This window comes from Eschscholzia californica, unplaced genomic scaffold, assembly GCF_041429995.1.
Source record: "Eschscholzia californica isolate CP2 unplaced genomic scaffold, dmEscCali1.0.p SCAF_2, whole genome shotgun sequence".
NCBI classification, from domain to species: domain Eukaryota; kingdom Viridiplantae; phylum Streptophyta; class Magnoliopsida; order Ranunculales; family Papaveraceae; genus Eschscholzia; species Eschscholzia californica.
In genome coordinates this window covers 19,417,182-19,489,270 of record NW_028238309.1, presented here as the reverse complement: position 1 = coordinate 19,489,270, position 72,089 = coordinate 19,417,182, and the positions used below count along the sequence as shown (strand labels likewise).

General features: G+C 36.9%; 5 protein-coding genes across 10 annotated transcripts in view; 1 reads left to right on the top strand and 4 right to left on the bottom strand.

The window, feature by feature from the left end:
- The window catches only part of LOC147556730 (Amino acid dehydrogenase family protein), an 8,644-nt gene extending 5,899 nt beyond the window's left edge, over positions 1 to 2,745 (bottom strand). The window contains exons 1-5 of one of the 6 annotated variants that reach the window (XM_086657653.1): positions 2,152 to 2,745; positions 1,733 to 1,834; positions 992 to 1,610; positions 181 to 310; positions 1 to 9 (exon numbers count right to left, since the gene is read on the bottom strand). The exon at positions 1 to 9 is cut by the window's left edge and continues 193 nt beyond it. In XM_086657653.1, the coding sequence (XP_086513779.1) occupies positions 1 to 9; positions 181 to 310; positions 992 to 1,526 (674 nt within the window). In that variant the 5' untranslated portion in view covers positions 1,527 to 1,610; positions 1,733 to 1,834; positions 2,152 to 2,745. The remainder of the gene's footprint in view (positions 10 to 180; positions 311 to 991; positions 1,611 to 1,732; positions 1,835 to 2,151) is intronic. The other 5 variants (XM_086657652.1, XM_086657655.1, XM_086657656.1 and 2 more) reach the window with 5 other exon arrangements.
- Positions 2,746 to 7,770: 5,025 nt separating this feature from the next.
- EMB2768 (Tyrosyl-tRNA synthetase, class Ib, bacterial/mitochondrial) lies at positions 7,771 to 9,661 on the bottom strand. The gene has a single exon (XM_086657651.1). The coding sequence runs from the start codon at positions 9,424 to 9,426 to the stop codon at positions 7,870 to 7,872; it is 1,557 nt and encodes a 518-aa protein (XP_086513777.1). The 5' UTR covers positions 9,427 to 9,661; the 3' UTR covers positions 7,771 to 7,869.
- A 10,657-nt stretch (positions 9,662 to 20,318) lies between these two features.
- On the bottom strand, positions 20,319 to 23,934 carry LOC147556728 (histone-lysine N-methyltransferase). The gene is made up of 7 exons (XM_086657650.1): positions 23,581 to 23,934; positions 23,286 to 23,347; positions 23,090 to 23,173; positions 22,379 to 22,433; positions 21,238 to 21,373; positions 20,877 to 20,927; positions 20,319 to 20,790 (listed from the first exon to the last, which is right to left on the bottom strand). Exons 1-7 carry the CDS (start codon positions 23,690 to 23,692, stop codon positions 20,691 to 20,693), a joined length of 600 nt encoding a protein of 199 aa, XP_086513776.1. The 5' UTR covers positions 23,693 to 23,934; the 3' UTR covers positions 20,319 to 20,690.
- Positions 23,935 to 30,655: 6,721 nt separating this feature from the next.
- On the top strand, positions 30,656 to 35,837 carry LOC147556727 (uncharacterized). Its single transcript, XM_086657648.1, has 6 exons — positions 30,656 to 31,339; positions 31,999 to 32,059; positions 32,756 to 33,135; positions 34,560 to 34,959; positions 35,386 to 35,463; positions 35,575 to 35,837. Exons 3-6 carry the CDS (start codon positions 32,789 to 32,791, stop codon positions 35,623 to 35,625), a joined length of 876 nt encoding a protein of 291 aa, XP_086513774.1. The 5' UTR covers positions 30,656 to 31,339; positions 31,999 to 32,059; positions 32,756 to 32,788; the 3' UTR covers positions 35,626 to 35,837.
- A 1,116-nt stretch (positions 35,838 to 36,953) lies between these two features.
- Positions 36,954 to 38,542, bottom strand: LOC147556726 (small ribosomal subunit protein eS30z/eS30y/eS30x). Its single transcript, XM_086657649.1, has 3 exons — positions 38,417 to 38,542; positions 38,195 to 38,332; positions 36,954 to 37,163 (listed from the first exon to the last, which is right to left on the bottom strand). Exons 1-3 carry the CDS (start codon positions 38,418 to 38,420, stop codon positions 37,117 to 37,119), a joined length of 189 nt encoding a protein of 62 aa, XP_086513775.1. The 5' UTR covers positions 38,421 to 38,542; the 3' UTR covers positions 36,954 to 37,116.
- Between the last annotated feature and the right edge of the window lie 33,547 nt (positions 38,543 to 72,089).

Here is a 72,089-nt window from a genome sequence, read left to right as displayed (position 1 = left end):
CGGACATAACTGGATGAAAATAAAGTACGAGTGAATGATCATAAGATAACTTTGTTGTTGCCATTGCAAGAAAGTTCCTTTCAAGATAGTGAATTTATTGAAAGGAAAAAAAGTATGAACTTATGATCATAAGATAACTTTGTTTGTACAAGATAGTTCTTTTTAAGAGAGTAAACTCACTGAGAATTCTTTGCTATCACTCGTTCTAAAGAATGAACAACTTCTTGCACGGACTGTATGAATTCAGCTTCATGAGGATCCCTTCTTAGCACAGCTTCAATAATTGATCCAGCTGTTTTTGACGTTAGAGCTTCAATATCATATAATTCTCTTTATGTTAGTCAGTCATAATTTAAGGCGCAAGATTCTTAATTTAACCGTACAGTTAACAAAAAAAAACTTTTCTACCAAGTTTGTACCCAATTTACAGAGAGGTTAACAAAACCATAAATTAAGTCAACCTTTTAACAGAGATTACATATTCTTCGAATACCCTCCTGTTATTTGATTTTAATATCTGTACTGTTCGAAAAGGATCCCTGTTTGCTTCAAATCTTACACATGACTGGTTTATTCACACTTCAGTGAATCTAAAGAAACAAGGTTCAAACCAGGGACAGCAGTTTAGCCACTAAATCCAGTCATCCAGTGGGTATTTATCTCTCTCTCTCTCTGGCAGCATAGAGGCACACACAATACCATTTTAAGAGTCATAGTAAACATGTCAAAATTTTCTGTAACGTATAATTTGACGAAGATAAACGATCAAGGTTATTGTGTCAAGTTGTTACTACTTCTTCAGTCCTGCTAAATTAAAATGAAAAACGAAAGTAGCTTCGGATGTTTCTAGTGTTCCTATAACAGTAGTAGATATGCATCGTAGGATAAGACAAATATAATAGCGACCAAATGCTACATAAAAATCACATGAGCACTTCATGAACTGAGTTATGCGAATTGAGAAACTAGGGATACGAAGTAAGTAACTAACCTTTGACATATATGGATTTGTCCACTACAGTTAATATTTTATCTTTAGAAGCCAACTGGAGCCGAAGAGCCTCCTTGTGAAGTAAACTATTATTGTGTTCTTCCAAAGCACTCATCTGCATATTTCTACTTCCTTCGTTACCATAAGGATTTCTTCTATGCTTCCTCCCATATTCTCTGCATACGGAGCAGAAAATCCGAGCAGTTTCCTCTTTGACGTCAACATAAGCCCATTTATACGTATCTGCCCACTCCTCCCTCCATCTCTTCACTACTTTCTTTTTTCTTTTCTTCTGTAGTAGCTTCCCATCAAGATCCCCACTATGGTGATGGGATGCCATCAACATTTGTTTATGCTCATCCTGGTCCTCACTAGTGGCTTCTTGTGGAACCCCCATAAGAGGTGTATTAGCAAACGAAGGATCATCATCTCCAGGCCCAATCTCCAAATCAATTTCTTCCCCAATTTCCCTCACAACCAAGTGATGCCTCTGTGCGTGTTGAATCAAGCTGACCTCATCCATTGCAGAATTCATCCTCAAAACCCTCGCGAATATCAATCTTACGCATAACAAACTCAGCCACCCACTTGGCCACCAAAGTCCCGGATCAGCGAAATTCTATCAATTTGATTGTTTAAACAACATTAGTGTAGTAAACATGAATTCAAATAAAACTATTAGAAAACCTAGAACTTTTTCGTTTATCAGTACAGAGTAGCTAAAGTTAAAGCCCCACATACCTCTAAAAACTGCAGGAACCAGTAAATAACCTATCTGGATACCCTAATGCCAATATTTAGTTTCTGAAGCTAACCTCTATCACAAAATTAACCAAGTCATCCCTGTTTTCCATTAATAGGAAGGAAAAAATAACATGTTAGAACTCACAAATTCTAATTGGAACAAAAAAAAAGGAAGAAAACCCCAAATAAGCTTAATTGAAAAAAAATCCCAATTTTGTTCAATTCACAAATATACTAGCTACAAATCGAGAAACCCAAAACTCCAATTTAATGGAAGGGCAAAATCTCATCTAATTGTGAAGGAACAGACGTAAAAAAAGGGCACTTTTCGACACCAAAATCGTTGAAAAAAATGATAGATGAAAGCAACAGTGTGTATGGAAAAGTACTTTGTGAAATCAAAAATAGAAGGATACCCAAAAGAAACCTACCTGATAAGACTGAACTAAACTATAAGGATAGCACCAGAAGAAAACCCATGTTGATTGTTGAAGTGACGATATCCAAGTTGAAGTTTCAGAGTTTTTAGCCTACTTTCTCTCTCTAACTTTTCCTCTCCTTTATTGGATTTTTTTTTAAATTCTGAGACACGAAAGACAGTGGTTGTTTCGGCTCCCCACCGCACTCTCTCATGTCTCAAGACTCTCAACTAGAGAAGAAATGACCAAAGTCTCTTTGTGTGTTTGAGTCGACCCAAAGTCTCTTGCTCTCAAACTAAAATGACCAAAATAAATTGAAAGGGAAGATTAGGACGAGTCAAATTCTAACGTCTTGGATTCTCACTACAAAACTCATCTTCGATACAAGTATGGTGAGAGAAGTAACGTTGTGTTTTCTTTTCTTTGTCAGAATCCAACTCCAAAATAGACACAAATCAGTTAAACTCAATAATTCAGACAAGTCACGTATCATAAGTCAAACAGTACAGTACGAATATTTAAAATTGTTATTCGAAGTAATCAGACTTCGAGTGGTATTTCAAATCTGACTTCAGACAAAAAAAAACTCGTTGTTAAGTTTGTGGTCATCCAACTCAAAACCAATTGGCAATGAGTGGAGAGGACCTATACTTTATATTCTTGATTGCTAGTTACCCATTCTCTCATGTGGGACTATTCTCACACTCGTACTTCCTTAACAGGTGTTTGTGTTTCATGACTTATAAGTGATAACACTTACTTTGTACCATAATTTTTTGTTGTTTTTTGTATTTTTTTTCTGTAAGTGTTATAGAACAGATAAGTATCCATTTATCCTTTTTTTTATGAACAATACATATCATTAAGTAATTAGAATACTATTACAATACAAAGAAGCAAGAAAGTGAGGTACATTATGCCAAATTTTCATTTGATTTTTCCTGCGCGCCCACTTTGCTATTTGTCTGCTTTTGTGTTGAAATTCCTTTTCGTGGAGCTAAATATGACACTGTCAAGTTCCTTCTTTAGGTCTATGATTCTGCTTATGTGAATTTTCGATCGCCACTGGATCTGATGACGATTGTTTTTCAGATGTTTGATGATGTTGATGTTTTCACTTTCTATAATAATCGACATGTGGTTGTTTTCATGTGCCCAAGTGAGTCCATTTAGGATTGCTATCGCTTCACTTTCCTCACTATTTCGAGCTCTCGAATAAGAAATTGTTGCTGTAATAAATTTATATTCTGCATTGTGGACAGTTAAACTCGTAACAATGTTCGAAGTAATGTTAGTAAACGATGCATCTACATTAATTTTCAAGTAAGGGTGTGTAGGTGGTTTCCATCTTTTCAGAGTAATTGTGTCCGTTTTCTCCATAGGTATTATGTTCTTTTTATCATATTAATCACAGTACTAGTAGAGGTAATCACATGTTCAAAACAATTGTCACTTCTGGTTTTCCATATGTGTCATAGGATTGTTACAAAGAGTATATTGTTTGCCGTAAAACATGTTTGTTTCTTGTCTTACCAAGAAAAGATCCATTCTGATAACAAAGTAGTATTAGTAAAGATAATGTTAAAGTGAAACCATAAATTTCTCGCTAACAGACAGTGTAAAAGTACATGCTCAATAGATTCAATTTCAGTGCAATTCGGGCAAACCAGAATATTACCAATAAACTTACCTATTCACTCCCTAACCGGGAAGGCTTTCGTACATATTTTCCAGATAAATAATTTAATACGAGGGACCGTAGGGAGGGACCAAATAAAATTCCAGTTGGTCAAGGAAGGAGGCTCCGAGTGGTGCTGAGATGCTGATACATAGATTTAACAGTCAATTGACCCGAATCAGTAAGAGCCCATTTCATTTGATCGTCCCCTTCATTGCTAAGGGGAATGGATTTGATGAGATTTGTGGTAGGAGCATCAAAATTAGCATTAAGAATATCGTCATTCCATTGTTGGTTGGTGATGAGCTCGGAAACTTTGTCCAGATTAGAGTTCTTGCTGTTTGACGGGGGACCATTCTGTCCCGGGATCCAGTTGTCAAGCCAAATATTAATTTGATCCCCTATATGGACTTCCCAGATGATCTTATCATTAATTTGATCAAAATGCTTCCTAAGGACTTTCCAATTCCAAAAGTTATGAGCTTTGGTTGGACCTGGAATCTTTGAGTGAAGAAAGTATTTGACTTTTAGAAATTGAACCCACAAAGTCTGAGGTTCCGATTTAAGTCTCCAGGCCAGTTTATTCAGAAGAACAGTATTATCAAGATGAGGTAGATGGATGCCCAAACCTCCTAACTTTTTTGGGAGGCAGATAGATGACCATGCTTTGGTGCATATACCTTTAGACTTTCCCCGCCAGAACGACTTTTGAAGAGTCGCTATGCGTTTGCTCACACCTTTTGGTATGGCAAAGCATTGCATCTGGTATCGGGGAACGGCCGCAGCGATTGCCGAAACGACCACCGTGCGGCCAGCTTGAGAGAGGAAGGAGTTGTTTCACTTGGATAAGTTAGAATTGATTTGCTCGAGAACATCATTGAAAACCCTGATCTTGTGTGCCCCTATAAAGAGTTGAGCACCAAGGTATTTCTCCGAGGTGGATGCATATTTTACTTTGAGAGTGCACATGATCAGACGCTCGAGTTTAGGGTGAGAATTCTTAGAGTAAAATATATTAGATTTGGTGTAGTTGATCATCTGTTCGGATGCGGTACAAAAAGTTTTAAGCAACTGCTTAAGGGTATGAACATTATCAATCGAGTTCCTGCCAAAGATGATACAGTCATCAACAAACAGAAGATGAGAGATGGTTAGATTGGGATTATTGGTGGGGAAGCCCTAGAAGGAGCTCTGGTTATTGTTTGAGATGAGGAGACGACTGAGACTTTCCATTGCTAGCGTAAAAAGGAAGGGAGAAAGAGGGTCTCCTTGTCTGATACCTCGCGAAGGATGAAAGATAGGACCCGACCTGCCATTCACTAGAACTGACATGGAAGAGGTGGAAATGCAGGAGTAAATCATCTTAAGCCAGTGTTCAGAGAAACCCAACGCTCTCATAGTATCAATCAAGAAGTATCATTTGATTCTATCAAAAGCCTTCGACATATCTAATTTAAGCTCGAAGTAGTCGGTAGCTCCTTTCATCTTTTTGTAGGAGTGAATAATCTCCTGGCCCATGATAATGCTATCTGAGATCTGTCTCCTTGGGACATAGGCTACTTGGAAGGGGAAATTATAAGATTCAGTATGCTTTATATGATCAGCGAGAATTTAGTTATAATTTTATAAGTAGTGTTGAGCAAGCTGATGGGACGATAATCAGCTGGAGTATGGGGGATGGAGTTTTGGGGATAAGACAAATGCGGGTATGATTTGTGTTAGTAGGAAGGGTGGCTGTGTGAAAAAAATTATGGATTAAATTATAGATGTCTTTGCTAATCGTGTCCTAGTTGGATTGAAAGAAGAAAGGAGGGTAACCATCTGGTCCAGGAGCTGCCTCTTTATTGAGCCATTAGATGGCTTGATCAACCTTAGTTTTATCAAGAATGGCCGTAAGACCCTCATTCTGAGAGCTAGTAATGGAAGGATGAAAAAGATCAAGAATCTTCGGGTCCGGGTTAGGATTGGATATGGTGTTAATCTGAAGGAGGTGGGCGGTGAAGATGCCTTGAATATCTTTGAGTTCGTCTTTCCAGCCCCCATTGTTATCTTTGATTGCCAGGATTTGGTTCGTACGTTGTCTTTGGATAGTTTGGGCATGAAAGAATTTAGTGTTCTTGTCTCTTAAAAAGATGAAGCTATTACTAGATTTTTCTTTCCAGAGACTTTCCTGGTGGCGATACAGCTCTTCAAGTCTAGCATTGAGGTGGAGGATATCATTGACATTTTTGTTGTTCTGAAGAAAAGAGGTAGTGGTGTTCATTTGATTTTCAATATTGCCATAGACATCTTTATTCCATTTAGTGAGATGTTTACTTAAAGTCGAAAGATTTTGCTGGATAAGATTAGCATTAGAGTGGTAGAAATTGAGGGCCCATTTCTCTGCAATGAAGTCATGGCAATCAGGATCAGACATGCATCCATGTTGCCACGGATGAGAGATGATCAAGATAGTTTAACATAATCGACAAATGATCAGATCCCACAGAGTTCAGATGAGAGATGCAGGATCTAGGAAAAGACTGTAGCCACGGATGATTTGCCAGAGCTCTATCCAGCCTCTCCTGTATGAGATTGCCTGCAAATTGACGATTATTCCAAGTGAATGGGTTACCCTGGTATCCCAGATCAGTTAGCTCCATCGAATGAATATAGCTGAGAATATTGGGAAGATGAGAGCTAGAGATGTCTGTACCCTCATTTTTCTCCTTAGAGTGAAGGATGCTATTAAGATCTCCAATAACGATCCAAGGAAGGTTGGTGGTAGGATTAATATGATTAAGGGTCTTCCAAGGATGAAGTTTATTCTTGTGGTAGGGACTACCATAGAAGCCAGTGATAAGGGTGTTTTGATGATGATTAGGAGTACTCACTTCCGTATGGATAATATTAGAGTTTGAGAACAGATTGTAAAGATTAAGGTGATGCTTCCAATACATGCCGTATGTGCAGTGTGTTTGTCCTACTAGAGACACCTAATGTTTGAGATTCGACCTATTCTCTTCATTTCCTTAAACAACCAAACCTCTGTTTCTGCTTTACAATTCAGTAGCCACTTGATGTTCTTCCATCCGAGACAAAATAGGCGTAAGGAATTTGAGAAGAAAGTAAGCCTCCTTTTTTTTTTTTGTTATTATAACATTTCCATAAGAAGAGAAACAAAGTGGGTTTCAATAACAGGTTTCATTTTAGCACAAGCAAAGAGTTGCCTTCAAAGCAACAAATCCTTCTTAGTGTCGCCGAGTTCTCCAATTTCACGGAAGATCAATAGTTTGATTGAACAACCAGCAAAACTTGTTTACTGAATCATGCTTTTTATCTACATATTGAAGATTCTACCTTCAGCTAAAATGCAAAAAAAAATGAAGAGGGAAAAAGAAAAAGCAGACTCCATCTACCGCTTCTTATTAACCACCATGTCACCTGTGATTACTCCTAACCTGTGGCAGTGATACCTTCCTGAAGATACTGAATAGCAGAGTGATACCTCTGACAGCAAACTTATAAAACAGAAGAATAAAACAATAACAAGCTTCGTTTAGTACAAGTGAAAAGTTGTCTTCTATGTAACGGATCGTTGTTAGTGTCACCAAGTTCTCCCATTCCAGGGAAAAATAGTTTGATTCAACAACCAACAAAACTTTGTATGTTGGATCATACTTTTTCTCTACAAGGTGAAGATTCTATCATCAATTGAAATTCAAAAAGAAATACGAAGAGGAGAAAAGAAAAAGCAGACTTCACCTGCCGATTCTTATTAACCATTGTATCTGATTACTTCTAACCTGTTCCACAACAGTGATACCTTCCAGAAGATACTGAAAAGCGGAATAATACTTCAAACAACAAACTTATAGAACCTTTTCTTAGTTTTCCCAACAACCAAGACACTAAGAAAAGTTTAAACGACTCACATCATTCAATAACAGCATATATTCTACACAAATAGAATACTCATTAACTCCATTACAAGTATTTCCAAACAATGAATGAATTATTAGTGTGATAGATAACAATTGTTACAAAAATTGAGATAATTAAGAGATCCTCACAACCATTTTGTTCTTCTTCCCAGCTGATAGCAAAAGCACTTTTCCGTCGACAATGTCACCAGCATTGATTAACTTACCCTCGCCATCAACTCTGTTGTTGTTCAAGTACAGACCCCCTTGTTTCAACAAACGACGGGCAGAAGACTTACTCTCAAGCAAACCAGTAGAAACCGAAAGGTCGATAAGAGAAGCATTTAAAACCTGATCATAACTCAATGAACAAGACGGTACATCCTCAGCAATTCCCTCTATAGTCTTCCAATCTAACATAGTTTCAGCTCCTGGTTTTAGAGCTTCAGTTGCCTTCAGAGCTTCCACAAGACCCTCTTCACCATGAACAAAACGAGTAACTTCTTCAGCGAGCCTCCTCTGAGCAGCATTTGGAACATACCCGGGCTTCTTCATCTTCTCTTCCAACTCTTCGATCTCTTTCAAACTCATAAACGTCAGAATCTTAAGAAATCTAACCACGTCCACGTCCGGTACGGAGAAGAAATACTGATAAAACTTGTACGGAGACAAAACCGATGGAGATAACCATATTGCGCCATCTTCTGATTTTCCAAACTTGGTTCCATCACTCTTCAATAAAAGTGGGAATGTCAAGCCATAAGCTCCTTCCACCTGAAGAATTTTTCGAATCAAATCCGTCCCAGCCGTTATATTTCCCCATTGATCACTTCCTCCTATTTGAACATTAACACCCTCATTCTCAAACAAATATAAAAAATCATAAGCTTGTAAAAGCTGGTACGTGAACTCGGTATAGCTCATTCCTTGTTCAGATTCCAACCTCTTCTTAACACTTTCCTTCGCCATCATCGTACCAACCCTAGCATATCGACCAACCTTCTTCAAAAAGTCTAAAAATCTTATCTCCTTCCACCAATCAAAGTTATTCAAAATTATGTATGAATCGCCATTACCAACACTCTTAAACGATTTATCATCACAACCCACATTGAGAAAACTCTTTTGATCATCCCATCTACCCAAAATCGTACTAATTGTTTTAGAAATTCCTTTGGTATTCTTCTCTAATGTTTCAAGATCTAATTCAGGTCTTTCTATATTTTTCCCAGAAGGGTCTCCAACTCTACCAGTTGCACCCCCAATCACAGCCACAACTTTATGACCACATCTCTGAAACCAAGATAATACAATAATCCCAAGCAAATTACCCAAGTGCAAGCTTTCAGCAGTTGGATCAAAACCACAATAAACCTTCAATGAATTCAACTTAGGGTCTATACATGATAACCTAAGATTCTCACTAGTAACTGAATCAAGAAGACCCCTTTCTTGAAGTATTTCAACAACATTAGGTCTTTGAACTAAACCCATATCTTGGTTTTGGGATTCAAAGGATTCTGGAATTGAATTAAGGCATCTAATAGAAGAGAACAAAGTCAAATATCTAGGGTTTTTGTGAGACAAAGGGTGGTTAAAGATGGGTTTTTTGTGGGTTATGATTGGGAAGAAATGTTTGTTATTTTTGTAAAGCAAGTTCCTTGATGCAGAAATCATGGCCATAGTTGACATGGGTAAGCTTAGAAGATCAATTAGATTTGAATGAAGGGAAAAGTGAAGAAGGGCTTACCTTGAAGTTGAAGAGGAAGAGGAGGTGAAGGAAGTTCAGTGAAGAACCCTGGTATTCTCCTTCACTCTGACTTTCTTCTTTAATTCTATCTTTGGGTTTAGTCCTACTACTGGTTCTAACTTGGCAGGTGACATACGAAAGGAGTAATGCTATTGCTAGAGAAGGGTGCGTGCGTCTACAGGCGACTCCCAAATTTGCTATTGGGGCCTCGGATAATGGGCTGGAAAAGGCGCCCCTTCCCTCTTTGACCATATATGTCTAGTTGATTAACCAAAAAGAAAGATAAACCTAGAAGAATTCAAGTTCAACAAAAAAAAAATAGAAGAATTCAAAAGATGGAAGAAAGAACTGAAGAGGGATCAAATCTCTTATTTGATTAACCAAGGAGACACATTAAAAATCTAAATACAAATGGAGGAAAGAAAGGATCAAAACTCTTACTAGCAAGAAGAAAATCGATCGAATCTCTTCCCCCTATCTCTCACTAGGACTCTCTTTAACTCAGTGGTGACATTATCATAGTTGATGGGTTATATGAAGAAAAATCAAATGAAATAGAAGGGAGAAGGAACGAGAACTTAAAAAAGAATGAGCTTGCAGTGGTCTCAGATTGACCGGTCTGTAGGTCAAAGCATTACAGTCTGGGCCTTTGCTTTGGCACTCAGACTGGGTCATCTAGGAAGGGCGTAGGGAGTCAGTGGAGAGTGATCATAGTCAACCTATCAACGGTGGCACTAAGAGAAATTTTAGTGTACGTTTATAAATACGAAACCCCAAAAAAAAGGTAACAAGTCAAAACCTACTTAAGATCTTAAAGAAATCAATTGTCTCCATTTTTAGTCAACTCTCTTTATAGGTTTTGGAAGTCATAAAGTTGTCATCTCTCTGGATGAATTTTATCATTCTCGATGGACAGTTGATTCATATTTAGGAACACAAGATTTAAAATGACATCCTCGTTTGAAACCTCGTTCTTCCTTGTTTTTTCAGTTATAAATTTAGCACACTATTCATCTTTATAATCTCCACTACTTTGGCCACAAACACCACCACCGCCTAAACTACCTACCTTGATTTTAAAGCACAATTGTTTGTTAAAAAAATGTCGATGTTTCCATTGATAGAATTAGAGAGAGGAGATAATTCTTAATCCCTTACAATTGTTGATTACAACCGAAATATATATAGAGTCTCACAGTCACTCTATTAGGTAAGAAGACTAATTAAGATATCCTCTCAATATTATTATATATCTTTTATAAATACAATAGAAAACAATATATTTGAAAGATATATAAATAATATCATGCTAAGTCTTCATCATCTAACGGTAGATGTGGTTGATGTCTTCAAGATCCAATGGTATATATTAATCTCATTTACATCCCTCCTCAAGCTAAGCTGGTCGTTAGACTTGTTTAGCTTGCCATGTAAATTATACTTCTTGCAATTTGTCAAGTCTTCTTCAAAATTTGCTTCTTGTCTTTAAACCTTTTTTTTTTAAATAGTGGATGTGGATTTCTTTATATACCATGGCAAAAGAAGTGGAAAACCAGAGCCAGATCAACTTCTATTTTTTTTAGCACAATTTTTTCCTTCATTGTTAGAAAGAAAATCGAATTAGAAGAAAAGAAATAGAAAATATGAGCTTGGTCTTGAGTTCAGAAAATCTTAGTCAAACACTTTTTTTTTTGAGAAAATGAGAAAGAGAGGGGATTCCAGCGAGAAAGCAATGAGGTCGTTAGAACCCAACGAGAGAGATAGGGTTATATGGATTAGTCAAACTCTATTTATTTATTTTTTTGAGAAAATGAGAGAGAAAGAGGAATTAAGCGAGAAAGAAGTGAGGTCGTTGAAAACCCCACGAAAGAGATAGAGTTATATGGATCAATAAAAGAGAGAATATAAAGATCCAAGAAAATTGTAACTGTAGAAAAGAAGCCAGTTACTGTAATGAGATTGAAGAGAAAGAAATATTTGGAAGAATTTGATTCAATTTACCTTGATTAAGATCAACCATTGAAAATTGAATTCACGCGTCTTCTAAAGAGCAGGAAGGTAAAGTAAAAAGTGGGAGATTTCAGAAAGGAAGATTAAGGTAGTTAGGAGTAATCAAAGTTTGATGTTCATAAATCTTGGTGAATTTAGTTGACAGACGAGATCAAATTGTTGACACTTGCAAGGAAGGAGTAACTTTGCAATGTAAGACATCCAAAACTCGTTCTCTCTTTATCTCCTTTAGATCTTATTATATGGAAAAGTAGGAACAATTCTTCTATGGAAAAGTAGGAACAATTCTAGATCAAGAAATTTATTATATTTTTTCTAAACCAAATGATTGAAAGGAAACACAAATTTAGAAATCAGTAAAAAAGAAAAGAAAATTAATAGACAATACTCCGACGGACGGTAGTCATTGATATTGTCTACCGCCGCTGGTTTTGCAGAAGCTCACTAGGATCTAATTCAATACTCGTTAGAGTTTTTAGGCTCTAGATACCATGATAGAATTAGAGAGAAGAGATAATTCTTATTCCATTATAATTGTTGATTACAACCGAATATATATAGAGTCTCACAGTCACTCTATTAGGTAAGAAGACTAATTAAGATATCCTCTCAATATTACTATATATCTTTTATAAATACAATAGAAAACAATATATTTGAAAGATATATAAATAATATCATGCTAAGTCTTCATCATCTAACGGTAGATGTGGTTGATGTCTTCAAGATCCAATGGTATATATTAATCTCATTTACATCCATGTCGGTAGTATAACTATGGCAGTAGTGATACTACTAGTCGATCATAAGCGTTGTCAGGAATCGTTGTATGCAATTGTTTCTTCCAGTCAAACTAGATAGACTAATTTTTCGAAAAAATCCTTCGTCCCTGCATTCACTTTTTACTTTTACCTTTAGTTTCAGACTTCAGAATTAATCAAGAAAACATATTATTACATATTTGCAACAATTTATTCAATAAAACATATTATTACAGACTTCGAGAGAAAAAAAAATTGAACCATAATTAGTTTGGTAATACAATATATTAAAACTTTGTAAATAGGGTGAAAGTGGGATACTCCGAATTTGGTTGATGAGCCGGAAAGATACACAAAAGATGAAGACATAAAAAACAACAATTGCATCGAATAACAAGAATTTCAATCTGTATAAAACAACAATATTAAATAACATTAACACTTTATGAAAACAAACATGGACGAATCGTTCTAAATGGCCAGATTAAGTGAAAACAAGACCACCAACCAGTCAGCCATCTCAGATACGCCCCAAACCATAGAGCTGAAGGATCATAACTTCGTATATAACTTGGTGTATTTGACATTTATATGTTTATCCCTTTATTACCAGTAGGAAGCTTATTTCATCTCTCTTATTTCATTTTATGATTTGTCCACATAAGATGTGGTTGACCATATATTGGTCACCAAAGCGGTGATCGTACAGTTTTATCTATCTAATGTCCATGAAAAGATTAACTCTTAATTTTAGGTAGGATGAACTCGGTCAAACTGAACCGAATTAAATCATTTTTGGGCAGAATACCAGAATGGAATAATTTTTTATTCTGCTGAAAAAACAATCAACGATCTTGATCAAGTTTGGCTTCGGCATGGGTTCTTGAAAACCGCCCAAACCGAACAAACCAAACTATATATAGTATTATTTGTTGGCGTGAATCATGGAAACGTGAATCACCCAATATTATCATATAGGAAAGAATATTATTATATAGGAAATAATATTTTTATATAGGAAATAATATTATCTGTAAATATATAGTTACCAGTATTCGGAAATTGTTAACATATACATAATCTCTATTTCTATTCCTGTCTATCATGTAACATTATATATACTCCTCATATGAGATGAATAAAGTATCATTCAAAATCAATCTTGCTATATTAAACATGGTATCAGTGCAGGTTATTTAAAAATTTTATGCTTCCGCTACGTCGACTATCGGAGAATACATCACCGACGGTCGCTTTTACTATCATAACATCAAGGTTTGGTTGTGTCCAGATCTAGAGTATTTCTGGATCTAGGTTGTATTAATCTTGATTAGGTACGAAGTCTTTTTTTGGCATCTTCAATTTCTTTTGGTGTCGTTGACAGTGCTTGACATCCATTATCTCTATTATTAAGGTTAGTTGTGTTATATATTGATTATAAATCATCTTTTATTATTATCAATATATATTATATACTTCCTACATTATAAGATGTCTGGTTCATCAGATATGTAAATGACAGTTCCGTCTGGTTCTCAGACTATGACCACCGGACAATCGTCTATCTATACTAGTGAGCCTATGTCTATTCCTTATGGTGTAAAATTGAATGGTATCAATTATTCACTTTGGTCACAAGTGGTTGAGACGTTTATCGCTGGACGAGGTAAACTAGGTTATATTAGTGGAAGAAATGTTGAACCTCAAATACAAGATCCTATTTATGATAAATGGTGGAAAATGCAATTGTTAAAGGATGGGTTATTGGTGCTATGGAACCAGATGTGATGAATCTATTTATTCGTTTACCAACAGCTAAGGCCATTTGGGAAGCTGTTTCTCGGACTTATTTTGAAGGAGCAGACCGGTCAGTAATTTACAATTTAACACGTAAATCTATGCAGATGAGACAGACTGGTAAACTTGTATCAACATATTTTGCTGATTTACGTGCTATCAGGGATGAATTGGATTACCGTAAACCAATTCAATTTACACAACCTGATGTTGTTCTTGCTCGACAGAAGGAAATTGGGGAAGATAGAGTTTATGTATTTCTTGCAGGCCTCGATGATGTCTATGATCGTGTTCGAAGTGATATTCTTCGTACAGATCCATTTCCGAATTTAGATCCGGCTTTTGCAATTGTTAGGGGTGAAGAGCAACGCCGAAACACAAAGCTAAATGTTGATACTAATATGGCTATGGTTGCTAAACTTTCAGCGTCATCTTTACCTAATGGTCCGTCAGGAGGATGCAAACATTGTGGTAGTTTTAAGCATGTAATTGAAAATTGCTTTAAGAAGAACGGATATCCAGACTGGTGGGACGGTTACAATGAACGGAAACGAGAAGGGAAAAATAAGAAGGGTGGAGGAAAAGCAGCTCTTGCAACAACACCACATCAATTATATCCAGAAGTGAATTCTGTTTCTGATACACAACCATCGGTTTCTGGTGTCTCTCTTCTTGATCCAAAATTGATACAACAATCAGGTAGTTTCGCTATTTTCCCCTCTGATGCTTCAAAGGATCCTGGCTGGGTCATTGATTCTGGAGCTACGGATCACATGACTTATGATGCTAATATATTATTTAATCCTGGTGCACCTCACTGTCCTCATATTGATAAAGCTAATGGTGTATCTGTACCCGTTACTAAATCCGGAACTGTTAATTTAACACCCTCGTTGTCACTTGAGCACACATTACTGGTTCCTTCATTATCTAATAATCTTTTGTCTGTGGCACAAGTGACCGAGCAATTAAATTGTTTAGTATTAATGTATTCTCGTTTTTGTCTACTTCAGGATCTCAACAGCAAGGAGATATTTGAGCGTGATTCTAAGAAAAAGGAGTTGTATTATGTGGATGATGTCTGCATCAGAAAAGGGTTAGCAATAACAGGGTCATCTCATGTTAAGGAAGATCAGATTTGGTTATGGCACAAGCGGTTAGGTCATGCTTCATTTGGTTACTTACAATATTTATTTCCTCGTCTATTTTTGGGTTGTGATATTTCAAATTTTAATTGTGAGACTTGCATTTTAGCAAAAAGCCGTCGTGCTTCTTATTACTCTAGTAAAAATAAAACTTTGTTACCCTTTGAGTTAGTTCATTCTGATGTTTGGGGGCCTGCTCCGGTATCTACAGTATCTGGTTATCGTTGGTTTCTAATATTCGTTGATGATTGTACTCGTATGACATGGTTATATCTTATGAAACACAAAAATGACGTACAAGAATGCTTTCAAATTTTTCATAAGATGATACAAACACAATTTTCTACTACGGTTAAGATTCTTCGTTCGGATAACGGTGGTGAATATGTTAATCATGAGTTAAGAAAATATTTTCAAGAACATGGTATTATTCATGAAACCATGTGTCCACATACCCCTCAACAAAATGGTGTAGCAGAACGGAAAAATCGTCAATTACTTGAAGTGACACGTGCAAGTCTCATTGGTGCTAGTATGCAACTAACTTACTGGGTGAACGCTATAACATCTGCAGTTTATTTAATTAATCGTGTCCAAAGTAAAGTGTTGGATTTCAAAACACCACTAGAGAAACTTTCTCAATATGTGTCTATACCTTCTCAGTTGACTTTGGTACCTAGAGTGTTTGGATGTGTAGTATTTGTTCACATTCCTAAACATCAACGTACAAAGCTAGATCTGTGTGCTTTGAAGTGTGTGTTTGTCGGTTATTTTCCTCATCAGAAAGGGTACAAGTGTTATCACCCACCTACTCGTAAATCGTTTGTCACTATGGATGTAACATTTCTGAACATGAGATGTATTTTTCCTCATTGATATCCAATTCTTCTCTTCCGGGGGAGACTACTGTTGTCCAAGAGATGAATTGGAGGAAGCTACTTCCAGATTTCATTGAAGAACCAGAACAGTCAAATAAAGATACTAATATTGCGGTACCAGATTTATTAGCATCGAATCTTGCAGAAGAAGTTATGATTGTTCATTCAGAACCAAGTACTCATATATCCACTACTAATACTACTCCCTTCTCTGCGGTACCATCCAATGAGTCTCCTTCTATTCCTGAAACTGAGGTATGTACTGAACCGAGTCTTAATACTAACAGTTTAACTAACAATGACATATCAGTTGCTCTAAGTAATGACAGGTATAGTTTGCCACCTAGAAGCACTAGAGGTAAGCCTCCAGATAGATATTCACCTGACAACTCAAAGAGTATGAGGTATCCCATAGCTAATTATGTGTCAACAGATCATCTACCTACTTCAGTCAAGGCCTTCGTAAATCAAATGAGTGATATTATTATTCCAACTAAAGTTCAGGATGCTTTGGCAAATCCAACTTGGAGAAAGGCAATGAGTGAAGAAATGTGTGCCCTTGACAGGAATGAAGCTTGGGATGTAGTACCACTTCCAGAAGGAAAGAAGCCAGTTGACTGCAAATGGATTTTTACTATCAAGCATAAACCTGATGGAACCATAGATAGATATAAAGCTAGACTAGTTGCTCGGGGTTTCACTCAAACATATGGTGTTTATTATCAGGAAACTTTTGCTCCAGTAGCAAAGATTAATACAGTTCGAGTATTGTTGTCACTTGCTGCGAATTTTAACTGGCCTTTACAACAATATGATGTGAAGAATGCTTTCTTACATGGAGACTTACATGAAGAAGTGTATATGAGTCTCCCACCCGGTTACAGTTCTACTGAAGATGCTAATTTAGTGTGTAAGCTCAAGAAAGCATTGTATGGTTTGAAACAGTCACCTAGAGCGTGGTTTGGCCGATTTCGGCTAGCTATGAAAAAGTATGGATATGTTCAGAGCAATGCTGATCACACTTTGTTTCTAAAAAGACAAGATGGTAGACTAACTGCGTTGATTATTTATGTTGATGATATGATTGTGACAGGTGACGACTATGAAGAAATAGGGAAGCTAAAAGACTACTTGTCTTGTGAGTTTGAAATGAACGACCTTGGAGGTTTATTTTCTCGGTATTGAAGTTACCCGGTCAAAACGGGGAATATTTTTGTCTCAACAGAAATATGTCCTTGATTTGTTGAAAGAAACTGACATGCTTGATTGTCAGCCGATAAGTACATCCATGGAACAAAATCATGGGATGGAAGAGCTCCCTGATCAAGTACCAGCTGACAAAGGGAAATATCAAAGGCTAGTTGGCCGTTTGATCTATTTATCTCACACTAGGCCTGATATTGCATATGCAGTTAGTGTTGTTAGCCGGTTCATGCACAATCCTAGTGAAGTTCATATGGAGGCAGTTGTAAGAATCTTAAGATATTTAAAATCAGCTCCAGGAAAGGGTCCTATGTTTTCTAACCATGGACACGCGAATATTATAGGATATACAAACTCGGATTGGGGTGGCAAAGGTGAAAAAAGGCGATCTACTTCTGGTTATTTCACATTTGTTGGTGGTAACTTAGTCACTTGGAAGAGTAAGAAACAAAAGGTCGTATCTATGTCAAGTGCAGAAGCTGAGTACAGAGCAATGACTAAAGGTATATGTGAGATGTTATGGTTGAAAATACTTATGGGGGAGCTCGGGTTTCCTCCTGACAAAGCTATGCAATTATATTGTGATAACCAGGCTGCTGCTAATATTGCAAAAATCCAGTGCAACATGATCGAACTAAACATGTTGAAATTGATCGGAATTTCATATATGAGAAGATAGAGGAAAAAATTATTGAAATTCCTTATGTTAAGTCAACTGAACAGCTAACTGATATTCTAACAAAGGCGTTACTCAGTAAAAGTTTCACTGATTCACTTGTCAAGTTGGACATTGGTGATATCTATGCACCACCTTGAGGGGGAGTGTTGGCGTGAATCATGGAAACGTGAATCACCCAATATTATCATATAGGAAAGAATATTATTATATAGGAAATAATATTATTATATAGGAAATAATATTATCTGTAAATATATAGTTACCAGTATTCGGAAATTGTTAACATATACCTAATCTCTATTTCTATTCTTGTCTATCATGTAACATTATATATACTCCTCATATGAGATGAATAAAGTATCATTCAAAATCAATCTTGCTCTATTAAACATTATTTATGTATATTTATATTACTATATACATTATATAATAGAGATCTGAGAAATAGATTTTTTTTAAGTATTCAAATTTATAATAGTTTAAAGATTGACTTTGAATTTTAACATCCATTCTTCATCTTAAGTTTAATTTTTTTCATGTTTGATTTGGTTAATTGAGGTATGTTGGACCGACCAATCGAAGGAGCAACGAGTCCCATTTTGATATATTTAAAAGAGAAAAAAAAACTATCACACGTAGTGGTCTCATGTTATTTTTTGTTTAATCTATGTGACTTAATTGATATTTTTAGGTGGTAATTTTGAATCTTTCCCTGGTTATGGTTACAGCTTTAAGCATATTTATTAGTGTATAGCACTTGCTACTGAAGACTTTAAAACAATTTCATGTGTAATTTCGATAAAAGAAGAAATTTGTGTCGTACTCAAATTGATGGGGTCTTATAGCAATCTAGGTCCAGATGGTTTCCCAACACCATTCAACAAAAAAATCTGAAACGATCAGAGATGAGGTCCTGTCATCCTGATCAGATGAAACATATATTTGAAACGGGTGTTACGTGATAAATCACACCTACATTGCTTTAATACCAAAACATACATTCTTGACTATCATGTTGATTTTAAATCGCTAACATTTTCAAGTACAGTGTTGTACAAAGTTATTTTGGCTTCACCCTCTTTTCCCGAGCTTAATACTAGACCAAACTGAAGACGCAAAAGCTCTATTTTTTTTCATAATTGAGCTTTTTCAAAAGAAATTATGGAAAAGTCACAAAATTGTAGCTTCTTTTTTCCGAGAGAAAATGGGTTTTCTAGCTAAAAATAATCAGCAGCTTTGGTAAACCAAATACATTAAGCTTTCGTAAGCATTTTATTTATTTATTTTATGCAGAATCATATAGAGCCTTACTAAAATTTCTAAACGCACCTCGCCCCATTACATAAAGCACCCCTTGACTTTTTTTCAACTACAAGATGGACAGGATGACAATCAAGATCTGACAATGAAGATGTTAGACCTAAGAGTAGCCTTAGTTTTAAGAGGTTTGGGTTAGGTACCTTTGTTTTGGTAGACTTATTTTGAGTTTTATTGCTTGAGATTAGTTGCATGGGGCCTACTGTTCTTTCTTTCTTTATTTACAATGTTTAAGACTTCCTTAACCTGCTGATAAATTGGAAGAAGAATTCAAAGAAGTTCCCCCTAGAGTTTGGCTAGAGTGAGGGAGGGGTGGGAATTGGGCAGGTATTGGCGTCCATGGGCACTTGAGCCGGACTGGTCCGGCATCAAACTTCAATGGCTGTTAGTTTAATTTTGAAATTCGCCTTGCTCATTGCACGCCCAAACCCATTAAGAAGCTCGGGTAATTTGAGTATGAGTGGGCGGGTAGCGGGACTAAAACTAGAAGTTATTTGTGTTGTTCGTTTTAGGAATTTAATCCCACGTTGAAAACTAATGAAGAGTTTTCATGAGATTGTGATAATATAAACTTATCCCACTCCTTCCTCCCTCAAAGCCAAACACTACTTCACTAACCCACAAGGAATTCTCTTGGGCCATAATGCATTCGGTTTGTGTGATTTCCCTTAAACATGGACTATTGGGCTTCATCAACCCAAAAAGTTGGCATAATTTGGTTGGTTATCACTGGGTGACGTTAAGTGGATGCGTACATGGGCAGGTGAGCGGGAAATCACACTAGCCGAGCGGGAAATCACACTAACCAAAGTTGGCATAATTTGGTTGTTTAACCCATGTCCGCCCATCAAAATTTGGCGAGCTGGGCGGGTTGGGCTCGGGTGCCTGAGGGCGGGTTTTGGCTCATGGATATATCTCTCTCTCCCCCCCCCCCCCCCCCCCCCCCCCCCAGGGTAGGCACCTCTAGAACTTCCCATATACTAACCATGGTCATGGTACCACCGTAATAATGTTGTTCGAATCCTATTCTTAAAATACACCAATGAGAAAATCAAATACATGCATCATATTATCTTTTTAACATTGTTTGATATACACAATAAAATTGTACTTGCTGCCCACCAGTTACTAACTCACCACAGAAATACTCTATACCATAGTAACATCACAATCACTAATCAGAGAGATACAAAAAGAGTTGTGAACCTTTATATTCTGATCTCTCCGAGCAAACTTACGTAATACTACATATACTTGTGACAGTAATCTTCTGATACGGTCAGTCTTCAGTAGAAGAACTAGAGTATCCCGATTTACTTGCCTCGCATAAACACAAGCATCAAATCAAGACAAGGATATGAACATTCATCTTTTACGAGTGTTGGGGATCCGGTGCATCTACTCAAAAGAAAACCCTTAGGTGGTTTTGTAAGCATACATGTAAGCTCGGAGTTTTCTTACTTCATCTGATGATTCACTAAGAAGATGGTCCACGTACAAGCTGAGTCCCGCTCCACTGTGATCAGGTCGATTTTCTTAGCCAATTGATTGAAGAAAAAAGGGGTTAAAATAGATATATAGAGTGGTTTCTGTTGTGTTTACCTCAAAGGCCCAAATGGCAGCCATATAATATCCCAACGGAACTTCGGCATACTGCAGAAGAATTCAAATGATGTTAATATATACACATAAGAAACCGAAAACTCAAACATATATAATAAAGAAATTTAGAGTAAGCTTGATAGACTACAACAGCTGACCACATGAAGTGGTTCACATTTGCTGCTACGGGGGTCATGACAATCAATGAAATCTTCGTGAAGAAGTCAAGAACGTAATATAATGACATTAACAACAAACAGTTCAGAGCTCTTTTTTGTTAGTTTCTTCTCTCTTTCAGCAACTCAGTCAAGGTAGTACATAAAGTGGAACACCAAAGAAAAAGTTGTACAACTTTATTTACCTCAACATGTGATATAACCAAAAAGCTGCCAGTAAAAGACCAGTGAAGCAGGAATAAAACATCCATTGTCGGGTAGAATTCGAAGTATGATGCAAACCCTTCACGGCCATTAAACAGGCTAAAACAGCAACCCAGTCTGCAAAACGTTTTTATATTGACCTATCAGAGTTGCATAATCTATTACATGTGCTCGTACAGTATCAAAAAACAAATTAAAAATGATAAATTTGTGAGGAAGTTCGATGTCTAATCCACCAGAGTAACTCGTGGACCGGATTGGGGTCAGGGTTAGACCGAGCAGATTCCCCCAAGCTAGGACTTCCCATTTACGAGAGACAGGTCTTGAGAAAGAGAAGAGAGGCAGGTTGCCCCATGCAAAGGCTTGTTGGTCAACAACCATTATAGTAGTTTTGCAGCTTTTGTTTATAAATTTTATATATAATGTATGTATAAATATCTATATAATAAGGAGGGTATCTTTTTGAAAATATACCCTCCTCTTGAATGGCTAAGATTACACCTCCCAAACTTATCTCTAAGGGTTAACATTATACTTCCCAAACTTATTTTCAAATGTACCCAAAAACATTCACCTCTTTGTTTACTCAATCTTCTGACTTCTCTTTTCAATTTCAAAATTTGTAGATCCGTTTGTGCCCAACGGGCCCGGGTATACCGCCGTTATTATATATCCCAAGCCGATCACATTTGGGGGATCGAGATCATGGGCTAGCTGATACCGTCTCACTGCTTTAATCATGATATTCCTAGAAACCTTTAATTGTTAATCAGTTGGATGTATTATTGATTGACGATGTTTATACAACTAATGATAATTTGGTGGAAAATAAAAGACAACGAGAGATTAAAACTTCGAGCAATAGATAACCATTACAAGAATGATGCATCCAGTTCTAAGTTTCAAACTTACCAATCAAAAAAAACAAATACCGCATAATTTAAGTCTTAAAATAAAAATACTGATGGAGGACAACGTTGGGACGCAATTCAATCCATCTATATACAAATTAGAAGTTTTATAAGCATAGTTGAGTGATTACTTAAAGTCATAGCATACTTGTAAAATAACTCAGTACACAAATAACTGCTGAAGAATTCAAAAGTGAGCAAGTAGACAAACCTGCTGCTATAACAATCCATGAATCAATATCACCCATGAAATAAGCATGATAGCGCTGAAACGTGAAAATGAAACCAAAAAATCAAGCACTCTCTAAGACAAATAATGATCTCGATTCTCGCCAACAACCCTTGCCTGGAGTGGTAAGAGGTTTATTCTTCCACCTTAGAAGTCAAGGGTTCGAGTTACGCTGACAAATAAAAAAGAAAAAGACAAATAATGATCTCCATCGACAATTACTAAGAACACAATTTTAAGAATTCACTACTACCACATAAGGCGAAGTTTGTACCTTCAAATAATGCACCTTTTATCTAATGATTCTGATCGTAGTGATTTAATTGGTACGATGTTCCAAATTTTAGGGTAATGGAACATAATGTGTTCCTCAGAAATCTTTTCCTCCCGAAGAAATTTGAATTTTTTATGGAATTTATGAGTTTGAAATCCTAATAGGTAATGGGTAGTTTAACTGATTTGAGAATGTAATGTGTGTGATTCCAACAAAGTGAAATCTTTTCTTTACGGACAGGTTTGTTGATTTGAATTTCTAGAACAAGAGTGCACATTTCTACAACAACTTTGTTTGATCTTTTTTTTTTTGCGTATAACTTATTCATGAAAGAGAGGCATATCACCCATTCCAACTCTAATTAAAATATGAAAATGAAATTCTAATTATATCAAATATCAATAAGAAACAAGTCTTACCAATTCCCATGGAAATGAAACTTGGTGAACGATCGAAAACATGAGAAATGTCGCGAACGCAATGAGAAGACCCGAGAATACACGCTACAAGAACAAGAAGATAAACAAAGTATAATAATGGAAGGGAAAAAACCCATCAGATAAAAATTTAAAATCATGAATAATAGAGCAAGAATTCTAGGTTGAAAATACCAACCCTCCACAAAAGACTTTGTTGAGTTTGTGTTTGTTCATATGAGCGCACAAGCTCCTCTTGTTCTATGATGATTTAACAGACAATCAAAAAGCTGGTTTCATTCATTTCAGTGATGGATCATCAAACAACAAGTAAGTCAAAGGAAAAAAAAAAAGTTAACCTAATTTTTTTTGTTAATGAATTTCAAACTACAAATACCAATTAATATGGAATTGATAATAATTGAGCAAAATCAAATCGACAATATAAAGAGTGTGAAAGGAGATCTTTAAATTTGTAGAGAGAGAGAGAGTACTTTGAGTATCAAGGGGAAGAGAAGAATCGTCGTGTGATGGGTCATCTCGGGTTGGGAGAGAGAACTTTCCATCCTCTTTTCTGCTTCTCCATAGTCGTTTAAGTTTTATCATCTTTTTTTTCCTTTCTCTCTGATCTTGTTGCGGAGGACGAAGAGCTCATAGGCAGTCTAATCTTTAAATCACGGTTCTCTCCCTCACACCAAAACCCAAAAGTTGGAGGTTGTCCGGTTGGGCTTCCGAAGAGGCTAGGCTGGGTGCTGGCTGGGTGCTGGCTGGGACTGGTAGGGGTGGGAATAGGGTACTCAAAGTGCCGGATCGCCCGGGTCGGGCTCTCAAATTAAGAGTACACAGACAAACATCGGGCTCATCGGGCCGGCTTTTGGTATCAGCCACTTGTCCAACATCCGCTTACAAACATGGACCGAATCAGATTTCATGTTTGTCGGGCTTTGCGGGTATCTAGTTGCCCATCACAATCAAAATATTTAGAAATACAAAAATAAAAGAAGGCCAGTGATTTGGGGAAATAAACGAAGTTTCCGGGGCAATAAGTTTTGGGTGGAAATAAAAACTTTTTGTTTCCTCCAAACACTTATTATTTTCAACTTCTTCCCTCTTCTTCCTCTCCCACTTTCACCATGAACTTCGGCGACCTTCATTGTAAATTCCGGCGAGACTCAACGACACTTCTTCTTCTTTCTCACTTCTCCATCTCTTTTCTCTTCCTCCTCTCTTTTCTCTCTATCTCTCATCTATCTTCTCTCTTTGTCGTCTCTCTCATCTCTCTATATCTCCGGCGAAGGGGAGGAACCCCTTCGCCGGAACCCTAGTTTTCAAACGAAACCAGATCGGTTTCGTCTGGAAACCAGAAATCCGGCGAAGGACTTCCTCTCCTTCGCCGAATTTAGAGAGGGACAGAAGAGAGCGAGAAGAAAGAGAGAGAGGAAAGGGAGAGAGAGAGAGAGAGAGAGAGAGAGAGAGAGAAAGAGAGAGAGAGAGAGAGAGAGGAGATAAGAAGTCGTAGGCCGTCGTCGGACACTTCCGGTTGCCGACATTGTGCGGGCGACGCTTAGGGTGTGTTTGGGTTTTTTTCCACCTATTTTCCCGGAAACTATTTTGATCAAGCTTATTATATAACTGAGATATGCTCGATCAAACAGATGATGGACAGATTTGTTCGATACTTCAAGTACAAGAAAACAAAATACCATACTTACTTTACTTGACATTTAGTTTGATATCTTTGATCAAATAAACCCAAAGACCGAGTCTATTTGATCAAACATATCAAACATTTAGATCTGTTTGATCAAACACATTATATAACTGAGATGTGCTCGATCAAATAGATGATGGACAGATTTGTTCGATACTTTAATTAGTAGATGGAAAAAATAACATTATAACTATCCGATGTAAAAAAATCTGTTTGGGACTTCTGATGAAAAGAAAAATCTTTAAACGCATAACTTGATCTATTGATCATCAACGTTTCGATCTGAAGAATCAACTCATAAACACATCACAATCACATAACCACAAAATAAGATGAAAGATAAAATATAAAAGATAAAAGAGTTATATAACATTTAAGTTTATTTCGGTTGAGAGTTTCAGCCTTCATGAAAGATTCGGAGATGGTGAACACCGACCAATAGATGATGGACACTTGAGAAGATGTATATAATTTACACAAGATTCAAAGATAGAAACTCAGAGAATGGGTGGGAATTTTGCCGAAACTCAGTCCGAAATGCCCGGGTCCGAAGAGAAAACGTTCAGCCCGAAGGCCGACATGGTTAGTGCACGCCCAACCTGCTTATAGTTTATGGGCGGGTTTGGGCTTCACTCAAAAATCTCTTACCCGGTCATCTAACCCGCATACTAAGCTCGCTATCACTACCCATTCTATAGGCACCTTAGAGTTAATATCTTAAGACCATAAATCTTGTCTAAACTGACCATAGTCGTTAGATCTAGTGTGATTCTTAAGATTTATACTTAAAAGATTTGATTTTCTCTAACAATCCAAATCAATACTACTGCCCCCAAGTTCGGAGGAAGGGGGATCAGAGAGAGAGATCGAAAATAGAGATTGGAGACAGAGATCGGAGAGAGAGGGAGAGAGAAAGACTTTCCAACCTAGGTGAAGATGCAAACCAGTAAACACAAGAAGATAACAAGTAGTGGAAGATGATCAAAGATATATTTTCATTATAATGTGTTTTTTGTTTTTGTAATATTTTCATTCCAATGTAGTTCCCAGTGAACTTATACGGTAATCTTCTACTTTTCTGATGTATTTTTTTTATCTATGTAGATTTGAAGAAGAAATGATATATGTATAGACCTTTTTTCTCTCTCTTCTACTTCTTCAACCTGTTTTTATTTCTTGCATTTTGTCTGTTAAGTTTATGTTCTTTAATATTATGTTTACTGTAAACAATGTCAATATTCTTCTTCTAGATCTCTAATCTGTTTTAACTTTCTTTAGATATATTAACATCGTCTATGAGATCTGAACTTTTATTTTGAAAGAACTAATTTGTAGCAAATTATTGTAAGTTCATCTAGATTTCAATATAGTACTGAGATTTTAGTATTTTTTTTCCTCAAATATTGTTAAAGTGGAACTACCCGAGCCCGACCTGTCTGAAACCTGGCATGCCTGTCACGATTCACAACCCATGGCGGGCTCTGTGCAAGGGTTTCTTGAATTTACCCGACCTGAGACCTCCCATTTACTTCATTACTTTGACAAGTCTTACCCAAAGCGCCCGAGCCCAGTCCCTTGGTACCCATGGGTGCCCGAACCCGACCCGTTTCCCAGCCCTAAGTGGGGAGCTAAGGAGGTCGAGTCATAGAGACCATTAAAGATTGAGAGAAATAAGAAGAGGGTTCAGGAAGGAAGAGACTAGAGAGGGGTTGAAATAGTTTTCTCTGGTTGGTATGCGGGGTACTTATAGAAGATTTAGAATCTTCTAGGCATTTAGAGTTTTATCCAACGGCTAGGATATAAGGTTGAAGAGGCATATTATCTCAGTCGTTGGATTAATACCTAGATCGGGTATTGTATCGGAGGGGTGGGGGTTAATCGGGTTCCTAACTTGCGGGATTTTCGGGTCAGGTGACAGGTGGGAGATCCTACCCGCCTATGAGCGCCCGAATTACCGGGTCGGGCTTACCCGAGCCGGGTCTCGGGTTCCCATGGTTCCCATTCGGCCCGGGTTTGACCGTACGAGCCTCGGGGTCTCGAGTCGTTTTCCCAACCCTAGTTGGGAGACCCTCGCAAAGGTTTCTTTATTGGAAGCCATGTCCCGATAGATAATTTGGGGTTGATCTCCTTCAATAATTAAAGGGATCCACTCCACTTTATTGTGTGTTCTTTTAGTTTTTATTTTTATCATGGTTCTAATTTTCAGATTTTTTTTGTTATTTTTTCTTCTAATTTTATGTAGTCTTTTTTACATTTAAATGATTGACACATTTGAAATTTTAAGAAAATAATTTTATAGTCGAATTAAAATCGCATGCACATACATAACACACACACACTAGATACAAGGTCGTGGTTGACAATTTAGGGTCTCTGTCACTTAATAGGGACCATTTGTATAGTGAGGTAAAAACATTTAGGGGTTGAACAAATGGCGCAAAATCATGTGGGTAAAGAAACCCCAATCCTACGCTGATCAGAAATATGTTGCAAGTCCACAACTCTGTTTTCTGTCAGTTAATATTTTGAAGTTACAAAGTTGGGTGTACGTTACACGATATTAACGGATTTACCACTGAAAACAAATCTTGTGTTTATGTTGATTTCCTGTAAAATTACAAATGTGTTGTCCACTAAGATAATGACTTGTAATCTTTTTTTCTTTCCTTTTTTTCCCACAAACTGAAATATTATCTCTCGCTCTCTAGTATTACTCTTTTGATATTTCATCTCTATTTGTTCTCTTTTTATTCTACCTCTAATGTTACTTTTCTAATATTCATTCTCCATATTTTCTCTTTTATATCATTTCAAACGTATTTTCTCTCTCCAAAGTCAACAAGTTTCTGGGGAGAAAGTAGAAGACGTTTGTTATTGTGTATACATGCACTTATATTGTACTGATTAAATAAACTGAATATATGATTATGTCCTATACACTTTTCAAATTTGTTAGACTTTCATGGAAGAAAGTAAAGAACATTTTATTATGTACAATAGATAATCAAATGTCTTGTATTGTGTATATGATTATGGCGTATACACTTTTTATACTTCTTACACCTTCTAGGAAGAAACTGGGGACATTTTGTTATGTATTGTACATAATTAAATGTACAATACATATGATTATGTCTTATACACTTTTCAAATTTATTACACTTTCTGGAGAGAGAGTATAGACATTTTGGTATGTGAAGTACATAATCAAATGTCATGTTTTGTACATATGATTACGCCCTATACACTTTTCAAATTTCTTACACTTTCTGGGTAGAAAGTATAGGAGAATTTGTTACAGTACATAATCTAATGTCCTGCGTTGTACATATGATTATGTCCTACACTCTTCTTTAATTTCTTACAGATTTTAACAAGATTAACAATAAATTTATTAATATCATCAACATCTTCATACACACAAAAAGAGAAAAAATAATTTCATATTTAAGCTTGTAAATCCAAAATATATTAGATCAATCTTGTACAGAAAACTCTAGATCTAACAATGAAGATCTAAAAATAATTTCATCTTCAAGTTTTCAATCTTCAATCACCTAAAGCTGAATTTATAGTACAGATCTGTTACAAAACCTTCAGATTTCTTCAAAAAAAAATCCAAAGTTGTTCAAGAAAAAAATTCAGTTATGTTCAAGAAATACTTCATGTAATTTTGATATTGAGTCCTTCAGATCAACTTTAAAAACTCCATTAATCTTTACTTCATTGGTTTGTAGATAAGATTTTAGAGAGAGAGGAAATAAAGTTCTGCAAATTTAAGAGAGAGAGAGAGAGAGATAAGATTTGTATAAACTATCATAATACATTATGTCACTTATGTCTCTTTATCATGCACTAATGTCCTAAGATTTTTTATGGTTCAATTGTTTTTAGATGATCTTATTTCATCACTTTATAATGTGTTATGAATATTCCGTAATTCATAATAATGTGATTAGACTGGTTCATTACTTTGATAATGAGTTTAGGACCATTCATCCTACATTTTGAAGATAAAATAAATTAATATTAATCAACACAATGTAATATGAACATTCGAAAAAAAAAATGTCTGATATTAAACAAGAATAACATATGAGAATCATAGTTCAAACATAATTTTCTTAAGAACATTGGTTCATAATAAGTTATGAACTAATTTGTTATGACGGTTCATAATATGTCATGAAAACAAGGGTAAAATCGGATGTATTACAAAATGACCTCCTGCTCAAAATTTCAATGTGGATGCTAGCCTTATTTTGGAATCCGAAATGGATTTAGGATCAATCTGTCGTATTTTTATTTTGTTCTAATTTTTTTTTTTTTTTTTTTTGTTGAGAATATTTTGTTCTAATTGCATCGTATGAATTTTTGACTTATTAGTACAATAGTTTTCATTAAACCTTAAATCTTATAACAATCTTTTATATATAAAACTAAAATTTGTTGTAAGTTTAATAAAACAATAACTTCGGTATGAATGAATTTGTAATGAAGCAATTGAACTTTTGAATGAGGTATTATCTCCTAATTTGCGGTAAAATGAAAAATTGCAAGTCTTAAAGAGATTGGTATTTGACACCCAACTTGCTAAGCATTTTATAGGTTACATTTGTGGATGTTTTTAATTACAGAACTAGAATTGGGATGGAAACTGATAGGAGATGTTTTTATACGATTTTGTTTTAAACTTTGAGATATTCAAACCAAACCTGACCTAGTGACACTTTTAATTTTTTTTTTGTTGAAAAAGTGACACTTTTAATTGTGACTTTGGTTATCTCATTTCTTAAGAAAAACAACACAAATTTCAAATTGCAACGAAAATTTTATCCAGGGGGCTTTAGACATAATCCAAAGACAATATAAACATAAACTAGTCAATAGAAATGGTTGATTCTATTTTTGACCCTTAATTTGTGTTAAACTAAAAATATTAACCTTCACATTTATCCAACTGGAAAATTGCACCCAAACTGACTATTATTTCAACTAATTTATTTTGTCAGTTCCTCTTTCCTCTTTTACTTTTTTCTATTTAAACTTTTTCCTCTCCATTCTTCCTTTTTTCTCCTCCTTACATTTTCTCCGTCTGGAAAATAGACTCGTTCACAAGAAGGCTATGGCCAAACCCTTGTTGACCAGCCTCTCCTTTCCTTTCTTCCTTATTATATTACTCCTTCGTTGATAGTCTCTTTCTCGCAATCTCAAAATATGTTGATCGAGAGTTTATCCCTTATTGACAGTTTATTCAGACACTCTCGTTAAGGGTTGCATTTAAAACCCTTCATTGATGGTTTCGGTTAAACGTCCCCGTCATAGGTTACTTTCGAGTTCCTTGTTGAGGTTTTAAGGGTGGTAAACGCTCGTCAAGGGTTTTAGAATTCTATCAGAAAAAAAGACAGTGGTGCTACTAAACAAAGATGGTGGTGGATTGGAATTGTAGTTTGTGTTGGTGACTGAGACGGTGGATGAAAGAGAATTATGGTGGTGAATGTGGATAAAGATGGTAATGAAGGAAGGAGAATGTCAGTCGGCCTTTCCGTCGTTAGTTTTCTCCGGTCAAAAAGTTGTCTTTCCTATCCAATTTACCGTCAATGTTAAAAAATAATATATGTGTTGATAAATACAGGAAAGTTAAAACTGAACTCAACAAAACCCTAACAATTATGTCAGTTAGGAGGCCAAACTTTCAAATTGGACAATTAATGAGGACAAATATTCATATTGGTCACAAATGAGAGACCAAAATGGAATTAACCAAATACAAATAAAAGGGATCTTAACTCTTAACGGCGTTAGGACACCGTCAAATACCGTCATAAATGACGGTGTCAAAACGTTTTAGGGTCTCTGGGTTCGTAACAGAACCAAGGAGCGAGATCTTGACGGCAAGAGAGAGAAAGAAATATTAGCCGTCAGATTGTAATTTACAGAGAGAAGAACTCGATAATTGGAGAAGTATGAAACGGTTTTAGCTTATAACGGAGAAAGAAAAGAATAGAGAGAGAGAGAGAGAGAATGAAGAGATTAGGAAGTGAGGGTATAAAAACAGGTTTCGAAAGGGAGAGAGAACATTTCGTTCAATAAGAACAAGCTTTAAGTTTTTCTCTTCTCTCTCTCTCTCTCTAATCTTTCTCTCTCTCTCTCTCTACCTCTTTCGTGTTCATCTTCTTGGTATTTCTTCTGTGGTTTGATAATCTTGAGAGTGAAATTAATCACAATGAGAAGAAGATCTCTCTTTTGTTCATCTTCTCTGTAATTCTTCTAATCTCAATTTCTGTAACTGCAAATATTGGCACAATGAGAAGAGTTGTTTGTTCATGTTGTTGAAATGACAAAGTACCTCTGGATTTGAAAAAGATCAGGAGTTGATTTTAACAAAATATAATCTTAATTTGGATTTCTAGAGCTGAAGTAAGTTTGATTTTGAGAAAAAGATTTCGTCTTTGAATCTCAGATTTTTCAATTTAGTTCCTTCGGTTTCGATTACCGGTTAAGAATTTTCAGAGTTTGAGGTGAAGAATCGGAGTTCAGAGGTTTGTATTTGTCAATCAGTTATGGTTTTTAGCTTCTAATTGATCAATCTCTGGATTAACACTTTCTATTATTTTCAGATACATTATCAGCAAATTGATTAGAAATTTAGGCGATTTTTTTGTTTTTGCACAAAAAGGAGAGATTTTTCACCTAAAACAAGGCCGAATTTTGTTTTTTTAAAGATCGGAAATCAGAAGCGAGCGTTTCAAGTTTGAAGATTTCAGTTCTTCGGATTTCTCTTTAGGTTTTTTTTTTTACTCTTGACCTGGATCCATAGAGTCGGAAATCTCATTCTTATTCCACTTCTTATCTTCGTTTTTTCTTCTTTGATTTTCTGTTTTTAACTGTCAATCTAGGTTTGAAATCGTTTCTTCTTCTGTAATTGAAAATTTTGAGTAGATGCTTGCATTTTTAGGGGGGAAATTTTGATGTTCACTACTTCTGTTTTCAGTTTTTGCCAGAAAAAAAAAAAGTTGAGCCAAATAAAAAGTCTATCTTTTTCCTCAGAAAACAGAAGAATCTGAATTATTCATATCAATTAGAGTTTAACTCTGATTGTTAGTCATTTCTTAATGAAATTAATCGATCAATTTTTTTTTCTAAAAATTGAACTTCTGGGAATTATTTGTCTGACTCTTTTTCCCCCTTTTGTTTGCAGTTTGGGCGTTTTGAAGATCCACTTATATATAGATCCAATCAATCAACTATAAAGCTTTCAGGTAATTGAACGATTCTCAGAACCTTCTTTCTCTCTCTCTATCTCTCTGTTTGATTTTTATATCTTCTAAATTTACTTCCTAGTCTAATCAAATTTTGATTTTATGAAGTTTCTTTGATTTTGCACGGTTTTTTCTCTGTAAATGTGTCAAATTTCACTTCATTAGTTGATTTTCCCCTCCATTTTGTCAAGAACTAATTTCTAGGTTTTCTTTCAGTTTGTAATTTAGCAAAAATCAATCCCTGTTTTTATCTGTTTCTCTTCAAATGAATCACCAAAACAAGTTCTCTATTCTTCTTGATCTCAAACCTTTACTTATGATTTTAGATTTTCTTTCTTCATTCTATGGGATCTCACACTCTTTCTCTCTCTATTATTGTTTTCCTACAATTGATTCAGAGAAGCAATTGATTTTAAGTTTCTCTAATAATTGATGAGTTTTTCATTTTGGGTTCAACCCTTCACTGGAAAGATAGATAGAGAGAGAGTCTGGTTTGAATTTTAGGTTTTCTTTTGTGTGTTTCAATTAGATCATGACTTCCCCATTATAGATGTCCTGGATTATTCTCTTTTTCTTTTCTAGAGTGGTGATTGATTCCTATCTTCTTCTTTTTTTTTAATTTAAATTTGGGGATGTTGACTATGGTTAGATAAATAACTAACTATGGTTAATTGATTGTTGTTTGGTTTGGTGTAGTGACTAGTGCGTTATATAGAAAAGCAATAAAAGATGGAAATAAGAGAAGTGGTGAAGAATACAAATCGAAATAGTGGTGGGGTTGGGTTATATAGATCGCAGCAAAATCACCACCAACAACAACAAAACCACCACCAAGATCCATCCACCACCACCACCACTACCTCCACCGCTTCGCCGGACTTTGTTTTACAGTGGGGTAATCGTAAGAGACTTAGATGTATGAAAACACAAGTTAAAGCGACCGATTCTTCCACCGAAAGAACAACAATTCGTGTTGACAGACGGGTAGCTAGAGTCGAAAAAGACTCAATTAAGAACAATTTCCGTCGACCTTTTTCCCCTCCTCAGCCTTCAACCACCTCTCATCGCATCCTCAGGTAACTCTTCTCCTTCTTTCTCTATAATCTAATCAATTATTATATCTGTTTGATTATGTCTCTCATTATAACTTTTTGAATTATTTGGGTAGATTTAGTATCTTAGATTGAAAATTACAAATTACCAGCCTCCAATTATTCATATCAAATTGAATTAGTACATTTTTAGAATTTGTTGGGAGGCTTAGATTTTTCTATTGAATTTTCTTTTTTTTACTACAAACTTATTTTGGCAGGTATATAAAAGTGATTTGGAAGTTATTTTATTTTTGAATTATAATAGATTTAAAATCAGTCTAATTATGTCATTTATATAAATCACATAATAACTCAAATAAAAAGTTAAATATTTTGAAATCAGTCTAAATCATACATCTAATCTAATGAATCCAGAACGTGGGATTTAGAGGTGACACTTTGGTGGTTTCTTTGGTATTTTGAGTTTCTATAGACTAGAAATATTCTTTTCTTTGACACAAATTTTGCTCAATTATTGCTTGATCTAACGGTTGAGATCAACTTGTACCTATTGTTAATTTGTGTTAAAGTGCGATCTGTGACACTGTCTCTGACTCTCCCCATTTAGGTTATTTAGCTTGTCCCCCAAGTCAGCTTGGTAAAAGTAGTTGGGTCGAGTATCTTTTCCTACAGAATATAAACCCTCCAAAGTCATTAGAAATTTGGGTCAACTTCGAATTATTGGAGTGGTTAGGATTAATATTATAAATCGTTTGCTCAGAAAATTGTGATGAAATTAATTAATACTGTAGTTATAATCACGTGATTGTTGTAGTGTATCACGTGACATCAATGAAATTGGGGAATTCTAGTTGGACTGCGTTGGGGTTAGTAGAAGAGAGAGAGAGAGGGTTTTGTTCTTTGAGATCCAGATGCCCCACGATAGCAAGTCGTACCCTATTTAGGTTTAAAAACGTGGAAGGTGGGGTCCACATAAATGTATAACCACTTGTTCACCTACTTTTCTACACGTAACACATGATTTAGAAAAGGTATAATTCCAATCCAACGGCCTAAAAAGGGTTTTACTTTTGATGGTAATCCAAGATCGCACGTGTGAGTCACATGACTAGCACTTTGTGGAGGTTGTGTGTTGTAATTAATCAATGTTCACGCCTACGAAAAAGGACCATTCTTAACAAAGAAAAGAAAACGAAAAAGAAGAAGACGATCACTAAGAGATTAAGAAAGTCACACTTTTCAACGTTAATCATCTTCAAAGAGAAATCAAACTCCGATTTCCTCTCAGAATCAGATCATGTTCGTATTTTGTTTCTCTTTCTAGGTTATTTTTTTTTAATTGTGAAGGGTATTTATGTAATTCTAATAAAAAGTGATTGTGAATTGTGGAAATTGTCCCAATTGTTATGATGATTTCAACTGATTTTGTGGTGTTATTATGTCAGGAATTCTGAAGTGATGAAAGGGCAGCAGATCATGAACGGTGTTGTTGCTGGTAATGTCTCTTTCTCGCCTGAAAGAAGAGTAGGAGGAGGAGAAGAAAAGACACAAGATAAGAAGACCACCCACAATCAAAACCACAACCACAACCACCAGAACAACAACAACCAACAAAACGTAGTGGCTGGGGCGTCAGGATCATCAGAAACGGCTGAGGAAAACAAAAAAACAGGTGGGTCATCATCAGGAGGAAGTGAGGCAATTCTTCCTCCTCCTGTATGGCCACCCAAATTTGTAATAGCTCTTACAAATAAAGAGAAAGAAGAAGATTTCATGGCGATTAAAGGTTCTAAACTTCCTCAAAGACCTAAGAAACGTGCCAAGTTCATTCAACGTACCCTCAACGTAAGAAATCACCCCCCTTTCTCTCTCTCAAATTTATCATTTCATTGATTCTGTTTTGAAATTTTTAATCCCCTAATTCATCAGGAAAAAAAACCAAGTTTATTTAGATCAAGAAATTAGTAAAATACTACCACAAAAAAAAATTATTTGAAAAAGTAAAAGCTGTTTGATCTTTGATGGCGTTTACCTGCTTTCTCGGTTTCTTTTCCCCGTGAAAATAGCTTTTTTTTTTCCTTTTCTGTCAAATTAAAAATAAGAATATAATACAATAACCCCACCATTTAACGTGGTGGTTCAATTCATATGGCCCACGTACTCAGAATACTAAATGTGGTGAGTTTTAGTGGGTCCAAATCGAACGGTAGCTAATGATGGACCAGCATTACTAATTATGTTTATATTTTCTTTTCTTGTTCTTGTTTGTAGCTGGTGAGTCCTGGTGCTTGGCTTTGTGATCTAACCCTAGAACGATATGAAGTCAGAGAGAAAAAGATCTCCAAGAAGGTAAAACTATATATACCTTTTTTCATTTGTCATTTTTGGGCTCTTTTTTGTTTCGAATTTGATGTGAAGGATGGTTATCTAATGTGGTTTTTTGTGTTGGTTTAAAAACAGAGACCAAGAGGGTTGAAAGCAATGGGAAATATGGAAAGTGACTCAGAGTAGTAAAAGAGAAGAGGAAACCGGCTCTAGCTGTTGGATTTTGAGAAAACAGGGAGGGAAAAAGAAAGAGAAGAGAGTAAAAGAGTATCAAATACGATATGTTGAATTGAAAATGTGGTGTTTTGTTTGTACTTAATATTTTTTCAGATTAAAAAAATTAGGCCGAAAGCAACCTGTGGAAACAAATCTATCAATGAATATCATTGGCTATAAAATACTGTGAACAGATTTTTTTTTCTTGAAATATCTTCCAACTACCGTAACATTAGGTGCTTGAACTAACTACATGAAGACATGAAATGCACTTGAACATCCCTCAACCTCGTAGGCTATCGGCTCACATTAGTGGCTCCTATTAGCATATTGTAGCCAAATTTTTAATACCCCAAGTTAACTCAGCATGCTGTTTTATCCAAGCCACAGTTTCTGTATTCTGTTTGCAGTTGTGATGTTGGGAGTTCAATAGTGGTGAGGAAAGCATGAGAGCCTCACACCTAATTGGGAAACCAACTTTGACAAGGTGGGTAGTGCACACCTTCCCCTATAGGTACCCAGACTCAGGTTATAAGTCCCGGTCAAAGGCACACCCAAGTACCCAGTCAGAGGTCGATTTAATCCTAAGGACAGCCCAAAAAGAAATTCGAGGGATAATCCTTAAGTTGTCAAAAATGTTCAAGTTGTTGACGTCCTAGGTCCGTTTAATCTCAAGGACAGCTCAAAAATGTAGTTTATAAGCCCAGTTCCCAACCCCAACTTAGACGACCCCTAACTAGACAAGAGTGATAAATCACGCGAGAACATGTCTACAAAGGACTAATTGTTTAATCTTCCACCTATCAAGCGAGCCAACCGCGACCTGCCAATGGCATGAAGGTACATTGATTCTGGTTAAAGTGATCCTTTACCATTGCAGCAATACTCAAGTATTATGCCCACGACTTTTTGTCGATTGCTATTATCTTTATACAAGTAGGATTTCATTAAAGATGCATCTTATAGAGTTTCCACAGATCGGACAAAATATCTTAATACAAGTAGGATTTCATTAATGATGTATCTTATAGAGTTTCCACATCGGATAAAATTTGGGGTCACGCTCTTCAACGTGATCGCAATGATATGTTACTTGAATCTGCATTTTTACCATACTGGTAGTTTTAATTTCTTAGTTAAAACCTGTTGCTTATATATGGAATTTTATTGAGCAAGGAAGCATTCAGGATGAGATCTTACATCTCAAATAGTAAACCCTGTAAATATTTGCGACCGACCAATATTAACTAAAAACCAACATTAAAATGCAATTGAACGATAAACCGACACCAGGAAAATGGAGAAGCTGCTGAATTCAAAGTTTTTCATCACTCAACAACAGAAGTACTAAATTTACCATTATCAAAACATCAATCCATAAACAAAGTTGTGAAAAAAGAAATCGATAATAATAGAGTCTACTACATATTAGCACACCTGAAGTTTTCCGCTGTTTCAAGCTTACTTCTCTGAGGAGTTAGGTCCTCTCTTCTTTCCAAAGCCGACCACTGAGAAAACAGACAAATAACGAACGAATTTCAGAATAACAGATAATCATAAAGGAACAATGAAGGGGAAATGCCAACAACCCTTGGTTGGAATGGTAAGAGGTATAATCTTCCACCTTAGAGGTCAAGGGTTCAAGGCACACGCTGAACAATTCAAAAAGAATGAAAGGGGAAATATAACATAGTTCTGGAAAACAAAAATGTGATTTACAATTTGTAAACATTTTAAATCAATATAGATACATTTATTAAGTGTCTTGAGCTAGGTATTAGTACGCGTACAACCAGAATAATGATGGTACTTCTGTATGTATCTTCGCTAGGGTAGAGAGTCACAATTGTTACCTGTATCCTGTATGGCTGTATCAATTGACCTAAGAGGAGGTAAAGTACCCTAAGATGGGAAACTAGACGAGAAATGAGACCTTGATGTTTAAAGATATTATAAGCGTAGACCACATCAGGATTAGTTGGGGAATGGTAGATATATTTAAGGGACCGCGAGACCTAAAAACCTGTCTAAGTAGAAGAACACTTTGTTGCATATGAAGAATGTCTTACTACTTGCCATTTCATGCTTCGATTTCTTCTGTTAATTTGAATATGGCTAAGCTAATAATGTTAAGTTATGACAATATCTCTTGCTCGTTTTCCTTTTTTTCGGAATTGAGTTTGTCTGCATGACCTTAGGGATTGAGTTGTATCACCCATGATCTATATAGTTCATATCATGAATTAGCAATATATTGCCCCATTGCCTTTATATTACAAATAAGAAAAAGTATCCATATATGTCTTTATATTACTACATGTTACCAGCAAAACGTGCACAAAATAGTCCCTTATCCTTGAACCTCGGTTATATGCTACTAGGCCAATGATCAAGTAATGAAATGAAGCTCCACAAATCAGTAAAAACATGTTAAACTACCACAACCCTTATGAAGGTTAGCTAGAACTAGTAGTAGTACACCTAGGGCTATCTAACCAAAAGTTAAAAATGTAATGAGTTTGAAAAGAGAGAGAGATACCGGCAGTGACGAAACGTCGGTTGTATTGCATCCTCTTGTGAGCTCTACCTCTGGGTTTCTTCTTCTTGTCTTGTTTAGCTACCTTTGGTGTTTGTCCTCTCACCTTACCAGCTCGAGCCAACGATCCGTGAACCTTACCTTCAATTCACAAAATCAATTCAAAACCAGTATTCCTTATCAGATAAGAAAACTAGAGAGAGAGAGAGAGAGAGAAAACAGTACCCATGGTGAATTGTTAGTGAAAACCTGCAGCTGTTTCTTTCTTCTGGCGATGAATCGGGAGAATCCTCAAGAGTTGGAATTTGAGACTAGGGTTTTGGTTGGGCGGGTGTGTTTATAGATTACTTTATATTTGCCACACTATGGCCCCTGGCCCTGGGTAGCCAGGTAGGGATGGGAAACGGATCAGGCGAGCTTAGGGGTGGGAATTGGGCGGGTATGGACGTCCATGGACACTTGAAGCATCGGGCTGGGCGGGTCGGGCACAAAATTTCAATGGCTATTAGGGTAAGCGGGTTAATCGGGCGGGCAATTTTAAAATTTGCCTTGTCCATTACCCGCCCAAGCCCATTAAGAAGCTCGGGTAATTCGGGTATGGGCGGGCGGGTAGCGGGTAATCTCATGACTTGAAAAAATTCACTTTTTCCTCTCCTTTTATAAAATCTCCAAACACCTTTCCTGATTCTAAAGAGACAATGTGAGATTAAAACTAGACATTATTTGTATTGTTTCTTTTAGGAATTTAATCTCACATTGAAAACTAATGAAGAATTCTCGTGAGATATAATAAAACTTATCCCACTTTTTGTTCCCTCAAAGCCAAAGACTACTTCAGTATTCAACTAAGAATTCTCTTCGGCCACTGCAAATGCATTGGGTTCGTGTGATTGCCCTTAAACATATTGTTTACCATCTCAACTAAGCCTAGCAACATGGACGGTTGGGCTTCATCAACCCATAAAGTTGATGTAATTTGGTTGGTTATCAATGGGTGAGCTTAAGTGGGTGCGGGCATGGGCGGGTGCGCGGGTAGAGGTTTTAACCCATGCCCGCCCACGAAAATTTGGCGGGCTGGGCGGGTTGTGCCCGAGACGGGCGCGGTCGTCCATGGTCCTCGTTGGGCTCGGGTGCCCGTGGGCGGGTTCGGGCTTATGGGCAAAATTCCCACCCCTAGGCGAGCTTAATCTAGTGGGCCGGGTTGGGTAAGCAACGAGTAACTTTAAAAGCGCCCATCCTAATTGTTACTTGCGCCTCTGTCAAGGTAAATATTAGAGGAGTCAGGAGTGTGATGAAAAGAGGCGCTAATAACACTTCGGATAAGTGCCTTTAAGATCACCAGCTAGCAAATCCAATTGCATGTAAGGTTATCAGCGTGGGATCAGATAGTGTAAAACCCAAAATTAGTTGTTCACTACCCACCCATGACCATTGTATCTATCGGAGTGATCGAGCTAACTCAACATTAGGTCAAGCCATTGATAATAGGAACTTCTAAGGCCCCCTGTTTCGGTTGAAAGCACCTTTGAGCTCCCTCTATCCAAGTCGAACAAAATTGTCTTCAAAATTCTATAAACACTTTTTTTCTCTTTTTTTTTTTTGTTAAGGTGTTCGGATCAAATTAATAAACCAAAGTGTTATTACAGTACATAGATATAAGAAAGAAAGGAATTTCTATGCCAAGATTCAGATTTATTCTTCTTCCTTGCACGCTTCGCAAGCTTGTCAGCTGGCATATTAAGTTTCCGGTTGATGTAATTAAATTTCACTCTATTAAACTGATTTTTGCTTTCGTGAATTTTCTTGAGATGAACTCGAGATTGCCAATGAACTTCATGCTTGGGATTCTGGATGTGGCTAATAAGATTAATGTTATCACTCTCAATGATGATGTCTTTGTAATCATGTTCAGCTGCCCAGAGAAGTCCATTAAGGATAGCAACTGCTTCCCCTTCCTCACTATTTCTGCATCTGGATAGAGACGTTTGAGCTGCAATGAATTTTGCTCCCGCATCATGCATAATTAAGCTAACACCTGTCATTTCATTCACATTGATAAAAGATGATCTACATTAATTTTCATCCATGAGTTTTCTGGAGGGTTCCATTTAGTTTGTACGGGTTTGCTATTCTTAATATTAGGTAGCATATTCTTGGGGAATTTATTGATCATCTTAATGATTTGGGAGAGGTCGGTTATTTCATATTGAAAACAATGATCACATCTAGTTTTCCATATTATCCACAAAATTGTGGATAGGAGGTTCTGATAAGCTGCATCTTTAAATTGAGGGGTGTGTTCCCATGAAAAAATCCAATCTTTAATATTCACAATATTCTCCGATATAATGTTAAAATGGAACCATATGTTCTTAGCCAAAGGGCAATGTAAGAGAGCATGATCTATAGTTTCGATCGCATTACAATTAGGACATATAAAGTTGTTATTGATAAACTTGCCAATTCTCTCCCTAACTGGGAGAGCATTAGTACATATTTTCCATATGAATATTTGGACTCTAGGTACATTAGGGAGATTCCAGATGAATTTCCAATTGGGATTAAAATTTATGGGGGAATTCATGCTCGTACATAAGTAGTTATACATTGATTTCACTGTGAATTTTCCCGATTTTGTTAATTTCCATATCCTCTGATCTTCTCCTTCCGTACAGATCGGAATAGCTTTTATAAGGTTAAGTGTGTGTTGGTCAAAGATATTAGTAAGAGTTGTGTCATCCCATCTATTATTATTAATAAGTTGTGCCACTTTCGTAATATGTGTGTTATTAGCAATATTGAACGGGATAATATTATCAGGAATCCAATTGTCCGACCAAATGTTGATGTGATTACCATTGTGGACTTCCCAAGTTGTTAACTCATCAATTTGATATGTATGTTTATTAATGGTCTTCCAAAGCCAGGAATGATGGGCTTTGGTGGGACCTGGAGACTCCGTTCTCGGGAAATATTTGGCTTTCAGAAATCGAACCCACATAGCTTTAGGTTCAGTTTTAAGCCTCCAGACTAATTTACTGAGCATAGCTGTGTTATCTAGCTCAGTGCGATGAATACCTAGTCCTCCCAAGACTTTGGGTAGACAAATGGACGACCACGATTTCGTACATATGCCTCTAGACTTACCCCACCAAAACGACTTTTGAATCGTCGTAATGCTTTTGCTGATGCCTTTCGGTAAGGCAAAGCATTGCATTTGGTATCGGGGTACAGCGACAGCTATTGTTGAAATAACAATAGTGCGCCCAGCTTAAGAAAGGAATGAAAAATTCCATTTCTCTAGTTTATTCTTGATCTGCTGGAGGAGCTCCTGGAAAGCTACCCGCTTGTTGGCTCCTATGAAAAGGTGTGCCCCCAAGTATTTATCCGAAGGAGACGCATATTTGACTTTCAAAGAGCGCATAATCATTCGCTTAAACTTCGGGTGGGTGTTTTTAGAGTAGAAAATGTTAGACTTCTTATAGTTAATCATTTGACCGGAAGACTCGCAAAAAGTTTTCAGAATGCTCTTGAGTATGTGAATGTTATCTAAGGAGTTCTGACCAAAGATGATGCAATCATCAGCAAACAGAAGGTGGGAGATGGACAAGTCCGTATTATTGGTAGGGAATCCTTGAAAAGTTCCTATATCCTGATTAGCCACTAGTGTTCTACTCAGACCCTCCATCGCTAAGATAAAAAGGAAAGGGGACAAGGGGTCGCCTTGCCGAATACCTCTAGTCGGGTAAAAGGTGCGTCCGGGGTGACCGTTAATAAGTACAACCATTGAGGAGGTTGAGATGCAAGTAGTAATCATTTTAATCCACTGTTCGGAGTATCCTAGTTTCCTCATAATATCATATAAGAAATTCCATTCTATTCGATCAAAAGCTTTGGACATATCTAGCTTCAAGCCAAAGTATCCTGCCTTTCCTTTCAACTTTTTCATGGAATGTATAATTTCCTGACCTATGATAATATTATCTGATATTTGCCTACCCGGTAGGTAAGCTGCTTGAACCGGAGTTACAATATCAATAAGGGTTTCTTTGAACCTATCCGCTAAAATTCTTGTGATGATCTTATAAGTAGTGTTCAGGAGACTAATTGGCCTGAAGTCCGCCGGTGTCTGAGGTGTAGTTGTTTTTGGGATCAGACAAATATGGGTGTGATTGGCTTCAACCGGGAGAGCGGCGGAGAGAAAAAAATTCTGAATCAGCTGATGAATGTCAGTGCTGACGGTGTCCCAATTGGTTTGAAAGAAGAAAGGTGGGTAACCGTCAGGACCTGGAGCCGCTTCTTTTTTAAGACCCTTGATCGCGTTATTAATCTCATATTCATCTGGAATGGCTGTAAGCCTATTATTCTGAAGACTAGATATACTCGGGTGGAAAAGGTCAAGAATGTTAGGGGCAGTTTCAGTGTGTTCTGACGTATTAATCTCTAAGAGATGATCTGTAAAAATGTCTTGTATATGTTCAGTATTTTCCTGCCAGTCACCATTTCTATCTTTAATGGCTTTAATTCTATTCTGTCGGTTACGCTGGATAGCCTGGGAATGAAAGAATTTAGTGTTTTTATCGCCTACCGTAATGAAGTTATTTCTAGATTTTTCTTTCCAGATGTTTTCTTGATGGAGAAACAGTTGTTCAAGTTGTTCATTTAACCTATTAAGCTCCTCTTTATTGCTACAGTTACTAATTCTTTCTGTGAGGTCCTTAATATTGCGATCTATGTTACCAAACACTGTTTTATTCCAAATAGTTAAGTGCTTACTTAGCTTTTTTAGCTTCACCTGAATATCCTGATTGACATTCCATTTCGCCGCAATGAAATCATGACATTCAAGGTGATCCATCCAAGTGCGAATGAATTTAAAAGGTTTCGTCTTACTATACTGGTTCCTATTGTCTGCCAAAAGGATAGGGAGGTGGTCCGAACCCACTGCCTCCAGATGAATAATGCTGGCTAAGGAATAGGTCTGGAGCCAATTAAAATTGGAGAGAGCTCTGTCCAGCCTCTCTTGAATCAATTTGTCGCCAAATTGTTTGTTACTCCACGTGTATGGGTTTCCTTTAAAACCCATGTCTATAAGTTCGAGTTGACTAATAATGGAAAGAATTCTATTTAGATGAGAGTTTGTGGCTGTAGAGCCACCTTTTTTCTCATCTTTGTCTAAGACACTGTTAAAGTCTCCTATGACCGTCCAAGGCATATTTTGATCAACATGAAGATTGCTCAGAGTTTTCCAAGGTTTCAATTTATTATTATGGTAAGGACAACCGTAGAATCCCGTGACAAAGGTGTTAAAGTTATTGTTAGTATTGTTGATCTTGGCATGTATCATGTTCGGGTCCGAGTATAGAATGGTAGTATTTAAATTGTGCTTCCAGAACAATGCTAGGCCTCCCGCTTTTCTACTAGGCTCTACAAAATGACCGCTATAACATTTTTGAAGCTTTAAGTGTTTATTTATAATGTGTGATCTATTCTTAGTTTCCGCTAGAAAGATAATATCAGGGTTGAATTTCTTGATGAGGTTCAAGAGGTGCTTTTTGGTAAGAAGTTGGGCCAGGCCCCTAACATTCCAGCAAAGAATGGTGGGGCATTGATTAGGTGGGTTCTGCATGAGGCCCAATGACAACCTAGCTAAATAACTAACGGCCACCCCTCTTAATCCTCCTCTGCCTCTGACCAGCAGCAAGAGGAGAAGGGGATCTGTAACAGACCCTCGAGGACAGAATGTCTGGAATTAATAAAGGGCAATAATGCTAAGCAAGCAATCTCAACTAGACCTATTAGGTCAATCAAACACTCAACACCTAATAAGAATAAGAATACTACACTACCAAACTATTAGCAGACTAAGTAATATAAACTATAAAGTAAATTAATCTAAACAGGCAGTTAAAGAATTTAAAACAACAAAATTAAGCTACTTCACTTAACCCTGATTGTTTAAGGATGAATCCAAGTATTACAAGAAGAAGAACTGAAGCTAACTACCTCATAAACAGTTAATAATAGAACTGAAAATTAACAACCCAAGAGCATCTATCTTATATTAGATGCTAAACCAGAATTCAAAAACTTAATACTAACTTAACTTAACAACCAACAAAATCAACATAAAACAACTTGATGAAAACTTCAACTGAGTAAACTAGTCTTTCTCCCCCTCTTCTCTGGTCTCATTAGCCGAACCAGGAGATGCCATGAGTGTATCAGCAAAGAGATGTCGGCGTCTTTCCTCTGGACTGTCAATGGACTCCATGGGAGGAGAGAACCAGCTAGGAGGAATGGAAGAGGAGTGAAGAGAGGATGAAGAAGACTGACCAGAATACCACCCCACTTGATTCTCTCTCAAGTATACATCATTCATCTTCTCAAACTCAAAAGCTTGCCTAAGATTGGACTTCCTCCTGACATCCTCTTCGATTTTTACCTCCATTATCATGTCTAAGTCTTTCCTCTTACCCCTCCCTTGAAAGATATCATGAGGAGGGATGGGAGTGTTCATCATTTCATTAGCTACATTAGACGTGACCACTGAGAGGGCCCAAGATTCATTGGAGAGGGGAACAGAAGGTTGATTCTTACTAAAATTACCAAAAGCTTGAGGTTGAGGTAATACACAGGGGGTAATCGAGTGCTCTACTATTCGACATTTATGGCATATAGCTTTAGGAAATTTATAGTAGCTAAAGTTCACTGGCTTACCTCTGTCTGTGAAGATGGAGTTGAGAGTGGATAATAGCGGAGTCCTCACATCGTACATGAATTGGATTCGGATGGTGGAATTGGACCCTGAACTAAAGTTTCTTGGTAAAATCTGAATGATGTAGCCCATGCAAGAGAAGATAAGATCTAGGTCTTGCCTATTCTGGATTGAGGATGGTAGACCCGAAAAGCTACACCACATGGGCTCTAGCATGAGTGCTGGGATGATCTCTTTAAGTGGAAATTCCACCTCCTGCATCACGACCAAGTAACCCCTTATGATCCAAGGTCTTCCTTGGTGAATCTCGTTCAAAACAGTGAGATTACGAGGTTTAATGAGGAAGTGGTTCGGACCAGTGGCTGAGGGTGTGATCTTACATTCCCTAAAAAATCTTGATTGGCCTGAGAGGTGTTTCCTTATGAACCCTATTCCATAGTCGTATCTACAACACAACCGAGCTAAGAAACCCGATGAAATCTCCATGAGGTCTTTGTTTTCAGAGGGTTTGGGATAACAAATAGTTAGGTTACCACCCTCTGAAAGACTAAGCTGAACCGCCATCTTTCTAGTTATGTCTTCTATGTTCGAATCAGTAGAGTGGATCGACATGAACGTGGTTACTAAGATGAGGAAGGGGAGGATGTAGAATGTCTTTCTTCTAACCAGAAAAGACATGCAGAAGGGTAGAAGACAGAAGAGAACTTTAAAGAATATGATGGATCTCTTCTGTCTTCTCCTCTTTGACATCTCTCTTTCTTCTCAGACCACGTGTAATCACAAGAGTTACACTCGTCTTGAGTAAAGGAAGATCTTCTAGAGATCTTCACCACTTGTAAAAGAAGTGTTAATACACTCAACCTGTTGATGACCTTGACAGTCACCTAGGTGCGGCGCATGCGAGGGGAAGTCGAAGAGTTTACTCGGTTGAATCTCTTAATTATTCATGTTAGTAAACTTAGGAGATAAAGCCAGATGTAAATTAAATAGAGGGTAGGGGATTTTACCTAAAGATGCCTGGATATTCCTCCTTGCTTCTTCCCAAGACGAACAGCGACTCTAGGTTTCCTCTACTGGTCCGTTGATCTTTTAGATTACTTTGGTAACAGGGAACGTGGTCTAGATTACCCCATAACCTAGGTGATTATGTCTGCTCGATTCACCGTGTGCACCTGGTTTTCCTTAACTTGCTAATTAGGGTTTTCAGTGAGGGAGAAAGGAGGGGGATGACTTCGATGTGGCTGACGTCAGCTCGGAGTCTCTCTCTCCTCAAAAACCCTCGTTTTCCTTTTATTTTTTGGCTAGTCCAAACACTTTTTTTCTCGGTTTATTGTACCCATATGCGAAAAAAGAGGAAGAAGAAGATAATCCAGAGGTGAAACAGGAAGAAAAAAAAAAAATGATAAAGGGTTAATTCCATTTTGCCCTTAAAGTTGACCAACTCAAGAAAATTACAACTAAGATGAGCTTAAGCTTCCAAAGTGGCCCTAAACCACTTTTCTATTCGTTTTTCCACCCACAATAATAATTATGGCCAGCCATAATTATTTATTGAGTTAATTCCTATATGGCCCCTACTTTGTGACCAACTTCCTTTGTGATCCCTTTTTTTTCGTAAATTCAAATATGGCCCCCTTTATTTAACACCGTCAGTCAACTTTTATGGTTAATCTTTTTGTTTCCATATTTACCCTTCTTATAAGAATGATTTCAAAATTCAAAATTGACCCCCTTTTAAATTTGGGTCAATTTACAAAAACTTATAGCTACTTTAGAAAAAAATAGGGGGCCAAAATAGAATACATATAAAAAAAATTTAAAAACACCTCATCTCTCCCTCTCTCTCCTCCATCTCATCGCCTCTCTCCTCCACATCATGTATCTCGCCACCTCATCATCTTCTCCGATGAAGGTCGCCGGCCGGCCAAATTTTCCGGCGACCTTCAAACTTTTTTTTTTTTTTTTTATCTTTCTCTAACTAATCTCTCTCTCATTTCTCTCTCTCCCATCTCTCTCTCTCTCTCCCATCTCTCTCTCATTTCTCTCTCTCATTTCTCTCTCTCATTTCTCTCTCTCATCTCTCTATAATTCCGGCGAAGGGGAGGAGCCCCTTCGCCGGAATAACCAGACCTTGAAGGTCTGGTTAATAACCAGACTCGGTTTGGTTTCAAACCAGACCGAGATCTGGCTTGAAACCAGACCGAGTCTGGTTATTCCGACGAAGGGGCTCCTCCCCTTCGCCAGAATTATAGTGAGATGAGAGAGAGAGAGAAATGAGAGAGAGAGAGAGAGAGAGCGAAATTAGAGAGAGAGAGAGTAGTTAGAGAGATTAAAGAGAAAGAGATTAGAGAGATAAAAAAAAATTGAAGGTCGCCGAAAAATTTGGCCGGTCGGCGACCTTCATCGGAGAAGATGATGAGGTGGCGAGATACATGATGTGGAGGAGAGAGGCGATGAGATGGAGGAGAGAGAGGGAGAGATGAGGTGTTTTTAAATTTTTTTTATTTGTATTCTATTTTGGCCCCTAGTTTTTTCATAAGTAGCTATAAGTTTTTGGAAATTGACCCAAATTTAAAAGGGGGTCAATTTTGAATTTTGAAATCATTCTTATAAGAAGGGTAAATATGGAAACAAAAAGATGAGCCATAAAAGTTGACTAACGGTGTTAAGAAAAGGGGGTCATATTTGAATTTACGAAAAAAAGGGGGCTATAAAGGAAGCTGGTCACAAAGTAGGGGGTCTGATAGGCCTAAAAATAGGTCTATTCCCGCAAGTATACGGGGTCAAGTTATAGTATTTATAATAAGATCGAGTATCGTCCCAAGGGATAAGTAGGCAATTTCGGATATTGACGGCAAGTTTAGCCCAATAATCAAAATGTCAATATCTAACTTAGACTAAAACACACACACACCCCTCATAAAATTGATGATTGATATATAAGCAATAAGAAAACAAATGAAACTATCTAAGAGAGGGGAGAAGATATCTAAGGTTATAAAATCCACCACATAATTTCACTTTATAAAACAAACACTTAATTATTTAAATCTCTTTTGTATTTACTCGGGATCCAATATAATGAACTATTTGGATTCCGGATGATGTTCTAGATAAAACAATTTTATAATCACTAATTCTAATTGTCTTCCTTATAAAGATTCGGATCACTTAACTATTATTCATCATCTAAAAAGCATACTCCATCTAACAACTTAACGAAAGTATGAAATATCTAATTATGAGGCATGAGTAATGGAAAGAAAATCCAATCCATATAAATAAACAATCAATAGACATTAAAGCACATCAAAGGATTTAATTAATCAAGAACAAGTATTATAAAGATCCAAAATGGGTTTCATTCACAACCTTAGATTGCTAAATTAACTATACATGGAATCTAGAGTGACATTCATTGACATTGTAAAATAAATGAAAATACTAAGAAATTAATGGAAAGAAATCACCAAGAATGTTCAAAATCCATATTCCCATGTATCTCCATTTTATCCAAGATTTGCTCCATTTGTGTTCAAGAATTGTACTCCAAGAAATCCAAGTAATAGCTATTTTATTGCAACCCAAATAAGAAAAAGAAAGAGAAGGAAGAAATTAGATCTAGAAAGAAGTTGGAAAGAAGAGATGAAGAGGGTAAAGATGATAGAAGAATATGGAAGGAAGAAGGAGAAGACTATTAATGGAGGAAAGAATAGTGGTAGAGAAGAAGTAGTAGAGAAAGATGGAAGAAGAATGGAAAAGATGGATTTAATAGTAGAGAAGAAAGAAAGAAATAGGTAAGAAGAGGTATAGGTTGAGTAGAGAAGAGGAATATTGAGTAAGAAGAGGTATGAGAGGGTTTGCAAGTCTAGGTTTTAATGGAGGAGAAAGGTGCTATTTATAGATGGGTTAGGGTTTTGGTTGGGTTAAATGGTAAAAAGAATTAAAATGAAGGGTTACTTTTGGAATTTAATGGGTTAAAAGGACAAAACCAGGTGGCTAGGGCTTTAAAGTGGGAATTCGGGTGATTTGGTGTACCCGGTTATAAGATAATAAGGTGGGATGATTCAGTAGCCGTCAGATGAAAAAAAACGCGGGATCTGGAGGGTCGGGAGAGTGACACGTGATCGGATGCATCCAATTAAGCTGCTACGGGCAACATGGGAATGGAATAAAGGACGGGACTTACGGAAGCCGTCGGATCTGGGACACGCGGAAGGGAGCGGCTAAGATTAAAACGTTGCTTCCGGGTGCACGGAGTTAAGTTGCAACGGGCTACACAGAAGCATCAATTGAGAAGGACGCTCAGCAACCGTCGATCTGGGACACGCGGAGAAGAACGGTCAAGATTAAAACGTTGAAGTGGGGCTACCGGGTTAAGTTGCTGCGCGCTCCACCGGATCAGGCCTATAGGGTCCATTTCGTTGCTTTGCGGAAACACGGGATTTAGATGCACCATCCTCCATAGCGCGCCACGTGTTCCTTGGTGTACCGCGCGCCAAATCTGTGCCCGACACTGTCCCGAGTGTTGACCAAATGTGCACCAAATGTTGACTGACTTTGACTTTGCATATTTCACTCATCCGAACTTCGATTTGACTTCCGTTTTCTCCTACGGACTCGTCTCGACCTCTACTTTTCAACCACGCACTGACCTTGGCCAAATTACCAGAATTTCCTTCACTCCAAATGATCAAAATATCCTTCATGCACCTTTTCCTCGTTTTTAACCGTTTTTCACACCTAACTCTCCAAAAGACACCTAATGAAGAAAACCAACCATTTTATTATAATAAATACTCGAAACGAACTAACTCGACTAAATTAAACGACTCAGATGGGACATTTTCATGACCTATCAAACATCCCCAAACTTAGATTTTGCTAGTCCTCGAGCAAAACAAAATAAAAGAAAAACCTAACTCACTTTCGGAGGAACCCCGGTTGCATTTAGCATATGCAACAAGCCGTTAAACCCCTAGGTTGCCCTAGTGGACGAGTGTGGTCTCGTGAGGGTTTCCATAGATGATACCCACAAACATCATGGTTTCAAATACACAAGGGTCCAACAACCACATCGTAGATAAGCATGATTGATATAGTAAAGGGTTTAAGCATGTCAACACATAATGAATCAAGTAAATAAGTTCTTGTAAAAGCTAAAGGCCCCTTCACTAATGATCTTACCCTAAAATGCAAGTGTCATACCATAATAAGCACATCTATGTTCCGAAGTCACAAAACTTTGATTCCCAAGTTAGTACATTTCGCCTCGACTTCGGCCTCACGGACATACACTCCAAATATGAAATCACTCAAGAATGGTTCGCTCGTATGTGTGAGTGTGATCACTTAACTAGGACTCAACACATAAAAAGGGGTGAGGACAACATTTTGGAACGAATGATCTTCGAAAAGGAATTAGCCACTATATAGAGTGGGGAAGCTCACTCGCCCTTCTCACCCATTCTAGCCTCTAAAAATGCCTTCTAAAGGTTAGCGGATACTAGAGATGGATGACGATGGTGGATTCCCGAGAATTTTGACCTCTTCATTATGGTAGAACCTCTTAAGCATCTCAACATTTGTTTCTTGCTTCGAATACTTATTCATGAACAAAAACACCAACACATATATACAATCACATCACTCACACAAAAGAGCTAACACATGCTCAAACATACACAAAAATCACTTTTTTCATTTTTTTTTCTTTTTTTTCATATCACTTTTTTTTTCATTTTTTTTCATTCTCTTTTTTTTCATTTTTTTTTCATTTTCATAACACAAATACAATCAACCAAAACAACATACAACACACACAACTCTATTCTTGCAATCAACTTTTCATTTCATATTTGCTTTTGACATTCTTCATTCTTTTATCTCATGTCTTCATTCTCGGGATATAAGATGATGGATGGTGATGGAGTATCCGCTTTCCTCTAGTTGGCATTCTCATTGGGTTTCATGGACTACAAGGGCAAGGTTAATTCGCTATCCTAATGTCACTCCTAGTGTCTAAGGAAATTGAGCACACGAGATCAAATGAGCTCTTTTATAAGTTACGAGGTTGAGTAGCTCTTCATTCTACTCGGAGTTAGCGCGGAAGAGTACACTCGAATAGCTATTTAGGCTTTGAGCTCTCACGTGGGTTAAGTCTCCACTAATGACTACTTTAGGTCTCTTAGAAATGTTTCTTCTTCACTAAGATGTAACTCACATGGCACAACACAAACACTAAAAGACTCGACTTTCATGCAAAGGCCATTAGCAATCACAAAACTCATCAACTCGACACATATGCATCAAAATTCTTAAAACTATCACTAGAATCACATGCAAATCTACTTAAAATGTTCAAAATTTTCAAATTTTGGCTAATTTGAACCCTTTTGTCTTTGAACCCATGGTCATGCATTGGTTATGGTCATATCCCGCATCCCCAAACTTAAAACTAACATTGTCCTCAATGTTCTAAGCATACACTCACCAAAAGATAAAGAGGCACATTAATTTTAAGAGAAGAGTGGAGAGATATTACCATAACCGAAGGAGATAAAAGATGATACTACCAAGGCTCATGTATAAAGAGGTTCCAAGTTGATGCCAAGCTCGCGCCATCCCCAAACTTGGAACAAACCACGCCTTAGAAGTAAAACATATAAGAATTGCTCCTAAAATATCAAAAAATATCATGAGAATTAATCACATAAAAGACATGACCACATACAAATCTACCACTAACGTGGGTATACACGATTGCATTGAGCTATGCAATTAGCCTTTGATTCTTTTGATTTCACACAAGAACACGAGTTATGTCTCGTGGAGGGTTTCCAGAGATGATACCCACAAACATCAAGACCCATCAGTCGGCCTAACGATCATAAAGCAAAAGACGGAAGATTTGGGGGTCAACCCAAAAAAAGCTATATACAAATGATAATCGTCTCACAACTATGTACAAACTATAACGTGCAAGTAAGACGATTGAAGAAAATAAGCCATCCCCAAACTTAGTGGATGCACGGTCCACTAAGTAAGCATAAATGCTAGGGGCGACGACTAAGAAGTCGTCAAAAGGATCGACATACAAATGAAGGGCTAAGAGGTCAGTCGAAGGCAAAAAGTCATCTGGAAGCTTAGTGGATAGAACATCCACTATGTCCATAGACACTCTAGGAAAGAGGTCTGAAATGTCCCAAAAGGGATCAACGACCGAGTCTGAGATCACGTGAAAGGTTGAACTGGACTCTAAGGGTAAGGCAATAGGCTCAGGGACCAAGTCAAGGTCCATGGTTTCCTTAGGTAAATGGTCCGACAAACTATCCAACATGTCTCTAGATACTATGTCATCGATGTCCTCAAAGGCATCTAAAGCCTCATAATCAATTATAGCATCATGTACGGCATCTAAGACTGACTCCTTACAAGTGTCGAAAATCGAAAAGTTCAATATAGTGTCGTCCCCAAACTTGTTCATAGAGCCACCATCCTGAATCTCAACGTCTAATGTAGTCCTATCATGATGAGATGACACATGGTGAGGAAACGAGACAACAAGGTTATCAGTTTGTTCAAGCTCTTGGGTCTTCTCAGTTGATTCGTCGACATTTAACTTAGTACTAGGGTTAGACGTATTACCCTCGCCATCGGACCTAGTACCCTCTTGAGTTTGGGGTGGTAAAACCCCTTCCTCGTCGGCTAATAACTGTGATGTAATCATCTGTACTTGATGATTTAGAGACTCAAACTGATGATTTAGAGACTCAAACCTCTGTTGTAACTCTTGTTGCATTTGAATCTGAGTCTGTTGAAATCGATTTTGTGTCTCTTCAAGTTGTAACATCATTTCAGTCAGACGACTTACAGACTCTAATTGAGATCTATCTTCAAGAGTCTCTTCATGATAAGGCTCACAAGTGTAACGAGATGAAGACTCTTGATAATAACTCCCACCGTACATACTAGGATCATACCTGCCTCTAAAATCATTGGTCTCAGAATAGTGTGGACTATAAGGTCTCTCATACATATTTAGTGTCGGACCATATCCATCACTAATTTGACCATCTCTATACATATGTCGGTATTCTCCTAGGGTCATACGAGATCGGTCAGACTCAAATGGTCTATTCCCCTCACTAATCGAAACATCCCTACACATCCTTTGGTATTCACCTAAGGTCATATCAGGTCGGTTAGTGCGGGGAATCCTCGAAATAAGCTCATCATCATCAACATCGAATGGCCAACCGTTATAAGAACGGGCCATGATTTAACAGTATTCAAAGATGGCACATAATCACAAAATGGGAACTAACAATTATGGAACTAAACAATCGCACAAAAGTAAGAAGGAAGAGATAGAATGCGATACTATCGACTTTTCGCTTGACTTCTCGATTCCTTCATTTCCTTCGCTCCTATGTCTCTTCCGGCTATTTCCTTGAAATGGTACCTTAAAAAAAAATAAACTTAAGAAAATAGAAAAACAAATAAAGCAAAAATGTCTAAGTAAGAAATTAACACTAAACTAATGAACAAACAAGCAAACGATGTCCAAACTACTAAACCTATCCCCGGCAGCGGCGCCAAAAACTTGATAGGCCTAAAAATAGGTCTATTCCCGCAAGTATACGGGGTCAAGTTATAGTATTTATAATAAGATCGAGTATCGTCCCAAGGGATAAGTAGGCAATTTCGGATATTGATGGCAAGTTTAGCCCAATAATCAAAATGTCAATATCTAACTTAGACTAAAACACACACACACCCCTCATAAAATTGATGATTGATATATAAGCAATAAGAAAACAAATGAAACTATCTAAACTATCTAAGAGAGGGGAGAAGATATCTAAGGTTATAAAATCCACCACATAATTTCACTTTATAAAACAAACACTTAATTATTTAAATCTCTTTTGTATTTACTCGGGATCCAATATAATGAACTATTTGGATTCCGGATGATGTTCTAGATAAAACAATTTTATAATCACTAATTCTAATTGTCTTCCTTATAAAGATTCAGATCACTTAACTATTATTCATCATCTAAAAAGCATACTCCATCTAACAACTTAACGAAAGTATGAAATATCTAATTATGAGGCATGAGTAATGGAAAGAAAATCCAATCCATATAGATAAACAATCAATAGACATTAAAGCACATCAAAGGATTTAATTAATCAAGAACAAGTATTATAAAGATCCAAAATGGGTTTCATTCACAACCTTAGATTGCTAAATTAACTATACATGGAATCTAGAGTGACATTCATTGACATTGTAAAATAAATGAAAATACTAAGAAATTAATGGAAAGAAATCACCAAGAATGTTCAAAATCCATATTCCCATGTATCTCCATTTTATCCAAGATTTGCTCCATTTGTGTTCAAGAATTGTACTCCAAGAAATCCAAATAATAGCTATTTTATTGCAACCCAAATAAGAAAAAGAAAGAGAAGGAAGAAATTAGATCTAGAAAGAAGTTGGAAAGAAGAGATGAAGAGGGTAAAGATGATAGAAGAATATGAAAGGAAGAAGGAGAAAACTATTAATGGAAGAAAGAATAGTGGTAGAGAAGAAGTAGTAGAGAAAGATGGAAGAAGAATGGAAAAGATGGATTTAATAGTAGAGAAGAAAGAAAGAAATAGGTAAGAAGAGGTATAGGTTGAGTAGAGAAGAGGAATATTGAGTAAGAAGAGGTATGAGAGGGTTTGCAAGTCTAGGTTTTAATGGAGGAGAAAGGTGCTATTTATAGATGGGTTAGGGTTTTGGTTGGGTTAAATGGTAAAAAGAATTAAAAGGAAGGGTTACTTTTGGAATTTAATGGGTTAAAAGGACAAAACCAGGTGGCTAGGGCTTTAAAGTGGGAATTCGGGTGATTTGGTGTACCCGGTTATAAGATAATAAGGTGGGATGATTCAGTAGCCATCGGATGGAAAAGAACGCAGGATCTGGAGGGTCGGGAGAGTGACACGTGATCGGATGCATCCAATTAAGCTGCTACGGGCAACATGGGAATGGAATAAAGGACGGGACTTACGGAAGCCGTCGGATCTGGGACACGCGGAAGGGAGCGGCTAAGATTAAAACGTTGCTTCCGGGTGCACGGAGTTAAGTTGCAACGGGCTACACAGAAGCATCAATTGAGAAGGACGCTCAGCAACCGTCGATCTGGGACACGCGGAGAAGAACGATCAAGATTAAAACGTTGAAGTGGGGCTACCGGGTTAAGTTGCTGCGCGCTCCACCGGATCAGGCCTATAGGGTCCATTTCGTTGCTTTGCGGAAACACGGGATTTAGATGCACCATCCTCCATAGCGCGCCACGTGTTCCTTGGTGTACCGCGCGCCAAATCTGTGCCCGACACTGTCCCGAGTGTTGACCAAATGTGCACCAAATGTTGACTGACTTTGACTTTGCATATTTCACTCATCCGAACTCCGATTTGACTTCCGTTTTCTCCTACGGACTCGTCTCGACCTCTACTTTTCAACCACGCACTGACCTTGGCCAAACTACCAGAATTTCCTTCACTCCAAATGACCAAAATATCCTTCATGCACCTTTTCCTCGTTTTTAACCGTTTTTCACACCTAACTCTCCAAAAGACACCTAATCAAGAAAACCAACCATTTTATTATAATAAATACTCGAAACGAACTAACTCGACTAAATTAAACGACTCAGATGGGACATTTTCATGACCCATCAGGGTCATATAGGAATTAACTCTTATTTATTCTTAATACTAATTTTGTCATATCTTATTTTCCCACGTTTTTCTCATCGTAAGATGAATGTCGAAGATATAAGAATATGTCAACTATAAGTGAGAGAAACTAGGAAAAGTCAATAGGACAAAACTAATACGATAAAACAAAAGATACTTGTTGTGGACATAAAAAAGAAGAGTTAATTCCTATATGGCCCCCTACTTTGTGACCAGCTTCCTTTATGGCCCCCTTTTTTTCGTAAATTCAAATATGGCCCCCTATTTTCAAGGAAATGTCCTAACTACCCTTTGTTTAAATCTTTTTTCAAAATAAAATAAAAAAACCAAACATAATTCCACCTCACTTCCCTCTCCACCACTTATCTCTCTCCACCTCACCTTTCTTCCCAAATCATCTTTCTCTCTCTCCACCTCACCTCTCTCTCTCTCCACCTCACCTCACTCTCTCTCCACCTCACTCTATCTTCTCCGATGAAGGTCGCCGGCCGGAAAATTTTCCGGCCGGCGACCTTCAACCTAAAAAAAAAAAAAAAAAAAAATTTTTTTTTTGAAATCTCATCTCTCTCTCTCTCTAAAAACTCCGGCGAAGGGGGTTCCCTTCGCCGGAGTCGGGTCTGTTGAAGAACAGACCAGATCGGGTCTGTTCTTCAACAGACCAGTCCGGTCTGTTGAAGAACAGACCGATCTGGTCTGTTCTTCAACAGACCAGATCGGGTCTGTTGAAGAACAGACCAGATCTGGTCTGTTCTTCAACAGACCCGACTCCGGCGAAGGGAACCCCCTTCGCCGGAGTTTTTAGAGAGAGAGAGAGATGAGATTTAAAAAAAAAAATTTTTTTTTTTTTTTTTTTAGGTTGAAGGTCGCCGGCCGGAAAATTTTCCGGCCGGCGACCTTCATCGGAGAAGATAGAGTGAGGTGGAGAGAGAGAGAGGTGAGGTGGAGAGAGAAAAAGGTGAGTTGGAGAGAGAGAAAGATGATTTGGGAAGAGAGGTGAGGTGGAGAGAGATAAGTGGTGGAGAGGGAAGTGAGGTGGAATTATGTTTGTTTTTTTTTATTTTATTTTGAAAAAAAATTTAAACGAAGGGTAGTTAGGACATTTCCATGAAAATAGGGGGCCATATTTGAATTTACGAAAAAAAGGGGGCCATAAAGGAAGCTGGTCACAAAGTAGGGGGCCATATAGGAATTAACTCAAAAAAGAATCACAAGCGGTTTAGGAATCAAATTTGCAAGTTTGATAATCTTTATGTGGCCAAAATGAAACTAATCCGAAGATCAGAAAGACGAAAGAAGAAGATGAAACAAAGAACATGATGAAACACAAAAGAAAAATGAAATTGAAACAAATCAGATTTTGTTCATTTTCTTCTTTGTTTCTTGTTACTTCTATATTTTCCTTCGTGGTTTCATTTTCTTCGTTATCTTGTTTTCTTTATTCTTCTTTATCATCTTCAGCATTTCCCCTTTTTGACTCCATTATTTCATATTGTATTGTTCATCATTATTTTACTTTTGATATTTATCTTCTCTTTGGGATGAAAATAGAAAAATTTTAAGTCAAAGAAAGTTTAAAAAGTGTTCCCATAAGTGTTAAAGGTACCTTGCGGAAGTCAAATTTGAGGGGAGTTTGTGAGTGGACGAGGTGCCTTTATTAACATCCAAAAAGTCACAGGGATTCTTTTATCCAAAGGGAGATCTCTAGCAATTGTGAATACTTTGGAAGTGCCTTTAAAAGAAGACATATGTAGCAAAAAAATCCATCTATGATACTGTTGAAGCAGAGTATATCTTTTCCCTGAACAAACTATACAACATTAATTACTAAATAGACATTTCAAGACATTTTACAATTTCAGTACACAATTAAAAGTATTTAGACTAGGAACAAACAAACGGTTACTGGATAACATGTAATTTTTACTTTGAAAAAGATAGAAAGAGACAATTGTTTCTTGGTAACAAATTGTAGATTGTCTTCATAAAAAAAAAAAAAACAAATTGTAGATTGTAAATACCTAAAGATACAAAAAAAGAACTATAAAATAAAGAAGAAAACATTGTCAAAAGCACAACACAAAATGGTCAAAGATATTGGAAGGCCAAAGCATCATTTTATATCATTGGAGGACCAAACATGGTCTTGGGCAGAATTTAAAGACTACACATGGGTCAAATCATGGATTATATATTGTGTCTTTGGTAGTGTAAGTTTTCAATGAACCCTTAAGATTTTATTTCCAATAATTCTTTCCTTGTTATACAACTTGTATTTATAGAGATAGAGAAGAAAAGAAAACAAACTAAGTTTGTTAAGATTGTTATTCAAAACAGAAAACAGAAAAGTTAGTTTGATTAACTAACTTGTCAACTAACTTTTCTTTGATAGTTGGAGAGTGCTCTTATCACAACTGAAGCTTGACCAGGCTGGGCTGTAATGGGCTGCCTCCATTGACTTCTCCTTGACTATTGACTGAAGCCTTCTTGACTGTTGACTGATGTTGACCATATAAGAACTATGTAATCCCTAATTCCTCTTTTCATTCTTCGAATTGTAAACCCTAGTTTCTCTGGTTCTCTCAGCCTCCCTCAAACCGATGATGAAGAGAGACGATGAAACATCAGTTTGTTGCGAAGAGTCTGAAAGAGATCAAGAGATAAACCCTTCGTGAATATATCTGCGAGCTGTTCTTGCGTGGGAATATGAAGGATCGTAACAGATCCACTCGAGACCAAATCTCGAACATAGTGGTAATCCACTTCAATATGTTTCGTCCTTGCATGGAAAACCGGATTTGAAGCAAGGTATTTAGCACTGATATTATCACAATATAGTGTGAAGGGTTTTCTCACATAGCAGTGGAGTTCATCCAACAGGTATGAGATCCAAACAACCTCTGTTGCCATAGTAGATAACGCCTTGTATTCAGCTTCTGTTGATGATTTTGCTACTGTTGCTTGTTTCTTAGAACTCCAAGAGACTAAGTTCGACCCTAGAAATATGCAAAACCCTCCTGTGGACTTGCGAGAGTCTGGGCATCCAGCCCAATCAGAGTCTGAATAGGCAGTAATTGTAGTAAGATCAGTTGACCCAATACGAATTCCAGACCCTATGGAACCCTTAAGATACCTAAGTATCTTCTTTACAATCATTAGATGTGATGAAGTTGGCTTATGCATAAATTGAGCTGTGTAGTTCACAGCAAAAGAGATATCTGGCCTTGTAAGTGTGAGATACTGTAAAGCCCCAACCAGACTCCTATATTCTGTAGGATTTGAGAGTAACACACCATCATTGATAGAAACCCTTTGCCCACTTGTCACTGGAGTCTTTGATGGTTTAGAATCCAAGAGATTTGCTTTGCTCAGTAGTTCTAAAGTATACTTAGTCTGAGATAGAATCATATGAGTACTTGGTGTATCATAGGTAACCTCTAAACCTAAGAAGTAGGACAAGATACCCAAATCCTTCATCTTAAAAGTTGTACTTAAGTCTGAGATTAAAGTAGACATCATAGACTGTGAACATCCTGTGAGTATTATGTCATCAACATATAATAGCAATATCATGGTGTCCTTTTGAGAATAAAGGACAAACATTGAGTGATCAGACCTACTTTTCTGAAACTCATAACCATATAGAAAGGTGGAAAACTTTGTATACCAAGCCCTAGGAGCCTGTTTGAGCCCATATAGAGCCTTATGTAATGAACACACATGGCTTTCTTTACCCTTTTCAACAAAACCAGGTGGCTGTATCATATAAACTGATTCTGTTAATGTCCCATGAAGGAAAGCATTTGAGACATCTAATTGCTTGATAGACCAGGACCTTGTGACAGCAATAGATAGAACAATTCTAATGGTATTTGCCTTTACAACAGGGCTAAAGGTCTCATCATAATCTATGCCCTCCATTTGATGAAAACCCTTGGCAACAAGTCTTGCCTTGTACCTCTCTATAGTCCCATCACTCTTCTGTTTCAATTTGAATACCCACTTGCATCCAAGTACATTCATTGTACTATCATATGGTACTAGAGACCAAGTTTTATTGTTTTGAAGGGCCAAGTATTCATCATTCATTGCTTGTACCCATTCACTATGTTTTGATGCTTCTTTGTAAGTGGTTGGTTCAGTGGGTAGATCTAGAAGAGCCAAATAGGCTAAATTTAAACTGTGAGGTGATGTAAAATGAGCAACAAAATCAACAGGAAGCTGTTTTGGTTTGAGAATTCCATTTCTACCCCTAGTGACAATAATGTCTGACTGTTGAGGGGATATTGGAACTATTGAGGTTGCTGGTGTACTAGTAGGTATACTAGCAATGCCCTCCTCATGTGAAGTCATACCCCTAACCACAGAATTTGCTGGTGAGCTAGTAGATAAACTAGATGTCCCAATTTCAGTGACAACAGGAAGTGAATTGTGTATAGGTGGTAGAGGAAGTGAAATAGGTTGCTCACTATGTTGATCACTACTAGACTGTAGTTTGGAGATGTTGGTGTAAGGGAAATTACCTTCATCAAAGACTACATGTCTGGAAATATATACTCTCTTTGACAAAGGGTCATAACACTTATACCCTTTATGTTCATTGCTATAACCAATAAAGACACATTCAATACTCTTTGGGCTGAGTTTATCCTGTCTTAATTCCCCTAAATGTGGATAGCAAGCACACCCAAAAGACTTTAAGAAATTGTAGTCAGGAGGGACATGAAATAGTTTCTCAAAAGGTGACAGACCCTCTAAAGTAGGAGTTGGTAATCTATTTATGATGTAGACAGCTGTATTAAATGCATCAAACCACAAGAATTTTGGTAAAGAGGAATGAAAAGATAGAGTGTTACCCAATTCAGTGATGTGTTTATGTTTCCTCTCAGCTTTGCCATTTTGCTGAGGGGTATATGGGCAGGAACACCTGAATATAATTCCATTTGAATCCAAGAAGGCCCTGAAAACTCCTTGTTTAAGTTCTGGTGCTCCATCAGAATGAAAAATGACAATCTTCTGTTGTAAGAGATTCTCATTTGTTGACTTGAAATGTGTGAAACACTTTAAACTGTCTGATCTGAGTTTCATGGCATAAATCCAGCTATACTTGCTGAAATCATCTAGGAACAGAATGTAATACCTTGCTCCATTTGGAGTATTGATGGGTGCAGGTCCCCATATATCACAATGAATAAGATGCAAAGGTGTAGTAGTTGTTGATAGGGAGTTTGGAAAAGGAAGAGATTTACTCTTACCTAATTCACAAGACTTGCAAAACTTCCTATCATTTATATTTGATACTGCTATCTTGTTTTCAGTATGTAATTGCTTAATGACCCCATGATGAGAATGTGCAAGTCTAGTATGCCAGATATCATAGGAGCTTACTGTTTGAGCTGCATGTACTTCAATTGATCTGTTCTTAAGAGAATTGTTATGGACTTCAATAGGATATAGATTATTTTGCATTGGCCCTGCAGCTAATACCTTTTTAGAGTTTATATCCTTAATTTGATATCCCCATGGCATAAATTCAACAGAACATGAATTGTCCTTTGTGAACTTAGAGATAGAAAGCAAATTTCTCTTCAATTTAGGGACACAAAGTACTTTGTTGAGGTTGAAATCATGAGTAGAAGTACATAGTGTGGATGAACCAGTACTAGTGATGGGTATAAAATTTCCACTACCCACCATCACTGCTTCACTCCCTTGATATGGTAAAGTAGATAAAAGATTTCCTGAGGAGTGAGTCATATGACTACTTGCCCCTGTGTCTGCTAGCCAGGAAGTGTCTTTTGAATCTATACTTATGTCATTTTCAGCAACATAACATTTCTCATCATCATAATTGGAAAAAGTATTTGTTAGACAATCATGAAAAATATCATCTTCAATGCATTCTTCAACAATAGCAGTATGGCATTCATGGAAGATATCATCAGAACTATCATTGTAAGCATAATCATATGTCACAGCATTGTTACATTCTGGTAATACTTCATCTTCATAGAAATAAGACTGTGGTTCAACAGTCTCATTCTTAACCTCAGATACACAACCTTCTGGCTGAGATTGAGATTCTGTGTGATAGCCAGATTGAGTCTTATTTGGTGTATACCTAAAGAAACACACTCCAGCTGAGTGACCCCATCTTTTACATATGCCACATGGGACAGTAGAGAAGTCAAAATCTTCTGCCTTTTGGGTTTTGTGTTTGACATCAGTATTACTAGAAGATTTAGGAATAAAAGATGACCCATCTCTCCTATTGTAAGATGGATTCCTATAGTAAGTGGGAGAAGGCTTGTTTGAATGATTTGTTCTTTTAACATAATACACCTCTTGTTCCTGTTCCTTTGATAATAGCCATTGTTCATGCATAGTGAGTCTTGATTTGAGTTGTGCTAAAGTAAGATGTTCATTATTTGCTCTTAATGCAATTGTGAACTGATCATAATCAGAACTTAAGCCTTGAATAGCAATACGAACTAGTTCAGACTCACTTATCCTATCATGAACAGAAATGAGAGAATCTGCTAGCATTTTCAATTCTCTTAGATAAACAGTAATGGAAGTAGAACCTTTCCTAATAGATTGTAATTTTCTTCTTAATTGGTCCTTTTTGGACTCAAGTCCCTCATTATGAGTAAGATTTATACAATCCCACATTTCTTTGGCAGAATTCAATCCATATGTATCATAGTAAACTGATTTAGAGAGAGTACTCTTAAGATAAGACCTTACAAAACTTTCTCTACTTCTCCAAAGTATGAAATCAGGGTTAATTTGTTCAACCCCATTAATAACCCTAAGTTGTGATGGTTCCTCAGTCAAACCAGTCACAAACCCTAGAAGATCATAGGTACCAAGCAAGGTCTCAACTTGGTCTTTCCACATTAGATAATTAGTATCATCTAACTTCTCAGTTATGAAGTTTGTAACAGCAGAAATAGGTGGGAGATTACCTTGATTTGCTGCTGCCATGGATAGATTGAAGAAAGTTGGAGACTTTGCACGAAAAAACAGTAAGTAACTAGATCTTTATACTAGTTTTCTTTAATTTTGATCAATAACTTTGATAAGAACAAATATCTTCTGAAACAATTTGATTTGTATATGAATTTTTTGAGATCTTCATCTTGAAATGATTGTAATTTTCTGAATATTTACTACTTTTCTCTTGATTTTGATGGTGATTTTGCGAGAAATGATCAATTGGCTGTTGAGTTCAATGAAAACCCTAGTTTTGGAAGGATCTAGCTGGCTCTGATACCATGTAAGTTTTCAATGAACCCTTAAGATTTTATTTCCAATAATTCTTTCCTTGTTATACAACTTGTATTTATAGAGATAGAGAAGAAAAGAAAACAAACTAAGTTTGTTAAGATTGTTATTCAAAACAGAAAACAGAAAAGTTAGTTTGATTAACTAACTTGTCAACTAACTTTTCTTTGATAGTTGGAGAGTGCTCTTATCACAACTGAAGCTTGACCAGGCTGGGCTGTAATGGGCTGCCTCCATTGACTTCTCCTTGACTATTGACTGAAGCCTTCTTGACTGTTGACTGATGTTGACCATATAAGAACTATGTAATCCCTAATTCCTCTTTTCATTCTTCGAATTGTAAACCCTAGTTTCTCTGGTTCTCTCAGGTAGTTTTATTTTCTCTAATTTAAGAAACTTTTTTGGATTAAACATCCATTCCCCATTTTTTATTTTTGTTGTTTATTTGGCGTAGCTATCTAATTTATCGAAATTACTCAGATGACCTCTTTTTTGCCGTTATCGTCCATGACTATTAATTTTTTTAAAAAAATTCAGAAATGCCCTTTATTTATTACCACATAGTCAACCCCCTTTCTCTCGCTAAAAATTTTGTCTCTCCTATCATCTTTCTCCCAAGATTTTTCTTCTTAGAAAGTCATTTAGAATCTTGTTAATTTCTTTTCTCCGAATCTTTTTCTTCTCTCTCTAGAATTAAAAAAAAAAGAAAAATTTCTATTTTATTATAGACCTATAGAGCTATTGACAGGGATGAACCCAGTTGTTTATCATCAACATTGGAGAATAAGTCCTAGAAATTCACCATCATCACCATTCGCCTTCAACAACAAACAAAATTTAGCGATTGAATCCAAAAATCAACATCAACATTCATCAACATTGGAGATTAAGTCCTAAAAACATTTGCGTGATATGTGTATGAATACTTTTTCCCAGTGGCGGATCTATATAGGGGCGAGGGTAGTATAGCCTCCCCTCAACCCTATATAGACCATACTTAAGTAAGAAGGCTTAGCTGGAGAACCTCGGGTTCACAGGCTGATCCAATGTATAATGCTTCCTGTCATATACAATCATATAAGTTGATTTAGTGAAGTAGTATTTGGTTAGGTTGTGGGATTGAACACACAGGTTCGAGTCCCATCTTCTCCAAGTTTTTGTTTTATTTTTTTTATACCTCATTATGATTTATGATCCATTTAAAAATGTAGCAGTTGAAACTTTTGTACCTGTAAAATTTGTTTCAAGCATGATTCAAGTAACTTTATTTACTCAAAATGAGTTCATTAAGTATTTGAATTTTAACAATTTCTTCATGCTAAAGGGAAGTTTATTATTGTTCAATTTATCCATTTAGCTTAGTTTAGTTCCTATTATTGTCTATAACTTTTTTTTTGTTTCACATGAATGATAAGTCGACAAAGGCTATATCATCGTATGTTACTACGTTTACATTTACTAGAAATGAGCTCATATAGGTATGATTTTAAATAAATTTGAAACTCCAAATCAAGAGTCTAAATTAACGATAAACATAATTGTGATATATATGTTTGAAAATACTTTAGTTATAGTAGAGTCGTAGAGTGTCATCACCAGATTAGGTTATTTCTTTTTCATCACTTCCAATAAATGTTAGTTTATGGTGTAATGTAAGTGATGGGCCTAAAAGGTTACCCTAAAAGGTCTCCACCCGCAAGTATACGGGCGTCAAGTAATTAGTTCCGGTAAGACCGGTTCGTTCCTCAGAGACTAAGTTAAACTAAATTCTAACCTTAAAACTATTGAGATTTAAAATTGGTTTGATGGTGGTAGAATAAAAATAAATATAAAACTCAAAAATAAATAAAGAAATAAGTCGGTATTCAGAAAAAGGGAACCTAGGGTTTTCGAATCCGTCTTCCTAACAATTTAAACGACAATTTAATTTTGATCTAATTAGAGAGTTCTTTATATAACTCAGGTTTTAGTCCATGAACGGTCTAAAAACCCGGAAGATTTTATCGTTAAAATAGTAAACACTTTAATAAATTTATCGAGAAAATAATTATTATGACTTCATCTAAAACCCTAGATAGAAAAGATTTAGCTACTCATGCTAGAAACGATAAATATTTGAATTAGTATAAGAAAAAGAAGAAAGAAACTTAACTTTTCTGTGATTTTCCCACCAAACAGAGCCTAAGGAAGTGATTTCCTTCTGATTTTCAGAGAATTCTGCCAAACGCACCCCTGGGGAAAACGATTTTCTCGTCTTCCCGGAAATATTTTCCTCTCTGCAAAAATTATTTTCTCACCTTCCTTAACTCTCTTTCTCTCTCTAAACTTTCTGTTTTGTCTTTCTATCTCTTACTCTAATCTCTCTCTCTCTGTAATCTCTCTCTCTCTCACCAAGAAAAAAGAAAACAAAGCAAGATAAACTCAAAAAACAAGATGAAGAAAATAATAAAACCGAACCTTGATGGGCCTAGCAGGTTACCCTAAATAGGTCACCACCCGCAAGTATACGGGCGTCAAGTGATAATTCCGGTAAGACCGGTTCGTTCCTCAGAGACTAAGTGAAACCTATTCTAAAACTTGGAAGTAGCATGGTTTTCAAAGTTGATTTTGGTTTTTCTTTTTGGTTTTAAAATAAAACTCTTGAACAAAAAAAGACTGAGGACTGGTTCTCGGATATATAAACAAACGAGAGAAAATTTTAGAGTTATGATTCCGCCTTGATATGCAAAAATGGTCTTACCCCTTTCCTAGCATGATTCTTTAACTTATAACTCAATATTTAGTAAAATAGCTTTATCTAAACATCGGAAAATCAAACATTTGAAACAAACATATCTAGAATGAACTATGCTAAATTCAAGTCCTAAATAATTATTTCCCAACTATCGCCTATCAAATTTCAAGTATAAATCATCAAAGAAACTTACTTCTAAGTATGACCTATCAAGCTATAAGTATAGATGATGAAGCTACTACCATTATTCTATGGAATCGTAATGAGCATAGTTAAACAATAACGCACATCCTAAGAATCATGAAAAAGGAAGAGACTAAATTATCTACTCATGTTTAAAAACTTCTTCAACATCCTAGATAAAGAGACATAAACATTAATACCAATGTGGTCCTTATAAGTGTCTAGTTATCAATGTAAGAAAATAAAACAAATCCAAGACAAGTAAAAGAAATCACCAAGAACATGCTCAAAATCCCAACATGGTGATGATGTAGGTGATGGAGAGATTTGATAATCTCTGGTTCCTCTCACAAGAACCTTTATCAAGCCCCTCCCAAACCCTCTTTAAACACAAGAAATATCTTAATTGTCCTCTCCGTATCTTTGGTTATTGATTGTATAAGAAAATTACAAAGAATAAGGTTAAAGTCTCTCACAAACCCTCCTCATCTCTCTACAATTTTCTTTCTTTCTCTCTTTGAATTTATAAAACATGAGAAGAACAAGAAGAAGATAACAAGGAAACCAATTATAATTCTCCCTTTTTCTATCTGAAAACTCTGATTACAAATAACTTAATTTTCTATCTCTGTTCTTCTTCTCTCTCTAAAATATAATCTTCAATGCCCAGAGAAGAAGAAACAGAGGACTCTTTAATGGAACTTTTACTCCCGTTTTTGGCTTTTTTGGGAGATACCCATAACTCTGTCCTTTCTCTGTTTAAATAGGAGAAGAAAGGAGAAAACTCTGTTTGTCCAAGAAATATCTTTCCTGCATTCCTCGCCTATGATAGTAAGAAATCTTTCATTATCCGATAAGACCAAACTAAGCCGAGAAGAACCCTTTCTCGAATATCTCTGAATCTTGATTTATCTCACTGTAGCCGAGAAGAACCATCTCTATTTAATATTATCTTCTTTCCTTTCAACTCTCTAAAATATCCTCGAATCAATTGAATCATCAATCTCTTCCTTCTTTGCAAAAGAATTTTCTGAAATTGAAGATAGTAGAGAGAGATAAGGAAATAAGATAATCTCCTTCAGTCTTTCCGAAAATTCCAGCTTTCTGTCTTGATTTGGTTCAGTCGAGTCCCACTCTAAAAATATCACTCGAACCCACCTTCCACAAGAATATTTTCTTCTTTCCTTCAATGAGAAATACTCATAATCCCTCTTTCTCTAGAAAATATCAATTCCATCAAACAAATTTCCAGCTCTCTCTTTGAATATCTCTAAACATTAGAGAGAGAGAAAGAGAAGACCCAAATGGCAAGACATTAATTCCCTATTCTTCTTTCTGATTTCCTTTTAAAAGATTTGAAAATCCTTAAAATAAAACTCACCCTTAACTTTCTCACTCTACTCCATATTAATTTGTTTCCAAAAGAGAGAAAGATGATAGATTTGACTTAAGAAATGGGATAGAATGTTAACCATAAATCTGGGCACCAATCCGTTAAGGATTTACTGTCCAAAAGGTTTGATTCAGTACTCCTCGTAGCAGCGGGAAAAGGTGAGACGGTCTTCTATGATCACGCCTTGTGTTGCTTTTATAGGTCCCATCGTTAGATTCTTACGGGGACCATTGAAACCTTGCCGTGCAATGCACCTGATCTGGACCCAGATCTAGTACTAAATTCGGTACAACTTTGGACGAGGGAATACCGAAATCATACCCGTTACCGTTAGATTCCGCCACGTGTCTTTGAAGGTCCCGAATTGACACAAACTTTGACCCAGTCTGTTTTTCATATCCGGATTCCGATTTGACTCCCGTTTTCGCCGTTGGGTTCATCTTGGACTCTATTTTCACCTGGTCACCATCAATGCCCATAATTAACAAATGACTAAAATGCCCCTAATGTGTCTTTTAATCGATTTTAACTATTTTTCACACCGAACTCCGTAAAAGACACCTGGGAAAGAGAAATACACAATTCATCAGAGTAACTGCTCGAAATAGACTAACTAACCCAAATTAAGAGATTCAAATGAGGCATTTTCATGACTCATCAAACCTCTTTATTGTTGTTCTCTCTCTCTCTCTACAATCTCCTTCTCTTTCTTTCTCTGTAAACTCTCTATCTCTCTGTAATTTCTCTATCTCTCACAAATAAAAGAAACTACAATTAAATAGATAAAAGGAAGATGAAGATGGTGATGATCTCGGTTCAGTTTCTCTCTCTACTATTCTATCCAAAAAAACATCCTCCCTCTTCAGCCGAGCTCTTCTGTTTTATAGAATTAATCGCCAGAAAATCTCGTTTTTCAAGTCGAAATCCGATCTCCATGATACTCTCGGTTCTGTTATAACCAACATCTCCTTCAAAATCTCTTTTTCCATTCCCTTCTTTAGTTTGAATTTGAGAATATCAGGGAAGGAGGGAGAATCATGCATTTACGTACAATTGTGTGGAAAGGTTGGGATAATCCGGTGCTTCGCGGCCAGAGTACTGAGAGTTACCGCGCCGGGTCTTGTGAAGCCACATGTTGCCTAGATTCAAATAGATGCTGATCCTTGCGGGGCCACCAGAATAGGTTGCAACGAAATACACCGAATCAGCACTCAAGATGTCTCGTGACTTTGTCGACAGCTCTTAGGGGTGAAATTTGTTGTTGCAAGGACCATCAAGATTACGTACGTCCCACTGAGCACGGCCGTCTGATGGATCTGACCAAACTACACGTACTTTCATCCGTTGGATCACAGCGACCCACCTTCTTATCTTGTGTCGCGCTGCGTGTCAGCAAAAACCAAGACAATGTGGGAGTGACCCCATTTGTAACCGACTGTATACCTCAATCGTCCAGATTGCTCCACGTACTCCGGCTAGATCTGTGCCACGTGCTCTCTGTTTGATCTGGTCAACTGTCTTTGACCCAAACTTTGACCACAAATATTTTGCACAACCGGACTCCGATTCGACTTCCGCCTTCACCCACAGACTCGTCATGGACCCCTCTTCTCATCCGAGCATCAACATTATCCAAACTTACCATGCTACCCTTGTCACCAAATGACCAAAATGCCCCTAACATCAATTTCTCCCGATTTCGCCTGTTTTTCACACTAAACTCCGTAAAAGACACCTGAGAAAGAAAATCAAGCAGTTCATCAGAGTAACGACTCGATATGAACTAACTAGCTCCAATTAAGAGATTGAAATGAGGCATTTTCATGACTCATCAAACATCCCCAAACTTAGATTTTGCTAGTCCTCGAGCAAAACAGAAAAATAAAACTAAACCCATTTCACCACTTTCGTAGGGACCCACGATTGCACTTAGCACGTGCAACAAGCCGTTAAACCTCTAGGTTACCCAAGAGGACGAGTTTTGTCTCGTGAGGGTTTGCAGTGAATATACCCACAAAATTCAAAAATAAAAAATGCAAAAGGGTCTAAATATGATGTGGACTAAAAATGTTCATCCGGTAGATTTTCGAAAGTTAATAGAAATGAAATCCAAATCAATCGAACCATACATACGCTAAAAATCATTTCACTAGTAATCAAGACTCGAAGTGTACGTGACCAGCCAATATGAGTATCATTTCGGTTCTGAAAAGACAAGACCTGGATTACTTTCTCAATACATTTCGCCTCGACTACTGCCTAACGGTCATACACTCAAAAATCAAAGTCACTCAAGAATGGTTCACTCTATGTGTTAGTATGAATATGAATGAAACTCAACACATGAAAAAGACGGACTATAATTTTTGTGGACGACTGATCTCAAAGAAGGAAACAACCACTAATACAGGATGGGGAAGCTAACCAATTCTTCTCACCTGATCTACTATCTAACAATGCTTCCTAGAGGTAGATAGACACTAATGAGGATCTGACTAGAACTCCTGAGAACTCGACGTCTTCAAATCTTCAAGAACTACTTCAAGGGGTAAACACTCAAACAAAACTACACAAACACTTTTTTCTTTCATTTTCATTTATTTTTTTTTTTTTTTTATTATTATTATTTTTTTTGCTACTGACTCTGGTAATAAAACTCAAAATGCATAACATGCTTTCTTCACATTATTTTTTTTCTTGGGTAAAATTCTTTCAACTTTGCTTCATGCCTTATTCTCAGGGTTCTAAATAATGATGGCGTTCCTATCTTCCTCTAGTTGACACTGTTTTCAAGTTTCTCAGACTACAAGAGAAGGTTTGCATTCCTGATGACATCCCTAGTGGTTGTAAAATTTGAACTCAAGAGATCAACTGAGTTCTAATGAATATTGCGAGGTTGAGTAGCTCTTCATTCTACTCAGAATTAGCTCAGAAGAGATCACTCAAAACAATAAGAAAGACTCAGAATCTCACCTGGGTTAAGTCTCCACTAATGATCGATTAAGTTTTCTTAGAAAAGTCTACTCTTCATCTATCTAATACTCACATGGCTGGTGCACAGACAACTTCAAGACTCGAAATTCGTGGAAAAACCTTTAGCAAAAGCATAGTACAACCAACTAGACTCTATAACTATTAACAAGCAAAAACAACTAGACTCACGTTTCCAATCCAAAAATTAAAAATTTTGAACCCTTTTGAATTTTTGAAATAAGGACTAAAAATTCAATCCCCTATCCCCAAACTTAAACCGAACATTGTCCTCAATGTTCTGAAGACTATGCAAAATAACAGGATTAGGGAAAAGATGTTACCAGATTCAGAAGTCCTATGCATGGGTTGCCTCCCAGAAAGCGCTAAGTTTAACGTCTTCAGCCAGACGATACAGATGAGTCAACAAACCTTAAGAACAACTCCATAAACCAATAGGCGAAACATCTGTGGATCTACCCAAGACACGAAGCGTTTAGTGAAGGATAGTCTCACATTTGTGTAAATATGTTGTAGTACCTGTGAGACTATCGTGATCGGGTAAGAATCCCCAAACTTAGACGACAATAAAGTCGTTAAGTTTGGCCATGGACCAGAAAGAGTATAGTCCTGGTAGAAAGGATCTAGGTAGGGATGAGAAACCAAGTGAGGTATTGCACAATCTATTAAACATGCTCCCGAGGGATACGACACAAGAGGATCTAGAGGACTATCACAGACACCCAGAGTTAAACAAGAGGTTTCTAAAACAGGAACACGGAGGTCTTCCAAAGGAATCACTCGGTTACCAGACTCAAACTCTAACAAAGTTGGTTCAGATAAACCCTTTATAATTTGTTTAATGATGATGTCATTAGTGTCCTTAAAGAACTCCAGGTCCTTGACTAAGTCAAGCGAGTCATCATTCTCATTTATTAAATTGAGCAGCCAAGATTCATCATCATCTTTTATGGTGTGTCCATAGCTCAGTGGTGGAGCATTTGACTCATACGATGGAAGTGGCGACTCTAAGGTCGGCAAAGTAATCGGCTCAAACACTAACAAGGCGGTAGACTCAGACATGTTGTCTCTCTCATTAATACTACCCTCCTCATCTAAGCATAAAAGTTCCAATAGAGTTTCTAAAGGATCTCTCGACTGAGTTGTTGGTAATGCATCTTGAACTAATAATTCTACCAAGTTCAACCCACTGAACTCATCTATGTCATCAGGGTGAAGTCCCACATCAAAAATATTCATCTCCACCGTCATATTTCTAAATGACAATCTCAAAAGACCACTTCTACAGTATATGACAGCATCTGATGTAGCTAAAAATGGTCGACCCAAAATGACAGGGATTTGACTCTTGGTATCATGAATGGGTTCAGTATCTAAGATGATGAAATCTACAGGAAAGATAAACTCGCCAACTTTTATCAAAACATCCTCTACTATGCCACGTGGTCGTCTGACAGGCCGATCTGCCAACTGAAGGACTACAGAAGTGGGTTTTATTTCTCCCAAACCTAATTGTAAGTACACCGAGTAAGGAAGAAGATTGACACTGGCACCTAGATCTAACAAAGCTCGTTCAATCTTATGGTTCCCTATAGTGCAAGGTAATGTAGGGCTTCCTAGATCTTTGTACTTAGGTGGGAGGTTTTGTTGGATAATAGAACTCACTTGTTGAGTCAAGAAGACCTTTTTATGCACATTCATCTTACGCTTTCTAGTACATAGGTCTTTAAGGAACTTAGCGTAAGCTGGGATCTGTTTAATTGCATCTAGTAATGGAATGTTAATATTGACTTGTTTAAATATTTCCATTATCTCGTCGAACTGAGACTTCTTCTTTCGCT

Excerpts from the sequence above, each read along its gene's own strand:
- EMB2768 (XM_086657651.1), bottom strand. The coding sequence starts at position 9,426 with ATGTCAACTATGGCCATGATTTCTGCATCAAGGAACTTGCTTTACAAA.
- LOC147556728 (XM_086657650.1), bottom strand. The coding sequence starts at position 23,692 with ATGATAAAACTTAAACGACTATGGAGAAGCAGAAAAGAGGATGGAAAG. Across the intron at positions 20,928-21,237 it reads TGGTTATATCACATGTTGAG|TATGCCGAAGTTCCGTTGGG; the intron begins GTAAATAAAGTT and ends ATTCTTCTGCAG. Across the intron at positions 20,791-20,876 it reads CTGCCATTTGGGCCTTTGAG|TGGAGCGGGACTCAGCTTGT; the intron begins GTAAACACAACA and ends ACCTGATCACAG.
- LOC147556727 (XM_086657648.1), top strand. The coding sequence starts at position 32,789 with ATGGAAATAAGAGAAGTGGTGAAGAATACAAATCGAAATAGTGGTGGG. Across the intron at positions 33,136-34,559 it reads ACCTCTCATCGCATCCTCAG|GAATTCTGAAGTGATGAAAG; the intron begins GTAACTCTTCTC and ends TTATTATGTCAG. Across the intron at positions 34,960-35,385 it reads TCATTCAACGTACCCTCAAC|CTGGTGAGTCCTGGTGCTTG; the intron begins GTAAGAAATCAC and ends TCTTGTTTGTAG.
- LOC147556726 (XM_086657649.1), bottom strand. Across the intron at positions 37,164-38,194 it reads CCGACGTTTCGTCACTGCCG|TGGTCGGCTTTGGAAAGAAG; the intron begins GTATCTCTCTCT and ends CTGTTTTCTCAG.